The sequence below is a fragment of the Pogona vitticeps genome, chromosome 3 (assembly GCF_051106095.1).
Source record: "Pogona vitticeps strain Pit_001003342236 chromosome 3, PviZW2.1, whole genome shotgun sequence".
Classification (NCBI taxonomy): Eukaryota; Metazoa; Chordata; class Lepidosauria; order Squamata; family Agamidae; genus Pogona; species Pogona vitticeps.
In genome coordinates this window covers 189,532,020-189,604,108 of record NC_135785.1, presented here as the reverse complement: position 1 = coordinate 189,604,108, position 72,089 = coordinate 189,532,020, and the positions used below count along the sequence as shown (strand labels likewise).

At 39.1% G+C, this 72,089-nt stretch overlaps 2 long non-coding RNA genes across 2 annotated transcripts; one reads left to right on the top strand and one right to left on the bottom strand.

Annotated features, from left to right (window-relative positions):
- Positions 1–44,729: 44,729 nt before the first annotated feature.
- Positions 44,730–55,424, top strand: LOC144588180 (uncharacterized). Its single transcript, XR_013543568.1, has 2 exons — positions 44,730–44,843; positions 51,615–55,424. It is a non-coding gene; the product is annotated as an uncharacterized LOC144588180 (long non-coding RNA).
- A 2,412-nt stretch (positions 55,425–57,836) lies between these two features.
- On the bottom strand, positions 57,837–61,036 carry LOC144588179 (uncharacterized). The gene is made up of 2 exons (XR_013543567.1): positions 60,769–61,036; positions 57,837–57,894 (listed from the first exon to the last, which is right to left on the bottom strand). It is a non-coding gene; the product is annotated as an uncharacterized LOC144588179 (long non-coding RNA).
- Between the last annotated feature and the right edge of the window lie 11,053 nt (positions 61,037–72,089).

Below are 72,089 nucleotides of genomic sequence, written 5' to 3'. Positions count from 1 at the left end.
CTGTTTCTGAAATACGTTTGAAGGCACTTTTAGAGCTTGTCATTCATCAGGAATTAATAGGGTGTTTGCTTCAAAATCAAGTTTAAAATATTTTGCAAGGACATTTTTATCTTCCACAGGAAATTAGTTTCCTTAAAAAAAATTTTTCCACCCAATAATAACTTAAGACTGTTGGCACAAAAATGAAGGCCTGCAGAACGGGATGGTTGGATGAGAAGATAATCTTACAAACATGAAAAAGCTAAAAGACAATTCTAATTTCAGGACCCACTGCAAGCCAGAAACTCAGCACACATTGATGGAAGTGTTTTAGAAAAGTTGCTTTCTCATTTTCCTATGGAAATAATGCAAGATGATAACATGTAAAGCCCTCTTCCAATAATGATAATGAATACTATCTGGTGAAAGCTGCCTATATGAATGTTTCACTGAATACAATGAAACTTCCAGATGTCCCATTCCCAGAGCATGGAAATGTTTTTTTGGAGGGATTTTAATTCCCAGAATTCTTAGCCAACATGGTGTGCGGCCATGCTGACTGAGAGGTTCTGGAGCTAATGGCCAAATATTCCAGACTTAGCATTCTCAGAAACATCTCAGACTGGCCATGAGCTTATAAATACGACGTGTGCTCCCTTGTTTTAAAAGTAATTGATAGCCTGATGCCAGTGTGGCTGTGAGGTGTTGGGGAACTGCTCTTTGCAATTTTTTTAAAAAAATCTTTGTTTAATTTTGTACTTTACACATACTTTTATGATAGGTGATGTACAATCCCATGGTAGAGGGAGTGTCCATGATGGAATGTGGCTTCATCAAAAACCCTGCTGAGTCACTGTAGCCAGTCTAGGAGGTGTTCTTTACTTTATTTTTCTGCTGTTTCCTGACTGATTGAAGGGGAAATTAACTGGTACATTCTAGGCTGATGTAGTTTTATGGCCTGCTTGGATGTACTAGGGCCTTAAGATCTAATGGATCCATGACCTCTCTGACTGCATTCCCTGCATGCCTCATCCTGGATCCCACATTCAGAAACAGCAACAAAGCAAAACACAGATTATGATGTTCTTATTTTTAAGAAAGGCCCTGCCACTGCCACTGAAGCTTTCTTCTATATGCCAAGTTATGGCACTGGTGCAGAGGTAGAGAGGGGCTCTCTCTGGCATTCTTTAGTCTTGGCTTCAGTCAGGATATTTTGCAAATGGATACCTTTTGTTTTCATCAACACATGGCTGCTTTGAATTAATTACATCTGGAAGAGATAGTGTGAATTGCTGCTAGGCTTTACCATTTAGCAGCACCGTAGATGGAATCAGAGTGCAACAGTAAAAACTCCAAGGAGAAAGCAATGATTTGTTTCAGGAATGGTTTCCGTCCACATTTATGCTATATAATGATCTTAGCTAGATACTGGCTGTCATCAGTATAAGGAAGAGTTTCCACAACCTCAGTATCCTCACAAGTCAGATTTAGAATAACAAACTGAAAACTGAATCTGGATAATTCAAGCCAAGTCAAATGCTAGTTCTAGTATGTTCAAAATATGGGGATCAATATTAATATTAAGTCCAGTTTGCACCATTAATCAATAAACTCCATGTCATAAAGGGATGAATTAATTCTCTTCCCTAAGGCCATTTCTTAATGCTTATGCCCTACTTATGCACCCTGAGATGTATTTTGTTGAATTATATGATATTGTAAGATCTGTATTCCCTAGTGTGTCATAATTACAGTCCAACAGTGCCATCCACTGCATTTCTAAATAACACCCTCATGTAACATTTTTCTTTAGGGTTTTATGTTTTTCTTCATCATGAAGCCATTCCTTCACTTTCTGCAGAGTTAGATAAGTGTTAAGACAGATTTTCAAAAGAGCAAAGCCATTCCAAAAAGTGGGGGATGTCTTTTGTTAGGATAAAGCAACATTTTCCCAATGTGTGTGTATGTTAACAATACTAGAACTTGAACTCAGCATATTGATAATTATGATATATCCACAAGAACCACAAAACAGAAAGAAAGCAGAAGGAAGGAAGGAAGGAAGGAAGGAAGGAAGGAAGGAAGGAAGGAAGGAAGGAAGGAAGGAAGGAAGGAAGGAAGGAAGGAAGGAAACAGTGTTGTGGCACCATAAAATCTAACTGCTGTATTTTAATGTGAGCTTTTGTGGAGCAAGTCCACTTCTTCAGACATAAGAGAGAGAATACAGAAACTACATGGCAAAACATTCATACATGACTCTAAGATAAGTGGTTAGTTGATTCAAGTTGTTAATTAGTATGAATCACTGTGGCATTTACATTTTTGTGTTTCGTGTTAATTATTTATTTATTTCAAATATTTTAAACCCCCCACCTTTCTCCTTAAAAAGGACCAAAGATGGCTTACATCATTAAAGACAATATTAAAAACAATGAATATACAAATATGCTTGCACAGCTTAACACAGCTACCACTTTAAGAACCATAACAACAACATTATGACTTACTGATTTCTTGTAGAGAATTAAGAGAAAAGTAAGGGAAAGGTAAGGTATGAATTGCATAATATCATAATGCTAAGAAATTTTGTCCCTGGGTCTGCTAAGCTGAATATGCACTTGCCCATTTATTTAAACGGTTTTAATTCTACGTATCAGCTACTCCTTCTTCATAGGATCTGGATTTCCGCTACTCAAAACCCTGAATGGTATCTTTATGGTTTTTTGTACTCTGTATGATTCCCCCCGCCCAGGGGCTAGTCTACACCTATTCATCAAATCTACTACATGAGTCCTTAGTCCATGTGATTCCCACGTGACTAAAGATTTTCAGCATTACACCTAATTTTTTTGTTTTTGAAAAACCTTATGTCTCCTTGCTCCTCCCTTATCAAAATTCAACCTCTTTTTAACAAATAAAACAATTCACAATTTAAAGTTGCATAGAAGCATGGAAACTGGTTTAAATTATTTTCAATCAATGTCATTGCAATGTTAACTTGTAGAGGAAGCCCTTTGAGACCCAGAATGATTACCTGACCACACATTCCTCTTTGTAAAGGAATCACATACACACTTCTTTCTTTAGAAAATAAGAAAACTTGTGTTTATTAGAGAAATACACTTGGGATAGGAAAAAATGATATATATTTTAGTTCCAGCTAAGTGAGTTGGAGATGTCCGGAGCCACTGGCTGCCCTTTTCATCCCTAGAGGACAAACGCAGGCTGTTGCCTCCTTGCAGGGACAAGAGAGGTGTGAGAAGAAAGGAAATTATATGAGAACTCTAGGCATAGCAATCTAAAGTTGAAGAAAGATTAGGACAGGTTAAGAGCAGGTAAAGGGCACAGGACAACATGCTGTTAAAATAGTCTGGGGGAGAGAGAGAGAGAAAGAGAAAGAGATGTTTAACTGACTTAATATGTGAGATGCTAGAAACATTCTAAATATACCAACATGCATCCCACCTGTAATGCAAATGATATGTCAGATAAAGTTCCTTTTAAACAAAGTAATGCCATGTGACTTGTTCCAGATAGATGGCATGTAGGAAGGTGACCTATGCAGGATAATCATTGAAGAGTAGGATTATAATCGCATGAGTGGACTGCTGCTCATACTGCCTAATTCTGCTCCAGCGTGTCTCTTACCTCTTAGAACACAGTTGGTGTCATTTGATCTATGTAGTTTAATTTTCTAATACTTACCAATAAAATAAAATAAAATAAATGCCCAAAACACTTGCTCTGAGGGATTGTTAATCTAAACAGATAGATTTCTGTGAAGTATATTCAGTGACAGTGGAGGAAGCAGAACAAGATAGTAACTACTTAGTATTTTCAAACTACTGGATTCAGTAATGGCAGAATAGAGCTCAAGTGTCTTAGGCATCTATCTCACTATTACTACCAACAACTGAAAATGTGAACTGACAGTTCTTACACTTCGTATCATCATTTAGATGTTTTCAGACAGCCAGGAGTAAAATGTCATTAAACCGGGACATCATTAAATGGGAATTTCTTATTATTAAATTCTTTCAAGTGTGTGTACATTCAGTATCACCAAGATGGCTTGTTAACATATTTATAAGTCATTATTTATTCTTTTTATTAGCAATTAAGTTTGAAAATTGATCCACCTATTTTAATATCCACTGTGTAAACTAAATGTCACCCATCAATTCAACTTCAAGAGAACAGCTCACAGAGCTTTCCAATGTAGCAATTCAAATGGCTTGTTATAGCTCATTATAACTCAAGTGTTCATGCCCCCCAATGCAAAAATGTGATTGTCTATTCATAGGCAAAAAATGGGTTCATTAAAATAGTTCACTGGTAGGTCTACAGCGAACCCACTGTGAATATATTATGATAAGGCAGCAAAGCTCATTGCCAGACTAAAGCCAAACATAATTAGTAGTAGCATAGATAGTTTACTATCGATTGAAGTGAGAAAATATGTCAGATGCATTGTGAATATTTGTTGTTGTGATTTGAACTCACAAAATAAACAAGCATGGCCAGATAAATCAATGTAGGGAAGTGAACTTGTTCTGCTGTGGTGTGTATTCATGCCCCTCTCTCTTTTTGAAAAGTATTCAACACTGATTTTGAAAGAGAAAGGATCTGACACCTCTTTAAAAATGATGGGATTTTTCTAGAACATTTGTCTTGCTCAGAGTCTCCTCCGGTGCCCATCTCTAGTTAGAACAGCAGTGGGTGGTGACTCTAATTTCAGCTATCCAAGGTGCTGAACTCTATCCCCCACAATACTGGGTTAGAAAAGAGACAGGTGGACATGGAAATGCAGCATAGGTCAAGACCAAGACTTCTATGCAGTGGTATAAAGTGACTGCTTTGTGTGGCACCATGAAGAGAAGAAACTATAGCTGAGGGACAGCTGAAGAGTTACGTTTTAAAAAGAAGGCAGACACATTTGCCCAGTATAATCTAAAGGAACCTTTTGCTTCTGTTACTTAGAAAACAGTTCCTTGCTATCATCCATGTCACAAAGTAAGCCAGTTTTAAGACCAATTTCTTTAAAAGGTGCTACAAGGCCTGGCCAATTCTTTGGGGGTATGCCTGAAAAGACAAAAGCAGGTCTACAGTCCTTCACAGTATTTGATCTTTCTACTAAACAAATGTCAAGCATAGTTTTCTTGTTTCTTTGAGGATCTTCTCATGTCTGAGTCATACCTTCATGTTTCTTCAGGGTTCTCAACTAGAGGAAAGCAGCCCGTGTTTCCATGGAAACAGCATGCAAAGCGGGGGGGAGGGGGGAGAACCCAAACAAATCTGTCGCTTGCCAGACTGGCTTACTGTGTACCTTCCTATTTACTCATTTTCATGGCAGAAACATTATAGCAGTGTTAGAGAAACTTGACCACTTACCATGTAATTAAAAAAAACAACAACTACAACCATCTGATTTCTTGAATGGCTTTCATACTACTGCATGCATTATTTCTGAACCACTGGTCTACCATCTAGGTTTGAGCCTCTGCACAGCCTTTTTGTTCAAGACTAAAGACATTAGCTGTTATCCCTACTTACTTAATCTGGATAAAGGCAATCAGGAGAAATCAACATAGCTGGCATCTCAGGAGAGATGAAAGCATGAGCATTTGGGTTGAGAAAGCAATGATTCACCTTGGCAGTCACCGGAGAGTGCAAAGACAGCTCTTTTCTTAAGAGCCATTTCAAGCAACCTCATAAGGAGGTTGACAGTATGTCCATATTGGCAGTCTAGTCATAAAACTGTTGCAATGTCAGTGAGTTTCTTAATCCAAATATCAGATCAGCTGTGTGGGCAGAACCCTTGGGAAGCCTGCTGCCCTATCAGCAGGAGGGAAAGCAAGTGATAAAATTCTGTCATCGCTCTTCTGGGTGTTGATAACATCTGGTTGAGAGGCAAAAAGTGCAGATTGTTAGAGCTAGTAATTCAATGTAAAATAATGGGAAGTGGAGGGAAGGGAAACGGGGGTGCCTAGTACTGGATTACTGTTACCTAGGTTAGACATTACATTTCTTATCAATGCAACTTAGACTTGGTTTTGCTGGGATTTTTTTACCCTCTGCAAAATATTCCTTTCCATCCTTTGCTTTCCTTCCTCACCCTTTTAATATCCAAATTAATATTTTTATTCATTTAGTTTTGAAATTGTCAGGTTTGTTTAGCTTCATGTGGTGGTAAAGAAAGAAAGCTTGGCAGACAAGGATAAAAAGAGTAAACAAGGGCACAATTAACCCAAACATTTTTCTTAGATTAAACTTTGCTGACAATCATAAACTAGGCTTTGTCTTTCTAAATCTTGTTCGGGGAAAAATAAAATTGAATCTTATGCAATTGAAGGGCTACTCCAAAATGTCACCTCTTTTTTCTATAATATCATATCCATTAATCACAGTAATGTTTGTTCATGGCCAACTTAAGTTTAATTTTTTTCCCAGAGGCTTTATTACTCATATTATTCAGTTGATATCTAATCTACTGGCTATTTTAACAGAAACAACCTAGTCCTTTCCTTTGATTGAGGAAATATTGTTAAATACGTATATAAGATCAAGATTTTAAATCATTTATGTATCTATTCTTGTTAAGCATTAAGAGTTAAAAGCAAGCTTGTGGATGGTAACTGATGAAAGAGCTGTAATTTGACTGATTTGTCACAGCTACAAGAAGTTACAAAAACAGTAGAAATAATTCACAGTGTAAACCTATGTATGTCTGTTTAGATCTATGTTCCAGTGGGTGCAGTGAGGAATGCTCACAGGCAAAGATTCCTAGCATTGAGGTCCAAATGTATTGTATCAATGTCTAAGTGCTTAGTCATTTTGTCCAAATTAATGGCTCTAACTTGAAGTTTTCAAATTATCCTAATGAAGCATTGTTTTAAAAATATATAGATACCAATCACTTAGAGAGACAATATGACATGAACATTGGTGCTCTTAAGAACACTGATTGAATTTCAGCCATATATCATCATCCTGATTCACATCTGTGGGCATAAATAAGTGTGCAGAACTCTAAACATGTGGGAGATTCTTCCTCACACTCTGCAATTCTATGTGGTGGGAAACACTGCAGATTTAGTACTAGAGATAAGAATAGAATCCCTCCTTAACACTCCTATTCTTTAGACTTATTTCACCAATTAATGCTACTTTTAAAACTCAGCAGGGAAAAATGTTAACTAATAAGCTAATATAAAATAATAATTTCCTTACTTGAGTTATCCACAAAACAAATGCAAGGTTTGTACAGAATCCCTATGGAGGGAAAGTAAAACAAAAATATCCAATGCAGCAAACCACTGGTCAGGTGAATTATCTTCAGAGAGAGTTGGCAACTTGTTCATGTACTATTTTAATAAGGAAAAAAAAATCCAAAACTCATAGTCATTTTAACTTTCGCATAGGAGGAAAATGCTTTATTTTCCCACGTATAAGATGATACTTTTATCTAAAATCTTTAGACTAAAAATTGAGGGTCATCTTATACATGGAAGTAACGGGGAAGGGATCAAAATGCTGCAGGATTGAAGGGCTGCGATACTGCAGCACTTTCATCGCTGCTTTACCTTTCCACTTCCTAAGATTGCTGCTTTCCCCCTCCATTTCTGCAGCCCGTTGATTCTGCTTTCGCGGGGCTTAGGATGTGGAGGGGGAAAGCAGCAATCAAATTTTCTTATTTGGGGTTGGAAAAGTGGGGATCGTCTTATACGTAAGGTCATCTTATACACAGAAAAATATGGTATTATAAAATAAGTTCTGGACTGTAATTTTCTGAAAGGCTGATGCCTTCAATCTTTTTGTGTTCTTAATTAGTGGGAAACCCATGTCCTTTGTGTCTAACAGACCCACAAGGGACAACAGTATTTTGGCTTGCTAAACAGTGGCAAGAAGTCACATAGGAATTAGCTAGCCTAACGTCCATTACTGTTGGCCATATTTTTTAGACTTTGTGCTTAAGACCTAACCTAAGCCTGAAGAAGAAGTCTGGAGAAGTTTAAAAGTTGGTCATATGTGTAATATTTTAGTGATCTTATAAATACATGACTCATAATCACAATATTTATGATATAAAAACTATCTTAATAGTCGTGATGGAGATGCAACTAGCTTTAATATGTAGTGAGGCTAGTATTCACATCTTCTCATGCATTACTATGCTTTCTTGGCTGCTTGAAGTTAGATGATTCTTCTGTAATCACTATTTGCTCTTCTTAATTTCAAGTGCAATCCTGCTTTTGCACTGACCTCTTTAACCTTAATCAGTAGTTGTCTCAAGTCACTGTTATTTTCTGCCAAGCATATCCTAAATTCTTGATCTTTCATTCACCAATTTTCATCTCTCCTTCATCTAAAAATAATCCAGTTTTTCATATAGTATTTCTGCATCTAGATTGAACAAATGGGGAAATAATATAACAGTCAAACAGGTTTGACTGATAGTTTTGCCTATGGAAAATGTTTTGTTTCTCTATATTCAGTATCAACAGTTCCCTCCTGCTCAGAATACGTTTACACAAGAAAATGATAAAATGTGGTGACACACCCATTCCTTTTAGAATGATCCATAGTTCTCTATGATTGACACAAGTGAAGGGACATATATCTGTGGAGATTCTCAGTCATCCAGGTGAGGCTAACTGGAAGTTGAGTCATGGCAACCGGACTTCTTTCTTATTAGGTTGAAACATTTTGCTGCTCCTCCAAGTAGCTCCTTCAGTCTGAGGGGAGTTGGTAGGAGATCCCTGATTATATCCTCCATTTTGATTTCACTTCCCCCTGGTCTGAAAAGACCCTACTTGGCCATAGAAACTTACTGAGGGAGTGGAACTGGTAAAACCGGTCCTTAAATATCTTGCATGTCTTGAAAACCCTATTAGGATCACTATAATTGGTTACAACTTGACTGCACAAAACACACACACACAAATGTAATCTAAATTTTGGTTATTATGGAATAAATCTCATTTTTTTTAAAAAAATTATCTTTTATTTCTTTGCAATGACTATTAGTATAGTTTTCTTTTTGCCTACAGGCAAGTGGCTGAAAAGCTTCATTTCAGATTCTGATCATATCTGTGCTAACCTTTAGCTTTTCATCTGACAACAACAACTTTAGGAGGTTTTCAGTTATTCGTCAAGACTTTTCTTCTCTTTTCAATTTTCTCCTGGACACCTGCATAAAATGTTTTACATTATTAATGTTCAGCATCTGAAACTGGAGCACAAACCTATATGATGGTCATATTAATATGCTAATCCCAAAAGTCTGACTGATATCATTTTGCCATATTTTGTATTACAGTCCTTAACTGCTTTCTAAGGGATGTGGTGGCACTGCGGGTTAAACCACAGAAACCTCTGTGCTGTAAGGTCTGTAGATTTTCAACTGTAAGATTGAATCCACGTGACGGAGTGAGCACCCGTTGCTTGTCCCAGCTCCCGCCAACCTAGCAGTTCGAAAGCATGCAAATGTGAGTAGATAAATAGGGACCACCTTGGTGGGAAGGTAACAGCGTTCCATGTCTAAGTCGCACTGGCCATGTGACCACGGAAGATTGTCTTCAGACAAAACGCTGGCTCTATGGCTTGGAAATGCCCCCTAGAATCAAACACGATTGGACAAAAATTGACAAGGGGAACCTTTACCTTTACCTGACTGCTTTGGCTATGTCTCATCTCACTAGAGCCACACTATTTTTTCTGACTGTGTTTTTGTCAGAATATAACACTTTGTAGTTATGTGATTCAACACACCCTATTCCAGTCCATTTAAATTTCCTATAAACAAATGTAAACATTCCATTTCTTTTTAATTTTTTTGAACTGACCTTGATTCAAACCTCCCACATTCCATATGAATAATCAAACAGCACTGGACTTTCCTTTCAACTTTATACTTACCAGTAGGTAGACTTATATCTGAATAGTAATGGGCACAAGACCAGCTTGACTGCTCCCATTGACATTGTCAATATTCAGGCTGCCCTTTGCTATATGAAGCTTGGCATCCTTTTTCCTTCTGGTAATGCAGGTGCAATACTGTGTAGCAAAATTAGCCCATTTCCTGGCATTTTGATTTGTGGCCCCGGTTCGCAAGCAAAGACTATCTATTGGCAAGCGAAGAGTATCTTTAGGGAGTCTTTTAAGTATCAGGTTGTCTCTGGAATGCTGGTTTCGAATGTACAGATTTTACATGTTTTAAACTTGCTCTTAAACTTTTTTTAAAAAAATCTTAATATGTTTTAAATTATTTTTTTTAATGTGATGTTTATTTTGTCATTTTAAATCTGTTGCTTTATCTGCTGTGAGCCACCTTGGGTTCCTTATGCAGAGAAAGGGAGCAACTAACTAACTAACTAACTAACTAACTAACTAGTATGCAGAAGCACAATATCTCACATTAATATACTGAAAGGTGGTTTTTGTTTTGTTTTTTGTTTTTTGAAGAATTGATATATTTTGGGTTGTCTTATCATTAGGTTCTCAAGGTACATTTATGAAGCAGTGTATCTTACCATTGCTGTCTTCTGTGCAGTTCTAAAAAGAATTAGCTTGAGTGTTGGTGACATAATCTATGAAAGCTCATTCTCCAGTGTCACTGTCTATTATTGCTGCCCCCTGGCAGCTGCCGTTCAAGACTTTCTCTACCCTTCTCATCATGGGAATTATCCATTCTGTTGATGCAGTCTGTAGTTCCTGAACAGGGTGGATACATCTTAGTCCAGAATCTCAGTGTGAACCATTTTGCTTTGAGTGATGCTGCTAGGAGTCCAGAGCTATTAACAGAGTCTAGCCTCCTAACAGTGTTGGTCTCTCCTTCTCTGATATGCTCAGATCCCTTCACAATGTCAGGGTGCATATCCTTCAGCCAAACAGGTATTCAATGCTTCCCAGCCCTGCCTCCTCTGGCGAGCACCTACTCAGAGGCAGCAGCACAGCTTTATTTATTTAGTTGGGTTTTATTTTTGTAAAATAAATCATGACACAGTGCAATATGCCATGTATTGTTGTTCATCTGAGTTTGTGCTTACCTAATTTTCAGACCTTCTAAGGACCGGATTATTTGTATTATGTCTTGATATGTAAAATCATAGAATTCAAAGAGGGTTTACTTCCTTTTTGACATGACAGTATATATGGGCTGACATACCGTATTTGGGAATAATGTATGTGAACATATGTTAAACTATTTTAAATGGTTCTGTTTTAGTGCTCTGTTGCCGTATTTGTTTAGATGCTTCTTTAGTCATTCTTTTAAAAATGACAAGTTCTGATCCCAAAAACATGTGATATAATGTATCGTCCTCCACTTCCATACTAAATTGATGAATAGAAATTGCCTTGCAGATCCTGTTTTATACTGCCTCTTTCTAGTGATTTGGCTTAATTAACATTTTCAAGTATAGACTCTCTTTGAAATTCAGGAAAGTGTGAAATTGTTTTATTGAAGAAATGTTCCAAAGTCATAGTTATTTTTCTGTATCTTAAGTTCAAAATGAAATAAAGCTACTTAGCTACTTATCAAGTACTAGAAGCTAAAGCACTGAACCCACTGAATTCTAACACCAGCAGTGATTTAACTTGTCATAGATACTAAATGATTGAGGTCAGATTAATGAATACCGCTTTCAGTTATAACATGTTTTGTTTTTCACAACCCAAGTACTTCAGTATGTGATCTCATCATCCATTTACTAGGGATGTGTCATTCAGATTTTTAGGGGGCTTCAACTCCCAAAATTCTGCATTCTTGGAAGAGAAGCACACCTTAGAGAAACACACAGACACTTAAGTATGGCTCACCTGGAAAAAAAAAAAGTTGTAGCTGGGAAGTTTCATAGACAACTTCATGGTTTAGCTTGCTGGAAGTTTCATCAAAGGTTTCACAGTTAGGTGTTAGCAGAGTGTTACAATATTACTAAATGAAATCAGGTTGCCATTTTCTCTATTGATCACGTAATGTCACAGTTAAAAACACTCAAGAAATTGTATAGTAGAAAAATTAATGAAAAATCATTTAGGAATGGTTCAGGCTAACCATAATCCTGCAGAACCACTGCATGCTCAGAGTTGCCATTTCCAGGAAAGCAAAGTCAGCACAAGACTGAAGGATAAATCTTCAATAACCAATTTGCTTGGGAATGTGAGGGTTTTTTTTTTCCATAGCTTGTTTATTTACTCTTATACCATTTATCTAGTTTTGCCTGCAGAGCTGAGATATCAGGGGTAAAACTAGGGGTATGCAAATATCATCCTCTTCAATTCAGTCCTAATCATTTGTATCTGTCTCACAAATCACAACTAGATATGGACACAAACCGTCAGTTTGGTGGTTCATCCCAGTTCATTTACTGCCACAACAGGTGTTTGCCAGTTCAGTGTGCTTGCCCCCTTTGAAGGGTGCCCACTCAGAAATAGCATCCCAACGTCCCTGCCCCTCCTCCTCCAAGCACTGCTTCTGAGTGAGTGTCCACTGGAGGGGGAGGGGTGCTGAACATCTATTACGGCAGTAAATGAACTGGGACAAACTGTTAAACCAGCATTTCATGTCAATTCCTAAACATAACCAATTTGCTTCAAGCTGATTTGTAGCTCACCTGCTTTGATTTCAGACAAAAACAAAAGGAAAAAAATAACAAAGACAACTATGTTGTGGCAACTTAAAGACTAACTGCTATATTTTAATGTGAGCTTTTGTGGACAAGTCCATTTCCTCAGACTTTGACAAGTCCATGGCTTTGATTTGTATCAGAATATTTGGAGGTATTCGTATGTGCTTGTGTATGTCCAAATAGTGGGGGGTGGGGAAAACATGAATATTGGGCAAATAAAGGACTCGAATCTGGGAGGGGAATAAAACTCAGTACCATATTGTTTGATCCTCAGTGTACAAGCAAAGCTCTTTTTTCTTCTTCCCTCCCTCTCTCCCCCTGGCCAGGAGTCATGCAATTTGGATTGCTGTTAGGTCCTGTTCCTAATACTACTGTGAACTGCCCCTCTCAAATCTGGCGCAACAGCATACATTTCACATACTTGTATGCAAGCATTCAGTCAGTTGGATTGAGATTTGCAATGTCAAAAAAAGAGAGGAATCTTCCAATTCTCACCATCTTTTAAAAATGAAAGAGCCAAGAATCTCGCTCTGTTCTGAACATGCTGTCCTCACAACGTGACTATCAATTACATGAACAGAACAATTCCCTCCCAAAGGCTCCATAATTGGGGTTTCTTGGAGAGCTGAGGGTTTTCATTGGTATTTGAGTTGTCAATTCTGCTGCGGGCTGCATGGTTCTGTTACTGTATTACTTTCATTTTCCAAGGTTAATGGGGTGTGTTTTTTGATTCGGCTTTTTTAACCTGTGAAGTGCCAAAATAATATGTGATTCTTTGGAGATGCCTGCTTCGATTCAGGCACCACCTGGGATTCCTTAGCTTTGCTTTAGATTGCTTTGTAATAGACAAATGCTGCCATGTTACATTGGAATCCAATTACTCCATAGATTATCCCTAGCTAAAATATAATTGAGTAAGAAGGATGTCTCTCTAGCAGAATTCACTTCTTAGTGATTGCATGTCTTTTAGGAAAAAGAAATTTCTAAGTTAAAATATTGTAGTTTAAGCACTCACCAAAAAAACTGTGTAATGTAGCAGCAAGGAGAGAAATGCTGCCTTCACTTTATATGTAAAACATTGTGCAGTTCTCAAAAGAGCACTTGTCAGCACATGGATTGAGTGGCATTTGGTACAGGAAAATGTTAGTTTCTCTTGTTCTTCTCAGCTTAGAGGAAAATTACAACCTTCCTCCCACTTAACAACTGCAAATGTAAACGATCAACTTTCATGGTCAGAGGAGACTGGTTAAATAAATACTTGCTAAAGGACAAAACATCTTTATGGCAATGACTCAAAAGATATTCACTAGTAATAGCACTCACAAAGTTTATTTGATTCTGCTCTAATTATTGCTTCACAAGAATGGAGCAATGATCATGTCTTGGCAAATCAAATCAGCAGTCTATAAAGCAATTCTAAAAAAGGGGGAGTTCAAACAAAAAAAATGTAACTTTCAAACATAGCTTAGAATTAGGTCCAAATTTGGCACATTTCTATCAAATGGAGTACTCTTGCTAGGTGACAAATTTGGGGAAGTTTGTCATGAGTTCAGCTGAAGAAGATCTGAAATCTGAGGGGTTAATTACAGCTGAGGAGAATGCTGGGCAATCAGAATCGCAGGCAGCTGAATCACCACCAGATTCTCCTCTCCCAGTAGCCAGAGTAAGGGAGAAGTTTTGGCAAGGACTCATGGCACGAAGATACAAAGCCCACATGAATGCTTCCCATAGGAACATAAGGCTAATCAGCCCTGAGTTTTAGCAGGATGAGGTGTTTAGATGACTGCTGTTGCTATAAAATCTGCACCCAGAGGCTTGCAAGCTTGTGGAAGCAACAAGTCAACAGTCTGGCTCGCATCCATGCTCCTGCTTATTCTGGACCCTGTTCTCTGGACCCTTGGCTTTGGACTCCGACTTCTGACTACGGTTTGTATTTTAGCTTTATTTATTTATTTATTTACTTATTTGTTTGTTTGTTTGTTTATTTGATTTTTACCCCGCCCCTCTAGACAACATCTACTCAGGGTGGCTTACATCAGTTAAAACAAGTTAAAAAAACATATAAAATGCATTTATACTAATTAGTTCTAAACAAAAGGTTTCCATGATGGTGGTATACAAAAGAAAGAAAGAAAGAAAAAAGATAGAGAAAAAGAAAAGGAAAATGGCTTAATTGACTGGGGGGTAGGCCTGTTTAAACAACCAAGTTTTTAATTGGCTTTTGAAAAACCCCAGCGAGGGTGCCAGGCGGATTTCAGTGGGGAGTGTGTTCCACAGCCGAGGGGCAACCGCTGAGAAGGCCCGGTTTCTTGTTTTCTCCTTCCGGGCCTCCCTCGGTGTCAGTCCCCTCAGCCGTCCCTGCTGGCTATGTCGGGTGACTCAGGTAGATCTGGGTGCGAGGAGGCGATCTGCCAAATATTGAGGTCCCAAACTGTTTAGGGCTTTATATGTAATCATTAATACTTTGAAGTCAATGCGGAAACGAATAAGTAACCAGTGCAGCGCAGCCAGAGTGGGGGAGATGTGCTGATATTTTCTCACCCCACTAATAAGCCTGGCTGCTGCATTCTGGACCATCTGGAGTTTCTGCATGAGCCTCAAGGGCAGCCCCACGTAGAGTACGTTACAATGGTCTAATCTCGAGATTACGAGCGCATGGACTAGAGTAGTGAGGGGCCCCCCGATCAAGATATGGCCGCAGCTGGGCAATCCACCATAGATGAAAATAGGCAGAACGGACCACGGATGGCACCTGGGTTTCCATGGTTAGCGCCGGGTCCAGATGTATCCCCAAGCTGCGGACCTCACTCTTTGTGGCAAGGGTCGTCCCTCCAAAAGAAAGTGAGTCACCTATGCCACTGACGGGAGGGCCACCCACCCTCAAGACCTCCGTCTTGTCCAGATTCAGCCTCAATCCATTTGACCGCATCCATTCCAGTACGGTCTCCAGGCAGCGCTGGAGGGACTGGACGGCATCCACTGAAGTTGGAGTAAAAGAGATGTAGAGCTTTGGCGTTTTGGTACCTGCTTTGCATCTTCTGGACTTCTGATATTGGACTGGTTTATTGGACTGTTGCCTGCTGAAACCCCCTGGGAACATGTCAAAGTTTCAGAAAAGGATTTTCAAGTTATGACTTTTTAAAAGTAAAACTGAGGGGCATGCAGAAATAGGCAACCCTAAATGTCCTCAGACAAAATTGAAGAGACCAATCTTGCTTATCTTGAATTGAATGCTTGGCCCCACCATTTTTTATTTTTAAATAATCCAGGCTCCAGGGGCTGAAATAATGATCCTCAAAAGAGGCCATTCAAATTGAAAAAAGAGCAACTTTTTTTATAAACTGGTCATGTGTAGTATAGACTTGCTAGCTAGATGATTCAATGTATCATGTGAGTGAGGGAGAATTACAGCTCAACAAAACTTCACAGCTCTTATGGAAGGAGTAAAACAAAAGGGGTTTGCATTAAAGAAAATAATGGAATGACAGTTTTTTAAAAGATGGACATTTTGCCATGTATGTTCAGGGAATTAGCATACAATGTTATAAGGCATATTCAAAGTATTTTTGCATTACAAAAGCACAAAGCAGTTGTGTGTTTCCCATGCCTTATATTCTGAGACTAGACTCCTGCCAAAAGTTTTCAGCTTCAGATCTGAGGCAATCTGAATTTTTGAACCTGTCAATCCAGATCCATTTGAATCTTTAACTTCTTCCTGCCCAGTGATCCATGAAGTGATTCATGATTGCAAGGAATTCTGTGTCCAGTTGTAAAAATATTTTAAAACATATTTTAAAAATAAGAGAGCAAATATTCAGAATTTCATTCACTTAAACTGTGAATTGCTGTTTTTTGCTTTGTGACTAGAAATGGTCTGCTTTGATGTGGTGCCTATATCCTATCATAGCCTGAAGTACTCCACCCATATTGTCACTGTACAATTCTTTAGTAATTTTAAAAAAGTCCAAAGATATTATGTGCCATCAGGTCACTTCTTATTTGTGGTAACCATATGAGTTAATGACCTCCAAAATGTCTTAACAGCTCTGCTCAGATCTTCCAAACTAACAACATCTCATATTAGGTTGTGCTCTCTTTCTAATGCTAACCCTTTCTAAATAATATTGTCTTTTCCACTAAGTTCTGCTCAGGTCTTGCAAACTAACAGCTGTGGCTCTTTATTGAAACAATCTGTCTCATGTTAGGTCTTCCTCTTTTACTACTGCCCCTCCCCACTTTTCCCAGCAATTTTGTGTTTTCTGGACAGTTCTGTATTTTCATTATGTTTTTGTGAACGATTTCACGGCCGGGATCTAATGGTCGTTGTGGGTTTTTTGGGCTCTTTGGCCATGTTCTGAAGGTTGTTCTTCCTGACGTTTTGCCAGTCTCTGTGGCTGGCATCAGTCTGCTTTTTGTGGGTGCATGAGCTCCTTGTGCCTTTCACGTTAGATTATGATGCCTGGCTGACTAGCAGCCTACCTCTGTACCTCCATCTTGGATCCTTCCTGGATCTTTTTCCTTTATGCTTTTTTTCCCTGGATTTATGAGGAGGGAGGCTTTTGAGGGTGGTGGTATTATTGTTGCTGCTGCTGTCAGTCAGCCCACGTATGTCAACATGCTGCTTTGGAATCATTTTTGCCCTACATACACATATACAATTTCTTTGAGTTTTCCCCCACCCTTTGGTCCTCTCCATTCTTCTATTATTTTTGCTGCCTACCAGGCCTATCTGCTGAACCAAGAGAAGAGAAAGCATCAAATGGTAATTGGGAGAGAAATAACCCCATATTCTAAGTAGCTTTGGGTGGGAGGAGGGGTTGATTGGATTGTTTGCCTTTGTTTGTTTTCATTTCTTGGATGAGGGGGCTATGTGTATGTGTTTGTGTGTTATTTTTCCTACATAGTAGTGGGTGAGTGGGTGTTTCCCTGTCTGATTTTTTAAATGGTTAATTTATTGTGTGTTTATTCTGTACTTGCTGGTTGTACTTTTTCATTCTTTGGAATAGACTAATTATCTGTTGCCTTGCTTCTGCTTGTTTAGAGTATTTTTTTCTCGGTTCTTTTTTGAACTAGTGTCAGAAAAAGCAAATGAAGAAAAATGAAACAAAATGACCCAGAAGACTGGTTCCTTTTTAAGTAAAACAAAATGGCAAGTACACGAAAAACACCAAAAAAGAAGTGTTACACCCTGAAAGAACATCAAATATGACAAATTACACCAAACTTATCCCTAGCTGCCAGTTAGGTTTAGGTAGAGAGGTTTGTTCTTGCAGGGCTAACCTCTATATTTTCTTTAAACTGAGGAAAGATCTGAAAGGGGGGCTAGAAGTGCTTTGGAAAATATTAGTTAATGTGAATGGCCTTTCACTTTTATTAGCCATTATTTGATTAAAATCCATTGCAGAGTTCATGTGTACACAATGAATCAGTACCCAGTTTTGAATTCATTGACATCTTTTTAATAGAAAGCTTCAATTGTTGTTGAGAATTTCTGGAAATAATGACAATTCTAGAAGCTAACTCCTGGTCTCAGTCACATTATGCACCTCCTACCTTCAGTGATGGAGTGTCACACATTTTTCTCTTTGAAGCTCCCCTAAGGGTTGGGCAACCTCCCGAACAGTGTAAGCTGAATAGTGAAGGAAGAAGAATAGTGAAGGAAGAAGAGAAGTTCTGTTTTGTCAATCTTTTATATCAAAATTGGGCAACATGAGGCCCTCTAGATGTTGTTTGATAGTTACTCTGATCAGCCCCAGTCAGCAGACCCAATAGTGAAGAATGCTGTCCAGCAATATCTGAAGGGACAACCCAAACTCATAGGGGATGTTTAGAGTGATAAGCAAGAAGCAGGGAAAACATTTACCTGATCATACCAAAAAGCTATCTACTGAAAAGACTCTTAACAGTTGATATATCAAATAGTCAGTGCTTAATGGACAGGTGGCTTAAGAATAACTGCCTCTGGAACAATCTACCTCCTGAGATTCGCGGGGCTCCCTCGCTGGGTATCTTTAAGAATCAACTAAAGACATGGATGTTTTGGCAGGCCTTCCCATCAGATAACTCCTGACGCCCTTTCTTTCCTCTCTTACTGTTTTTTGCTTTGTGTAATGTGTAATGTAATATTTTTGTCACTTAGAATTGTTTATACCGTATCTGCCAGCGCACAAGGTGACTGGCTGTATAAGACGACCCCCCAACAGGAGGAGGAGGAAGAGGGCAAATGGGGGGTGGCGGGCAAGCGAGCGCATGGCTGGCTCAGCGGGGCAGCGGGCAGCCCGGCGGTGGCTCAGGCATGGCAGTGAGAGGGTGAGGAAGAGCAAGAGGTTGAGGAGGAGGAGGAGGAGGAAGAGGAAAAGGGAAATGGGCAGGGGCGGGCAAGCAAGCACGCTGGCTCATCAGCGAGAGGGAGAGGAAGAAGGCAAGAGGCTGAGGAGGAGGAGGAGGAGGAGGAGGAGGAGGAAAAGGGAAACGGGTGGGTGGCGCGCGAGCAAGCGCACAGCTGGCTCAGCAGCGTGGGGCAGCGGGCTCTGGCTGCTCAGGCATGGCAGGCTGTGCTTCCCTCCCTCCATACAGACCGACTGCCTGCCTGCCTGCCTGCCTGCCTTCCTCCCCGGCCAGAGCAGCCCTGCATCATTCAGTGCACCCGGCGTACAAGACAACCCCCCACTTGGAGGCATGTTTTTTCAGCCCAAAAAGTCGTCTTGTACACCGGCAAATACGTTATATTTTTTATTGTATTATTTTACAATTGTTAGCCACCTAGAGTGGTCCTCACCCGACCAGATAGGCGGAATATAAATAAAATAAATAAAAAATTAAATAATAAATGTGTGGCCATTTGAAAGGAAACATACAGAAAAAGTAGCATAATTTTCCCATTGATCTCCTTAAATTTGTTCACTCTATTATTAAAAGACTTTTTAACAACAACAAAAAAAGGTACACACACAGTGGCCATGAAGTGGCCCAAGCATGCAGAAACCTGACCCCTTTGCAAGGTAAATAAATTGACAGTTATGTTCACACAGGCTGAAACAATAAGGAATGAAGCAATTCATCATCAGTACAAAATGAAACAATTCTCCCAGCAAGGGGAAATTAAGCCAAAAATAAACTGCTGGCTAGGAAAAAGGGGTCAATCCTGGCCATGTGTCATGTGCTTGGAAATTTATGGAATGATCTTTAAAGTGACTATATCTGTATAAGTGGGGTTCTTTTGCTAGATGTGATCGAGCCCTCAGTTTCAACTTTATGGTACATTGCTTTCATATCAGTTTGATTATTTTCAGTTAAATTTTGTTGGTGTTATTTGTGTTTATTTTGGATTTTATAATTATTATATTTATTGCTTCAGACTGTTGTTCAATGATATCTTGGTTTAATGTGTTAACCACCCAGAGTGGCCTTGGCAACCAGACGGGTGGCAAAAAATTCAATCAAACAAACAAACAAATATTACTGTATTTGCGAAGGCTTTCACGGCCGGGATCTAATGGTTGTTGTGGGTTTTTCGGGTTCTTTGGCCGTGTTGTGAAGGTTGATCTTCCTAACGTTTCGCCAGTCTCTGTGGCCGGCATCTCCAGAGTAACAAATATTACTCTTTACCTCTAAAATATCCCTTTTCCAGTATTTCAATGGTCTTTCTATAGGCATAGTTTTACATGTGTTTTTTTTTTAAATACACTTCTAAAGCTCAGTAAGATCACATAACCACTTACCTGCTTGTTACAAGCTTTTGTTTCATTTTTGCTAAAGGCCTTAACCAGCACAGGCTCCAGCCAGTTGTAACATAACAGCAAAGATACAGTGTGGCTTGAGCTTCAGAAAGGTGATTGTGCTAAGAGGATTGCCCTCATGAGGCAGGCAATCATGTGAAACTCCATTTTCTCCTACCAAGCTCATTGAATGCAATTGGATAGCTCTATCAAAACAATGAAGATGTGAACTGAGAGTCTAACCAAATCTTCAAGGAATGTAAATGGCTCCTTGAGTTATTACTGAGGAATCCACATTTTCAGAGATAAGCTTGCAATGCTTTTAAAAAGTTGGCCAGCTGCCGAAAAGGCAGCTTAGCATATCTTGGTAATGGGAAATTTCCTCTAATTCTGCCCATGAGGAAGTAACCCTTTTAGTTGAATGAACTTTAATTTGAAAATATTCTGAGTTGACACCTGGGCATTCTCCTCTACTAGCAAATAATCATTATTCCTAATGTGTATCCAGAGACCAGGAATCCTAACTTTGATTCCTAATGAAAAATTGTCTATGTCATGAAATCTTCCCACTGTTTGGGGGTATTATTACAACATTTGCATTTATATTTAGTACCTGTATTACCCTCCTCTCTTTTGAAGACATATGGCTTGAGACATTAAGTCTCAGAACTCATTTAAAAATTTGCACCGTATTTGCTAATACATTTTACCAGCAAGATAGTATCAGAAATCAGGAGACAATAATTGCAATATTATTTTGTTCCTATAAACAGAGGCAGTATTTTGCAGTGATGATGATGATGATGATGATGATGATGATAGCATATAACCAGTCATTTTACTTGTAGTTTAAAAGCTTTATTTTCCTTAAAAATTTGATTAAAAAGAGCAGGTGAAACAAAAACAAATTAGTTAAAACTACATGGTATTAAACAATACACACAGCATCTGATAGATTAAAAACCCAGCAAAATTCCAAGAGACTGTAGGAAGTATAAAATACAGCATTAAAAAATCACAGAAAATAAAAATGTTTCAAAGGCTATATAAAAATAGAAAGTGATGGGACTTCCTGGATTTCTTGATGGTGATAACTATTCAGTTATTGCATCCATAATAAGAAGGACCTATTCTTACATAGGCTGATTTGAATTTTACGAATGGTCAGTATAAATGAACAGAACTGTTCTGTTTTGCATTCAATTTGGTTTGACAGTATTCTAAATAGGTTCGTTTTTTTCCTGTTGTTCTGTCATAAGCTTCCATGAAAGAATCAATAGATTCTAGGTGGGTACCCTGTTTCTCTCTAGATCATTGGTTCCCAACCTTGGATAACCCAGGTATTCTTGGACTGCAACTCCCAGAAGCCTTCACCATTAGCAGTGTTGACTGGAGTTTCTGAGAGTTGCAATCCAAGAACACCTGGATCACCCAAGGTTGAGGACCACTGATCGAGAAGGAAACAAGATACTTCCTTCTTCTAAGATCAGGAACTACTGTTCTAAATAATATTGGATTGCAACTGACTGGCATGTTCAATGGTAAGGGATAATGGGAGTTGCAGTCCAACAACATCTGGAGGGTCACAAGTCACAAGTTATCTTTAGTTTGGATGTCAAAGGTTTGTTTAAGATATAAGATCTTTTTTATGATATGAATTTCCTATATGCTTAACAAGGACAGAAGGGAGCACTCTGGCCCCACACTCTCCATTTTCCATTTCATTACTCTCTTATCTGTGGAGGATGATTATTTGTTCTCCAAGGACGTTCTACAGATGGTTTTCAACACATAGTGGAGGGCCACTTCTTTAGTCTCATTGTGCTCTACATCTGTTCCCCTGTGCCTATAAGTATACATGAATTTTACAAAGCACAACTAGATCTATAAAGATCCAAAAGTTCAGCCCAGGAGAGGATGGATGGAAAATGTAAGAAATGTCAAAATGCCAGTGAGAAAGCAGCAGTTTTGAAAATTCAACAGGAGATCAAAATGTTTTAAGTAGGAAAGAGAATTTTGGTTGACATAGAAAACAGGGAAATCTTCTTCTTACTGGTTGGCATGGGTATGCTTGGGGGCAAAAGGGGGCAATATTCTTGGTAACCCAAAATTTATTTTAACGTACAGAACCAGATATGCTATGTGATAATGCTGTGTGCTATACATATAAAGTATACTACTGTAACATATTGCTATGCAGATTGTATTTTACCACTAAGATCCTATGACTGACTTTAATAGTTGGAATCACAGAAAAAGAGAAGGAAGGAAGGAAGGAAGGAAGGAAGGAAGGAAGGAAGGAAGGAAGGAAGGAAGGAAGGAAGGAAGGAAGGAAGGAAGGATTATAGACTGAGGTAAGAAACTGAAACTGAGAGAATAATTCAGAGGACTGGTCAAATGACTCAGCTTATGAGTCAAATTATGGCTAGTCTATAACAACAGTCCAAAGAGCAAGACTGTTGAATGTTGAAACTGATGATAAAATTATAGAACTGCTGAGCTGAAAGAGCTCCCAATAGCTATTAAGCCCTATTACCTGTGGAAGCAAGAAATCCCCTGCTAAAGACATCATGATGGGTGTCAGTCAAATTCAAATGAAAAAGATACCACCCCCACCTATGGCAGTTTGTTCCAAAACTCTTACTGACAGGAAGTTCTTCCTAATGTTTAATCAAATTGCTTCTCTTGTGATCTGGACCTATTACTTTGAGTTGTCTCTGGATCTGGAAGAGATCAGCATGCCCCAACATCCACATGATTGCCCATCCAATATTTGAAGATGGCTATCATGTCACACCCTCAATCTTCTCTTTACTAGGCTAAACATACCCAATGCTCTTAACCCTTTTTTACAGAGCTCTGAAGTTTACAGAACTTTTCATCATTCCAGTGGCCATTCTCTGGTCACGTTCCAACTTCTCAATATCTTTATTAAACTGTGGAGCCCAGAACTAGATGCAGCATTCCAAGTGAGGTCTGTGGAGTAGAACAGTACTATAACTTCCCTCGACCTGGACATTTTACTACTATTGATGCAGCCTAGTATGGCAATGTTTTTTGTTTTGTTTTGTTTTTTTGCCAGCTCAATCCCATCCTATGTTTGTATGTCTCAATTTTTCCACCTAAAAGGAAGACTTCATATTTTTCCTTGTTGAAACCCATTTTGGTTCTTTTGGCCTAGTTCTATTCAGATCCCTTTGAATTCTAATTCTGCCTTCTTTAGCATTAGCTACCCCTCCAAGTTTGGTGTCATCTTTAGTTTCAATGAGTGTCCCATTCACATCCTCATCCAAGTCATTTATAAAAAATATAGAACACAGGACCTAAAGCAGAATATTGTGGCACCTCTCTTGTCACTTCTATCCAAAATGACAAGAAACAATTCATATATAATCTTCAGGTATGGGTTGTCAAGCAGCTATAAATCCATCAAGATATGCATAGTACAGTCCACATCTGTACAGTTTGGATACAAGACTGTCATAGGGAACTGTGTCAAAATCCTTGCTGGAATCAAGATGCACAACCCTCATCTACCAAGCTTGTGATGATATCAACAAAAGAGATAAGATTAGTCTGGCATGACTTGCTTTCAGAAACTCATGCTGGATATTAGAAATCAGTGTTCTTTTCTAAATGTTCACTGACTGACTGCATAATTATCTGTTCTAGTACTTTCATTGTTTCAATGTCAAGCTGACCAGTCCATGGTTGCTCGTCTTCTCTTCCTTCCTCTTTCTGAAAATAGAGATAATGTTTACTTGCCTTTTCAACAACAACAACAACAAAAACAACAATTTATTACTGTCAGTGACCAGGAAGATAAAAATGCATTATTTAGATACAATCACATAATATTGTAGTAGTAGTTGTAGTTGTAGTTGTAGTTGTTGTAGTAGTAGTAGTTGTTGTTGTTTACTTGCCCCTGGTCAGCAAGGACTTCACCTGTTCTCAAAAATTCTGAAAGATTATACAAAGAAACTGTGAGATTACATCAATGAATTGCATTCTTGGATGCTCTTCCTCTGGCCATGGAATTTTAATCTTAAGATTCAGATAGGTTCATATTGACACTAATTACAATACATGCACATTGCAAGATGCAAAATGAAAAATGAACCAAACCCTCACAATAAAAGAAAATCATAAAGGTTTAATACAAAGACATTCCTGGTCTACTGGTCTGGTTCATGCACTGATCAACCAGTTGCCTACTGAGAAGCTGTAGTGTTACACTGCAGAAGACTTATATAAAATGGAGGCAGTATAGTGGTAGTGAACCCCCATTTTTCTCTATATTCAAGCTTGCTTGCATTTATAGGTTTACATGCATAAATTTCCATCTTAATATAGACCTTTATTGGTCTCACTTAGTCTGAGCAGAAGCTGGCTCTCTGTTTCAGGATGCTATTTTGCTGTTTCATTCTCCTTCTCTTATCTTCTCCCTGGCCTGGTAAATAACTGTCTGCCAAGATTATAAATGTTTAGTATCCAGGAAAACAGATGTTTATCTTGAAGGTATGTGGTTATCACTTGAAAAAGAATGATTTTAATACACCCGTGCTGGGCAAGATTAGTGATATCAGATACTTATGCCTGGGAACTCAGCATGTTATCAGTTTGCTGATTAACTTAGTTATTTGAAGAAACAAGCCTTATCACTTTGTCAATTAGTGAGGAGTCCCCTTGTCAATGTACCAACTCTTCAAGCAATTATGAAGGAATGTTTGTGATCCTAACCAAGATGACAGGTGCTATCTACCTACAAGGTATAAAATGGCCATGATCTGAAGACATTGTTGAGCTTAGGTACGGATTATAGTTAGCCAATGCTACACAGTCTACAATGACAGTGGACCCCAAGACATTGGGAACTTTAGCAGATAGAATGGACCTACCACTGTGGAGGGGTTCCCAAGAGGTAGAACAGGTCTTCAGGTTGTATACTTCCTTTGCTATATCCTTGCTATATTATATTTACTACTTTGCTTCTTCTTCTTTAATTAGTCTACACTTATTTCATTGCAGATTTCCCCTTTTTAGAGATGGGCACAAACTGCCAAACCAGCAATTCATTTTGGTTCATTTTTTTGGCTGAACAGGTTTCAGCACTTCCCAGCCCCACCTACTCCAGCAGGCACCCACTCAGAGACAAAGCCTGGAAGAGGCAGGGCAAGGAAGCCAGAGTGCTGCCTCTGAGTGGGCGCCCACTGGAGGAGGCGGGGCTGGGAAGGGTTGAAAACCTGTTTGGCCAAAAAACAAACTGGCACTCCTTTTTCTTTCCTTTAACAAAGCTCCGTAAACTCTTTCCATTTGTGTGCCCATTATCTATTGAATCCAAAAAGAACATCTAGCCTTGGGAATATAGAAACTCACATGAAGGAAGTGGAGGCATACTCCTTGAGTGATGTATATAGTCATCCTGATGATTGGTGGCCTTCATGTCCATGAATTCATCAAGCACTCTTTTAAAGTCTTCCATGTCAGCAGCCCTGGTCATTGCTTTTTATAGCAGTGAATTCCACAGTTTAACAATGCAATGTGTGAACAAATGCATATTTTCTTCCATCCAGAATCCCCCTACATTCAGCTCCACTGGATCACACTGTGTTTATTTATTTATTTATTTATTTACAATATTTTTTAGCCGCACCATTGCCAGTGGCTTCTGGGCGGCGTACAACATTAAAACCTAAAAACATTAAAAACATTTTAAGAAACAGTATAAAATACCATATATTAAAATATTTCTTAAAACAATTAAAACATTAAAATTAATAAATTAATTAAAATGCTGGGTGAACAGAAAGGTCTTTGCCTGGCGCCGAAAGGCCAAGAGTGTCGGAACCAGGCGGATCTCTCTAGGGAGGGTGTTCCAAAGTTGGGGGGCAACAACCGAGAAGGCCCTATTCCGACATGCCATCCCCTTCACCTCTTTCAGGGATGCCACCTTCAGAAGGGCCTCCTGGCCTGATCTTAAAGGACGGGCAGGCACATATGGAAGAAGGCGGTCCTTTAGGTAACCAGGTCCTAAGCCGTTTAGGGCTTTATATGTCAAAGTAAGCACTTTGAATTGGGCCCGAGCAGCAACCGGCAGCCAGTGTAAATTTTTCAGAACCGGTGTGATATGAGTCCGTGCGGCGGCACCACTTACCAGCCGCGCAGCCCGGTTCTGTGCCAGTTGCAGTCGTCGGACCGTCTTCAAAGGCTGCCCCACGTATAGCGCATTGCAGTAATCCAGTCTGGTTGTTACCAGTGCATGAGTGACTGCTGCCAGGCTCCGCTCATCCAGGTAAGGGCGAACTTGATATATTCTCCGCAGCTGTAAGAAGGCATAATATGTTCTCATATTATGATAGAGGGAGAACCTATCTACATTATCCACACCAGGAACAAGTGCTCATAGTCTATGATGAATCCCTTGCTTGAATTTTTGTGGCCTAAGCAACCCCAAACATCCTGATTTCCTTTCCTCACAGGGGAAATACTATAGTTTCTTCATCATTTTGGTTCCTTTTTCTGCACCTTTCTCAGCTCCACAATAGTCTTATTCAGGTGTAGCAACCACAACAGTACCCAATATTCCAAGTACTGTGTAACCACCACCACCCCCAGAGTGGCTTGGGTTGCCAATTTGGTGGTATAGAAGTCAAATAAATAAAGTATGGTCATTTGGTCCTGTCAGTTTTATTTTTAAAAAACATTTTGTTAGTTTTTCAATCTACATTCAGTTTGTGCTTGTTAAACATTGTGTTACATAGGTTGATTATAATTATTTGTTTTGTACGTCTTGGTGTCTTCGCAGTTGTCCCTTCAAAATCTATACATTTTTTAAACATTTAAATGATTCATGTGTGTATTTTAGTATACAATATCGGCTACTATCATAATATTGCTCTCATAGTTTACAGTGTTCTCAAAATCCTTTAATAACATACCTAATAAAATTAATTCAGGTTCCAAATTTATATAATTTTGAGGTGATTTAACCAACAAACTTTGTACTTTATATCAGTAATAACTCAATAGGTTCCTAACACATAATAGATTTTATCTAAAGCATTTTACAGATTTTCTTTATATAATTGTTTAGCTATTTCTATCTCCACATTTTCTACCATGTCTACATCAATATTATATCTAATGTATATTTGTGATGCTTACGGTCCTCATCGCTGGGCACTCGGTCAGAGAGTTTGCCAGGCTCTTATCTACCACCTTCTTGCTGGGCTGAGTCCCTAGACCTCAGCAGTGCATAGCATAAGCCCCTTTGAACAAGTCTGACCTAAAAGAACACTTGACACTTACTCAGTACTTAGCAAGTACAGACACATGGGCTTTGTGATTACTTAGAACTCACAACAGCTCAGTGAGGTAGGACTCTGAAATGTAGCTAGTTTGCGGCCTTCTCCTCCACTGGAATTAGCCAGACCTTGCTGTTTAAGAGACCAGTTTTCAATAAGGATTTTTAAGATTAAATCTTTATTAGAAAAATAAAGTTTCGTAGAAAATCAGTTTATATTGCTAAAGCATTAGCATTCAATACATATTCAAAGATCATTGCAGTTAAATAAAATAACTATTTCCTTTTAAAAATAATAAAGTCTAAAAGCTAATCTAAAGAGGCTATGGTGGGGCTAAGGTGGGGTAGCCCCCCTTCTTCCTGCTCTACTTACATCCTCTTTCTTTTAAGCTACATGGTCATACCATCATAAGAATAAAATCCATCATCAATCTCAATCCATCATCAGCAAGAGAATAAAGGAATAAAAGCTTCATTTCACATAACAAATCCCCCATTTTCTACTTTCCCAAAGTCCTCCCTTCTTAATAGTCCATCTGGCTGTTAACCAATTAACTTTTTAGAGGTTGTACCACTTCTCTCCAATATCCATGAGAGTGCAGGTGTTGTTTGTCTTCTGTAACAGGCTTGGAATGTTGAGTCTTCAGGGCCCCTATTCATTTGGCCTTCCTGTAACAGTCCCAGGAAAACAGTCTCTTGGCTCTTAGAAAAAGATATTCCAAAGTCCTTTAAATCATCTCCACACAGAACCATTCTGACTCCATTTTAATATTTATTTGACTACATATCCCATCATCATGAAAGCATCTAACCACATATACCATGATCATGACAATGTTCATTAAGTACTATTTGTTTTACCTCATCCTTATGTCTAGCTTCAGTTTACCTTAAGAACCACGGTGTTATGCCTTTACCCTGATTAATGATCCCTTATTTCAGTTTAATTCCCTTTTCTGATAGATAGGATACAATTCCAGGTTAGGTATATACATGCTTTCAACATTGGAGGCCACCTTAATATTGTTTTTCCTTTTTCTTCTTTCTATATAACTCCTTCTCTTATTTGTATTTTTCCAATTCTTGTTTCTATCTCTCTAAAAATTCTGCCATGCTTTGTGCCACCTGAGAACATTTTATACATTTGATCGATCTCCAATAGATCTTACAGACTCTTTTTAATTAGATCTGCTGATTCTCTCCCCTTATCACACCTAAAACTTATCTGTAGTTCAGTTCCATCCTTAAAAAAGTTTCCCAGAGTTGTTGCCAATGATATTTTCAAGAGAAAGATTCTTAAGTTTATAACAACAAAGTAATACCAAACCTCCTTCCTTGAAGTATAATTAAATGTCTAATTAATGTCCAATTTATTTTCCTTGTGTCTCCCTGCGTCTCCTCCTCTCTCCACATTCACCAATCAGTGGTGGGGAATAGAAGACACTATTTCTTGCCGTAGGGATTGTCTTGTCCAGGGATAGTAAAGCAATACAGTTAAAAAATTTCTCACCCAGTGGTAACACAATGTTAGTTAGGCTGATTTTATTGCTTTGCCATTGCTGGCTGCCAACGATTTGCAAACAAGCTAGTTCAGCTACTTGTTTCTGCCCGCTGGTTGATTGGGGAGTTTCCCAGATCACACACGGGTAACCACCATTCCCCCTGTGATCAACAGGCTTCTCCCCCATTTCACCACCTCTTCAAGCTGGAATCAATCCTGCCAGTTTTATTTTTGATTTCTTTTGTAATCATGCCCAGTATGGAATGTGGGTCGTATCTCGGAGCACTGAAGTATTTTGAAACAAAGAAGCTTATAGTTTGATTTATTAATATCCTTGCTCTGTGCAGTGTGTGGCTTATCAATATTTTGGTACCTAGTGTTTTTTAAAGAAAGTTTGAAGTGGGTTTTTTTTTAAGGAATTATGCCTTTCCTTCATTCTCTGTACTTACCTGCCCAAATTCCCATAGCACCACAGGATCACAGTATATATATAAAGAATGTTGCATAATCACAAAAGGTAATGATTTTCTATAAGACAGCCAGCAGGGTGTATTGGAATCTTAGAGCGCTTTGAAGAAATATGACTGTGAATAAAACATCAGACTCACTGGGTGACACTGAGTCAAGTCATTTCTTCACAACTGAATTTAAATCACAGTGTTATTGTAAGAATAAAATGGGGTACATGTAATATATATATAGTGTAGGTTATATAATAATCATTACTGTATGTACCTTCAAAATGCTTCAGATTCATAAAAACGTTTTTCAGGATTTTCCTGGTATGGATTATTCAGAAATAGTCTGCCATTTCCTTCTTCAGGAGGCACTCTGTGGCATGTACTTTGCCCAAGACCACACTAGAAAGGCTCAATGGGAGTTGAACCCCATAGCCAGGTATCTAACTCTCTGAACTATATCAGATTGTGGGGTTTTTTGTGTTGTTTGTTTGTTTGTTTTGGGTTTTTTGCTGGAAAATGTGCTGTTCAAAGGCACAATTTTTGCCTCAGTGGGCCACATATGGTCTATGGGTCTCACATGGCTCACCCCTGTTATATACTAATAGCAATTTCAGTTCTACGGGTGCATGTCAGTATGACACTATGCACGCAAGAAACGGAATGTATTGGTAGGCTTGAGAACAGCCCAAGATTTCTATACATGTGTGTGCATGCATACCCAGATGAAGCCAGAGACAGAGAGTACCGAAACAAAGCAACTGTGTGAAACTGGGTCAGCAGCCATGATATGCTGACTGAGGGAACAGGGGGGGAAACCCATGTCTTTGTGTGTGTGTGCATGCACTTGTGCCAGTCAGTCTGTCTGTATATTTATTTATATCCATTTATATTTATATTCAGGCCATCCTGACTTCCTTGGAGAAAGAGTAAATGTGTACAAGAGAGATCTGATCTAGATTTCAATAAGTTAAAAGATTTTCCTTACCAACATAACTCTGACTTTGTCTTTAGGGACTGTTTTTCTCTTGCATCAGGGAAGGTGAGTGAGCTCACACAGGGCAGCCTTGCTTACTGTGTGTGCAATGAGAACTTGATAATTTCCTCTGTGTTGCTCACTTAACCTCTATAATGGGAACATACTCTCCATGAGATTTGGTTCAGCTTTCTTTGCTTAAAGAGATACTGTATGAGTTATAGTTTGCATTATTCACAAGTTGTGCACCACAAAAGATATTTGACTGCCCTCATTAACCATCGGTTAAATCTAAATGAAACGTCTGAATTTCCAACTCAGTGAAAGGATTATGGGATCAAATGTAATTAAATCACTGAAAGTGCTTAAATGAACAGCACATGCTAGGTCTGTCACAAAGTTGGGTTCAGCAGTTTATTTTGCCTTCCCTTTAAAAGGTTTAATCATTATACCGAAACTAATAAGAAATTAATAGATTTCTAAAGTCCTGCAAGCACTGAAGATCTTACATCCATGCATTAATCTTAATTACAAGATGTTATGGTTGAGTTCATTCCTTATGAGTGATTACAACGTGGGCAAAACTGAAAAATCTTGAAAATTCTTCTGCTAATATGCGAAGCAAGTTGTGTGGCTGTCAGTACACTATTAATGAATGAGATTTTTAAAAGCAAGGAAACCTTTTGCAGTAGACAGCCTGAGGTCTCCATTCATCTGTAGCCCTTTTTGATGTCAATCAGTTCCCGAATGCCTTTTCATTCATAAAAGTCAATTCTGTGGTAGATTGTATTTTATTATGGTAGCACTTGCATGCAGACTGCATGATGAATAAAGGACCACTGCATATCTTCAATTCACACAGCTGAAAGATGAATACATATTAAATACCTAGTGTGCAGCTCTGTAATTGATATTTGTTTGCTTCCTTGTTTGATTGTTGAACTTCTGTACCACCCAGTTAGTTCCAGGCAGTACTCTGGGTGGCTAACAATGCATATAATACAGTATGACAACAACAGAGGCGATACACTAAAGTAAGTCATGTCAATAAACATAAAATAAGAAAAGAAAAAATGCTTTGCTATGTTAAGGAACTAGTTCATAGATGCTAGTGAACTAATTATACTTTCTGTTCATCTCGTACAAAAAGCATCTGTTGATGATCAAGATCCAAACCCGTGTGAAAGTAGGTCTGAATGGGAAACGCTGACCTTTATAGCACCAAATGCAAACCTAAGGAGCTCTCACATCTGTGGTGACCTAGTGGTGGCAATGCCACTTAATGTTCAGTGATTCTTCACTTGCAGAAAAGAGAGATTCCCCCCCTGCTTTTAGTCTCCTGCTGAGAATGAGAGGCTATGAGTTGCAAACCTTGCTACTGTACAGTGCCACTGTAACTGCAGAAACAGCCTTCTTCTGACTACTGTGAGGTGGATCTGTGTCCTAACTCATGATAAGGACTCTCCATCTGATGTCATTAATCACATGTGAGTGATTCCCAGCTTTCAAGCCCCCAAGCTTGAGTAACAGGATATTTAAGAGTTACTTTTCTGAACAACATATCCCAGAATCTTGCAGCCAGTGTGGGGCCTGGTTGGCGAGTGCATTTTTGGGTTTCTGTGTGGAATTGTATCAGATTTGACTTTTCTTCTCTGTTTGTGTGTGTGTGTGTGTGTGTGTTGTCAAGTACCAAAACATTTGCAACTGCAACAATTTTCTGAGAGAAGGGTTGCATTTTCTGACAGAACTGCAAGAGTGCCAATATTTTTGGCCATGACTGTATGTGCAATTCTCAGCACTAATCCTTGACCAAATGCCCACTGAGTAAAAACCAACTGCAACCAAATTAATCCAAGGGCAAAGTTAAAATATGTCAGATGATTTGCCAAAATAGCAAGATCAACCTAAGAAGTATAAATTTGGCCACTCATTAACCTGAAGTGACCAAAGTGACCTAAATTCTAAAGAGTGAGACATAAATTATAGAGGGGCGAGAGCTTGCCTTGACACTGAATGTACCCTGCAATTCCTATTTTATTTCATAATCTTCAAAAACAGTCTCTGGGAAGTGGTTTGGTTAATATATCTGCTATCATTTCACTAGTAGGACAATCAGCCATTTTAATTGTTAAGGTACATTTTATGTGAGACCTAGTCAGCCCTATCTTAGTCTACATGTTTAACCCTGAACCTGGTTATGTCATTCTCCCTGTCTTTTCATATCTAACTGACTCCTAGCTGACACATGCCTTTTATAGTGGCCGGCTTCAGATTCATTCTGATTGGTTAAAGACACATTCTATGCAAATACCACATTCTGCTCTTAGCAAACACATTATAGCATTAATTCATATGTGCATACATACACATTCTGTGTTGTATAAATGTGTATATATCAACAAAATTGACCTGTGAAGTATACATTTGGCCAATCATGGATCTAAAGTGACCAAATTGGTCTAAAGAGCTGATATGTAAATTATAGAGGTGTGAGAGCTCACCTCATGCTCTCTATCGATAATCCAAGTTTTGCTCTATAGAAGCCAGGAGCTTAGCTGGCCTAATTACCTCACTGGAGGCTAAGGATGCCTGAGAAAAGTATCTGAGGCATAATTTTTATATATTAGCAGCAGTCAGGTGGGGGTGCATGAAGCAGCTTATTAGGTTTTCTGTCACTGTACATTCTGAACCACAAAGAGTTTGCAATTGTATGCTGAATTGGGGATAGCGCCACCATGAGACAAAATGAGGTAAGTTCCTCCAGAGGCAGATTAAGAGATCGGCATGTCTGTTTCCTGTTTGTATCTCTTGAACTTTCCAGCTTTCCCTTTTACTGAAAGAGCTACGTCTGCCATGTAGTCGAAAAACGCCGCTTGCTGCCCTCATGGATGATAAAAGACCCTGTTGATGTCAGATCCAATTGCCAGTTTAGTCAGCTTCTGTAAACATGCTGGTGAAGGAAGCATTGTTACTGTGTTATTGTTGCTATCCAAGATTCTAACCATTACACCATATTAACTCTTGCCCTCTGCCTCAGCTAAATATCTTGGGCCAGCCCTGGATAGAACAATCTCAATCAGACTCTGCTTGGCAGATCTGGAAGCCCTCATTCTGGAAGAACATACAGCGTTAAGACGAATGAATGTTTTTTACCAGTTAACTCATTTTTTCCTTTGACAATTGGTTTCTTTGGGAATATGTACCTCAGCAGATTTCTCAACAAGGCCCATGTTTAGCTTCCAATGCTGTTGTTGTTACGTGCCATCAAGTTGCCCTCAATTTATGGCAACCCCATGAATAAGTCCATATGGTGTCTCTAGTTTAATTATTACTGCCACCAGGATATGATATCATTACACATTTTTAAACCTCGTGAATAAGTGATTTCCAAAATCCAGTCTTCAACAGTCATGCTTAGCTCTTGCAGACTCAATTTCCTTTAGAGAGCCAGTCCATCTCATATTTGGTCTTCCTGCTGCTTTTAACATTTACCAGCATTATTGTCTTTTCTAGTGAAACCTGTCTTCTCATCATCTACCCAAAGTAAGAAAACGTTTCTACCTCTAGAGGGAGTTTTGGTTTGATTTGATCTAGGACCCATTTATCTGTCTCTCTGGCAGTCTGGGATAGCCACAAAGCTCTCCTCCATTGCCACATTTCAAACAAGTCAATTTTTTTTCCTGTCAGCTTTCCTTACTGTCCTGCTTTCACACCCATACATGGTGACTGGAAACATAATAGTGTGGATGATCTTGTTCTTTGCCTGGTGACACATTCTTATATTTGAGTGGCCTGGTTGCCAGATGGTGTGGCATATAAATTCAAATAATAAATGAATATCTTTTCTGGTTCCTTCCTTGCTGCCTTTCCAAGTCTCAGTCTTCTGATTTCTTGATTACAGTCTCCATTTGGATTGATTACTGAACAGAGGTATATAAAATCTTTGAGTATTTCTTTTTCTTCATTATCAGCATTACGACTAACAATGCTTCCACCAATCTTAAAACAAAGCACTCTAAATGCAAGACATGTAGGCGAGGAAAATCATGTGCTGAACAAGCTTATCATTTGAGGAAGGACCCTTTCTAAAAATGTGCTGGACGTTTCATCCATTTGGCCCACAGTTATTTTACTCCCACTTAACTCTGCCACTAAAAGCCTTTGTTTCACTGTCATGAACAGTAAGGTAGTTGAAAGTCACATTCATAGAAGTCTCTTAATCTGCAATGACTAATAGGTTGAGAAATCAATAATTTACAAAAGTAAAAAGTTGAAGTACATAAAAGACAAATTAACCCCTGTTTAGGTAGTATGTTTTTACCTTTCAATGACCCTAATTAAAATGTACATCCAAACCATGCCTGCCCTTTCAAATCTTTATCAGAGGTGTCTAATATTAGTATTAAAATGGAACTGCGTGAAGCCTGGGATCAGATCTGATTAGGATCAGCACTTGCTTCAGTATAGTTTGAAGAACAGTACAGAAAGGAAAAGAAAGTTTACAGCCAAATCACAGTATTTCTCAAGCCTATTTCTTTTCTGAGTGAATAATAGAATCACAGAGTCATGAAGTTAGAAGGGGCCTATAAGGCCATTGAGTCCAGTCCCCTACTCAATGCAGGAATACAATAAAAGCATGTCTGCCAGGTGATTATCTATCTTGAATGCCTCCAGTATTGGAGCACTCACCAGCTTCCAAGGTAACTGGTTCCACTGCTCTAACATTTAGGAATCTGGCTTTCTGTAACATGAGCCCATTGTTGTGTGTCCTGCACTTTGGGATGATTGAGAACAGCTCCTGCCCCTCCTCTGAATGACAGTCTTTCAAATATTTGAAAAGTGCTATCATACTGTATCGCCTCTCTTCTTTTCTCAAGGCTAAACATGAAGAGTTCTTTCAGTTTTTCCTCATATGGCTTGGTTTTCAGACCCCTGGTCATCCTTGTCGCCCTCTGAACTTGTTTCAATTTGTTAGCATCCTTCTTGAAGTGCAGTGTCCAGAACTGGACACAATACTCAAAGTGAGGCCTAACGAGTGCTGGATAGATGGGAACTAGTACTTTGCGGGATTTGGAAAGTATATTTCTATTAATGCCGCCTCAAATAGCATTTGCCTTTTTTTGTAGCCACATCACACTGTTGGCTCATATTCAGCTTGTGATCTGTAATGTCTTCAAGATCTTTCTCATTTGCAGTATTGCTAAGCAGTTCTGCTGATTGAAAATCAGCCGTTCCAGTCTAACTATAGTTGCATTTATGTCTCATTAAAAAGAATGTGGTCATCTTCTCCCAAATAGCTTAAGCTCAGTTGGTCATATTAGCTGGACCAGGGACCATTAACCTTCTGAAACCAACATCAAAATAACAAACATTATTCTGAAGTTTTACACAGATAGTGACTACATGAATAGTTCTGTCTGGAAATAAGTTCTGCCCATGAATGAAAGTCATTTTTGTTTATTCCCTCTCATAGCTCAGGTGTGAGATCAGGCAAAATTTCTAAGAAAGAAATAAAATGATACATTTAGTATATTTTTAGGAGCAGTGCATCCGCAGATGGGGAGAGAAGTCTGCTGTAGGATGTGCTTTTCGTTACCAGTATATCTTGCATTTACTGTGCTTTGACCTGTGATTGATCATTGGAAGGTAAACTCAGGTCTAGTCTGCACATGTATGAGACTAATAATTTGTGGACATAGGCCTATATGTGTAGTTCATTTTCAGAATTTGCAAATTTCTTCATGAATTCAGCCTCATTATGAACATATCTGGATGCAAAGATTTTGAAATGCAGTTTCCTTGATAGTAGCATTATGTGTTGAGGCCCACTTGATGGGTAACATGGGACAGCGTTTTTTCCTATACTGTTCTCAGCATGTGGAACATATTCTCATGAGTTCCTTCCCACTTTCACTTCTTTTTGGGAGAGTGTGATGACACTTCAATCTGGCTTTTCAGTCTGGCCCAGTGTTTTGATCACTGGGAATGGTGCTGATGTTAATGCCTCTTTCAGTTATTTTGATAATGTTAATTTTATTATTTAATTTGCCTTTAACTGTTTTTAACTTACATTTAACTACATCTGTTGGCTACTTGGCATACTACCTTTAAGTGGAAAGGCCAGATAGCAATGAAATAAACAAATGATTGAGCCGCTGGCAAGCCACACTTTGGCAGCGTGGCTCGCCTTTGCCTCCTTCCTCAGATGACACAAGACCCACTAGTCTCATGTGAGCAAATCGTGTAGGAGAGGAGGGAACAAGGAGGGAACGATAAGTTATTTAAGTACAGTTACCCCCTCTTCCTTCGCTGGCAACAGAAAGAGGTCGGAGCTCTGCCACTCGCTCGCTAATTGTAGCTTTGTAGCTACCTTTGGAGGCTTGACTGCCTGACGCTGCTTTTTGTTTCTGATTTACTACATAGAGGGTTTTGCAGGGTGGGTTTGGGCTGGGGGGTATGTTTCTGTGCTATGATTTTTGTGTGTGTGTTTTGGTGTGTGTTTTTTTCTTAGCCCCAGTGTGTTCCAATGGGGCTTGCTCTGTTTGGTTTTGTGTGTGTGTTTTCAGCCTCAGTGCGGTCCGATGGGGCTTGCTGTGTTGTTGTTTTGGTGATTTTTTTTTTCAGCCTGAGCGCGTTCTAATGGGGATTGCTGGGTTTTGTGGTTTTTTTTTTGTTGGTTGGGTTTTTTTGGGGGGGTGGCAATATCTTTTTCAGCCCCAACACATTCAAATGTGGCTTCCTGAGTTGCTGGGTTTTTTTTTTTTTGGTGGTTTTTTGTGATTTTTTTTCAGCCCCAGCGCATTCTGATGGGGCTTGCATTGTTTTGGGGGGGGGTGATTTTTTTTTCCTTCGGCCCTGACGCATTCCAATGGGGCTTGCATTGTTTGTGTTTTTTTTTCTATTTTTTCCACCAGGAATGGATTAATCACATTCCAATGCATTCCTATGGGGAATGGTGCTTCAATTTACGACCATTTCGAGTTAATCTTCTAGAACAGATTAAGTTCGTAAATCGAGGCACCACTGTATAGTCCAAAAAGGAAATTTTCAGGTTCAGCAGACAAGCAACCCCATATTCTTTCTCTCTTTGAGTTAGGATGTTTTTTGTAGGTACCAGTAATGTTGGGGCTGGGGTACAGAAATGAAGGATTACTGTAAACAGTATTTTTCCTGGAAGTTTCATATGCAATATATACAGAAAAGAGGGCTAATTTTGCAGTCTACAGGCATCAAACTCACTTCAAAGAGAAATGACATGCACTACCATCCTGCAGCCCTTGCTGCTTGCAAGGAGCAAAGGGGCTTGCTCCAAGCCATCAATTCAGAAAGAGGAGCAGATAAACTCCCTAATAAACAAAAAAAATCAGATCATAAAACATTCTTGTCAATATGTCAGTGAGCTGATAACCAGTGAAGGTTGACTAACAAAGAGGCCATAAAGTCTGATTTCTTATTTCCATCAAGGACAGCAGAAGATGAGCTTTTCTGGAGACAAGTGAGACTTTATAGATCCTGCCCTGGCAAGAAGTAATACTTTAGAGAGTTGTAAGAACAAAGTGCTGGCAGTGTGTGAAGTAAATGTGCATAATTGTCATGATGTACATGTTGGTTGCTGATGTGCATCCATTTTTTTCTCTGTCCTATTGAAGAGGAGTGTGAACCCCCATGAATATAATGAAAGATCATTGAGAGGTAATAGTCATTTCAGCCATTCAGATTTTAAAAAACAAACTCTTGTGTTGAGTAAGTTTTAGGTAATATTCACCCTGCACAGCTTTCCAAAACTTCAAGCTCCCAGGACTTGCTGTTATGGACCTCACAGTGGCTGTGATAGGAAAAAGGAATTACAAAAGACTCTGGAGAAGGAGACAGCAAAAGTAGGCCACATAAATAAATTCCACTATATCTCTGAGGGGCTAAATAAAGATGCAGCTTCTTTGTATTAACCCAGTTTTCTGTAACATTTTATGTATATAAAATCGTTGTCTCCTTTGACATTCTCTGACATCTGCTCTAGAAACAACCCTTAGCATTTCTATGGCAAACCCACCTGGTATGTAGCTAATCATCCCAGCTATGGCCTGCAATTGTAAGTAATTAAATAAATAAATAAACAGCACTCTGTGCTCTGGTCTGTGATGTCCTCTGAAGATGTGCTGTTCTCTGAAGATGCTGGCCACAGAGACTGGCGAAACGTTAAGAAGAACAACCTTCAGAACATGGCCAAAGAGCCCGAAAAACCCACAACAACCATTAGATCCCGGCTGTGAAAGCCTTCGCAAATACAAAGATGTAATATACCCGAAACTTTGAAATCCAGTTAGAAGAAATGGAATGCGAGACTGTGGGATATAGAAAGGAAGGGAGAGTAAGAGAGATGAGCAGTTTAATCATGGAACTCCCCAGCAAAGGAAATGGGAATTAACTCACATTCAATTTGTTGTGAAATCACACTGGGGAATTCTATTCAATTTAAGTGGCCACACAGGGAGACAGGAGAAAAGCCAGCACCTTCTTTTCAGCTCTGTTTGTCAAGTCAGGGATTGTGATGCCTGAACATCCTCCCAGGAGCCCTACAGAACTTTATAGATCTCTAGGGGGGGGGGGGGGGGAATCCGAAGCTTCTGGTCATCACAGCAGACACCTATTCCAATTAATAGTTAATTCCAGAATCAAACCAGACAATTGTTTCAAATCATACATAATCTGAGTATCAAGGTATAAATCTTTTCATTGTTGCAGTGATTACAGGCAACAATGAATTAGACAGCATCAGTTTGTCCAACTCTATAAGCTTTATTTATCTACATTGCTTCTACATGCATAAGCACAAAATACTTCACATATTGAAAACATCCAAGAGTATCACAGCTATGAAAAACTATAGGGACAAATATTTAAAACAGAAATCCATCCTTGCAACTTGTGAAAAGCTGCCATCTCATAGTTTTAAGACTTCTGTGATCGCCATCCAGAAGTCTTACAACTATGATACGTTGCAAACAAAAATATATTCAAAAAAGAGGTTAAGTTGTGCACAGAAATTAAATCATGTTTTAATTAAATTTCAAAATTGCAGTAATTTATACAGTATTCTAAAAATTCAGAAGCTTATTAACCCCAAAAGACACACTTAAAAAACAAAAGGCAGAGAATATATCTCAACAATACCAAAGTTCTTAAAGGTAAGAACGGATAAAGTAAAAAACCATTTCTTAGCCTTTAAGCACATTAAAACCACATAGAAAAATAGTTGGCGCAGTGGTTGTAACTCCCATCAGCCTTAGCTAGCAGAGCCAGGGTGAGAAGCTATTGGCATTTCAGTCCAGGCAGCACAACAACTGGAAGGCTACATACTTGAGTTCCTAGATGTTTTGATGGGTAAGCTGCTTTGCATAAATGACAGGTCTAAGAAGTAAGACATAAGTTAAACAGCATCTAATTCCGTGATAGTTCAGGCAGACTGAGTCAATAATAGTGATCTGACACCAATAAATAGAAAAAAACACATTAAAATGTGTAATGATATCATATCCTAGTGGCAGTAATAATTAAACTAGAGACACCATATGGAATACAAAGTGAAGAGATGAGACAAGAAGGTTGAATGAATGATTCCCACATTATTCTGAGCAGAAAAGGCTATCTACATATTTTCCATTAATCCCATTTACAGAAGAAAGAAAATCATTGTGTGAAGGGAAGTCAGATAATTGTATATGTCAAGTCTTAGAAGAAACTCTTGATATAAGAAGGGCTGAAAGGAGATGAGAGCTAAAACTGTTTGCTTAGTTTAAAAAAAAAATACCCCCATTCCCTAAAATACAGTATAGAGTGTGCATTGATCCAAAGGCTGGACAGAAATTCAATTAAGCCCCAAAAGAAGGCAGGTGTACAAACACAGCTGTCAGGAGAGGAAGACAATAGATTCTAAAATGATTTGTTTGTATGCAAATAACTGTATGGTTCAGAGAATATGTAACCTGACGTGCACTTCTTATTCACTGGATTCATTTGAAATCAAGTGTATATTTGGATCACATAGATTGTTCAGACTGGTCACTAGTTCTTTTTCTATTAGTGTATCCTTTGAGTTCAAATCCTGAACTAAATCAGATTACTTCAGCGGCTATTCCAGTTTAAGCAGGATTCCTGAAAAGTGGGTCAAATCTGAATATTCCTGGGCATCCAATAGCTGTTCAGACTCAGAGGGTGATGTGTCGTGAAACTTATACATATATGCTGGACCCTCAGCCTTTGTGACTCATAAAAGTAGCCAGGGAAATCTGGCTGAGTGGGTAAAGGGAATAATGAATGCTTTTCAGAAAGAAGTCTTGGCCCCACTGTCCAAAAAAAAAAAAAAAAAACCCTTCTCTTTCAGTTCCACTGTGTTGGATAACCACTGGCCAATCTTCAGTATTCCAGTCTTGGGCAAGGCACACCTTATGATAGCCTCCCAGCTCCAGGGGTTTCTGAATGAAATGGATTTTCTAGGTCTGTTTCAATTTGTCTTCAGTCCTAAGTGTGGGATGAATACAGCTCTAGTTGCCTGAGTGAATGACATGTGCTGTGAACTGGACTGGGAGAGGTGTCTGCTGATTTTGCTGGGACTTTGGCTTTTGATACGAACAACCATTTCTTTCAATGGACTGACTCTAGTTGTGACTTACTACTGGCTTTCAGCCATGGAGTTCCACTCTAGTTTAATATTTATAATTTTTCTAATTTTAAAACCATTGTTATATAACTATATTATAAGTCACCTTGGGTTCTGGTTCTGAGAAAACAGAAATATTTATATGAATTATATAAATAAAATAAATAGACCTCTGTCCATATAGCAAACAATTTTTGAGGATGACAAGGAAAGGAGTATTTGTAATTGACAACTCTGGCTCCTGATCACAGTAAATGGTTTTATCAATGCTCTCCAATCACAGTACTTTGTCAGAGGGGCTTTGACATAATGTGTTGTGTGAGCAATCTCACCTTCTGTTAGTCTTGTTTCCAGAAGCAACAATGGTAGAACTGGCAAGAGACCTTGGAGAATGTAACATTGGATGCTTTCTTAGAAAATATTGGATGTTCCAAGTCCCTCCATCTACATACTCCACATTCATCATCCACTCCATACTACCGCCCGTCTTTTGATTTTGTTGCAAATTGGGCAGAAGACAAAAAAAGATGGTTGTTCATTCATCAAAACCCACAAGCCCTGTACCTATCCTTCTGAAATGTTGAAGATTTCATGCCTAATGATACCTGTGTGACACAAGTCATTTTTATACAAATTACTCTTTCCCCAAAAAATATAAGCATGCTCTTTACCACAATCCTTTACCTAGTCTTCTGAGCACCTGTAGGTTTCTTAACTGTAGCCACCTCTGTTCTGTATGACATTTCATAGCAATTCCCTTAAAAAAAAATCAGGAGTGTGTGTCTTTTAAAAACAAAACAAAAATTGTACAATATCAGTTGCTTTTAAACAAATACTCTGTTTCTGTTCTTTTAATTTTATCTCCTGACAAGGAACAACTCCCCCAACATCTTTTATTCAGTTCTGTAGAACAAAATCATTTAAAGGTGTATAGCACCTCCCACATATATATCCATCCATGAAGGTCATCATTCTCATAAAGGGTTAATCTATCTGGAAATTCTATACAGTTCTGATAAATAGGGGAACAAATGTATGCTTCTCTCATCAACAAGACTGGGTTTAGGGGTGCCAGACTCTTGTGAATTTCTGAATCAAAATGTGGCTTTTGGAAAGACTCAAAGTGGGTAGTTTTCAAAGTGATCTGGGTCAGATTGGACTTTTCTTTGGTGTGCACTTCTAATTTCTATGGGCTGTGTCAACTTTGGTGGAATTCAGAAGAGCAATCAGACAGGGGTTTTCCAGAATGAAAGACATGGAATTGCATATGCCAGAGTCCCAGAAAGTGGTGGTTGCACCAGAATCTTGAAGTCCATTCAAAAGCTGATCAATTCTTTTCCAGTCATGCTAGGAAGGTAACTACTAAGATGGGAAGAGGAAGGAAAATATCCTGTTTTTCTTTGCCATGCTTTGTTTTGTTTTTGCCCAGATTAAATATGAGAACAATTAAGGTTTTCATCGTGTTTGCTTCATCCATGAGAAACAGTGCACCAGTTACTGAGAAAAGAAGACAGAGGTAATACAACACTTTTAAAATACCTGAAAGGCTGTCATACAGAAGAGGGGCAAGATCTGTTCTCAGTCATCCTAGAATGCAGGACACACAACAACGGTCTCAAGTTACAGGAACCCAGATTTCAGTTGAATATCAGGAAAAACTTCCTATAAGAGTGGTATGACAATGGAATCAATTACCTCAAGAGGTGGTGAGTGCTCCAGCACTGGAGGCATTCAAGAGAAACTTAGACAACCACCTGGCAGATATCCTTTGTTTTATATTCCTGTTTCGAGCAAGGTCTTAGACTTTATGCCTTATAGGCCCCTTCTAACTTTACTATTTTGTGATTCTATGATAGTTACACAATAGGTAAAGCTGTCTATGGTTTTCAAAGGCATTTACTCATAGGCAAATGTGAGTGGGACTGCAGTATCTGCTAGATCTTAAGAAGAATTAAGGAGAATGGTAATTTTTTTCTTTTTTGTGATTTGGCAGATAAATTAAATGTTGACATAAAGAGAAAAGGGGCTGAAATCCAGTAGTAAGCTGCAACTAGAGTAGGCCTATTGAAACTATGGAATTTATGGAGAAGTTAACTCACTAAATCCCCACTGATTCAGTGGTCCTGCTCTACTTGTGACTTTGCTCCCCCAGAGGTGAGGCACGGGTTATTGGGTTAAACTTGGGCCACAATTTTATTAACTAATTAAATTAATCCCCCAACTACAATGAGCCTGACTGTAGTACGATCTCCCTAACAGACCACAGTAGTCTATACAGTACCTCCAGGTGATTCAATAGAGCATGGTGATCTATTTCTGAATCGTGCTGTTCGTTAAACAGCACATCTTCAGGTGCTCTGTGCTAAGGGTAACCCACCTTCTGAGCCCACCAAGTCTCATGACCCTAAGTGGACTGTTGTCCTGGAGGCTGCCCTATGTAAAACCACCTCTCCTCAGATGCCCAATTGGCTCCACCTGACAGAAAGATGGCATAATGCTCGCACCACATGCTAATCGTGAACTCACCCCAGCTCTTGTCATCGCACTACCCAATGCTGTGACCAATGACTTTAACTAAATTAAGAATGTTTATTCTGAACCTCACCTGGCAATTAAGAATGGCATGGGTGGAAACACACCTGCATCCAACGGCCAATCTAGGATACAAGCTAGAAATTCCCATCCGGCTCCAATAGGCAACCAGCTAATCTCATTCTTAATATAGGGTGGGTGGGTTTGCATGAAAAACAGGCTCTGCCTGTCCTCCCCTCAGATGCAGAGTTATTGAAGCGTGATGCTACTTTCCAGGAGGGAGAGCAAAGCCTCCCCACCATGATGACTTTGCAAAATGGCAGAGAGGTCATACTATTGGATTGCAGCCATTATGTTACACATATTTTCAATACATCTAGGCACTGACTTAAAAAGTATAATACCATAGATATAAAGCAATTGAGATATTTTTCAGTAGATGAATATAGATGGAAGATCAAGGCTACAATCCTGTCCATACTTCTCTGAATCAAAGTGGCTCACTTCCAAGAAGAAACGTACAGGACTTATTTGTTAGAGAAAAAACTGATAGTCAGCATACACCATGGCAAATTAAATAGATTGTAATTTTACTCAATTTTAGCCTTTTAAGACTCCTTTAGACACATAATTCTAGTCTCAAGGACTCCTTTGAAAGGAAAAGAAGTCTTGGCAAGGAAGCAAGATGGAGCTACTGAAAATAGAAAGATGACATTTTCCACCAATGCTACAGTAAAAAATATTTGCTATAAAATGTAAATAGTACATAATAGTTATGGAAACCTAGTATGAATTTTCTTTTTTAGATACGTAATAGCTTGCATCAGCTTGAATATCTTATTCAGAGAATTGAATTTAAACAATTTAGAAAGAAACAAGCACGTAGGATCTTATTTTCCTCATCACTCCAAGACTATGGTTCTGACTTTTGTTCACATATATCTCAGCCTATAATTTTTGTCCCTTTATTTCTCCTTGCAGTCAGAAAATTCCCACGGAAGACATTTTGATCTGGATGAATCTGTATCACTTTCCACAAACGGAGCATGGGACTATTAATGGAAGCAACAGAGCATATTGAGTGCCTATGGTAAGAATTCTACTGCCATCATGAGCATTTTTCCTTTATAACAAGTACAATCGTTAATAAAATATCTACACTTTATTTACAGTCTGCAGAGATGTTTTGAAACATGACACAATTCTCTGGATGTTAAAGCATTCTATTAAATGATTGGTGAACACTGAGCAGCCTTAACCTTTTTAAAAACTGTGTTTTTTAAAAAAAATATAGACTCTATAGTTTCAGAGAACTGAAATGCAGAAATATACAAAGGGTAAAGATGCTCAGAAAATACCACAATATACCTTTACAGTTCATATAGGTACGTACAAAAACAACTAATAAAAAACATAATGTGCATCCATGTATAAAACAGGAACACAATATCAGTCATAATAAGGGGGGAAATAGGCAACAGGCTGCATCCAGCATGCTGATGCGCCCATCCTTTGGGCCCCCACCCTGTTGATCCAATTGGGCTTGATGGGGTGAGATGAAATAATCTGACTGCACAGAAATAGCACTTGAAAATCTCTTCCATTTTCATTCTAAACACAATGGTAAGCATACCCCTTATTCTAAAAGACTTGTGCTTGATGAAGCATCTCAGAAGCATCTCTCTTCCTTAGAACACTGCACATTTCTTAACATATGTACTTACTTGTTTCATTTCAATGCCTTTCTAGAAGATCTAACTTTGAAAAGAGGTGAGCTCCCTGAAGCTGCTCGAACAATTCCTAGATACAGTAAGAGACAGGGGTTATCAGTTTTTTATTGTTACCTGGTTCTGTTGCCGGTAATCAATGCAAGGGCACAATCCCCCATCTTTCTTTTTGACAAAGAAGATAGGCACCCCTGCAGGTGAGGTGGATGGGCGAATAAACCCTCTGGCTAGGTTATCTTAGAAGTATTCATGGAGAGCCTCCAGTTTAGGAGCAGACAAGGCATAAATTTGTCCAAAAGGAATCTCCACACTGGGGTGGAGATCAATGGGACAATCATAAGGCCAGTGTGGGGGCAATATTTCAGCTGCCTTTCTTTTTTCCAAAACATCAGCCAGATCCTGGTAAGGCTCAGAAATTGTGACCTCTGTGGGCAGTCTTCTGGTGAGGTTTCAGCTACTGTGCCTGCCCAACCCTTGACCACAGAAACCTTGAAAGAGTTTTCCTGACAATGAGCAGATGGGAAACAGACCGTTCACTGGGCCCAAGAAATTGCAGGGTTGTGCTCCATTAACCAGGTAATCCCCAGGATTACTGGAAAGTGGGATGCCCTGGTCAGATCAAACAAAGTCCGTTCCTGGTAAGTAGAGCCCATGAGCATCCGCAAAAGTTCTGTTTCTTGCATCACCAGACATGATGTGAGGAGGGTACCGTCCAATCTCTCCACCAGTACAAGGACCGGCTTCAGCCAGCATGACATTAGATGAAGCCCCGAAGTCTGTTATAGCCAGAATTGTATCACAAAGTGTGGGGCTGAAAGTTCAGCTCCTGGTAGGCTACCCCCTACAACTGCTGAGAGGAGCCATTTCCCAGTGGTCAAACCATGGCAGGGCAGGTGGCAGCATTGTGGCCTTGAGTACCACAGTAAAGGCAAATCCCTTGGTGGCAATGGTGTTGCTTCTCAGCAGGGGTTAAGCGGCGATGAGAACCATCCACCTGCATAGGTTCTGGGGATGGGAAAGGCCCAAGCCCAGCATGATGGCTGCTGTTCTCAAACCAAGAGTCACAGTGCTCATGTTCCTGTTCCACCAACCAAGTATATACTGTATGTTAATACTGAGGGAAATGAATTCATTCAAGGTAGTAGGCACAGTGATATGGGCTAGCTCATCCTTAAGAGCAGCATTCAATCCAGCCCAGAAATGGAAACACTGTGCCACTTCATTCCAGGCAGTATCAGCCACAAGGCAGCAAAACTCAGCTGCATAGTCATCCACTGATCTGCAGCCCTGCCTTAGTGACTGCAGAGCCAACTCCACTGACTGCTGCTATTAGCAAATGTCTCCAAACACTCAAGAACCTGCAAAAACACAGTCAGGCCTTCCAATGAGGCATGGTCCAATTCCAGCAGAGGAGACACCCAGGCTAATACTAGGCCTGACAGTAAACTGACCATCAGTGCCACCTTGCTTTGTTCACTGGGGTAGGCATCCAGACACATTCAAAAAAAGCAGCTAGCATTGGTTAATGAACCCCCTTAACACCTTGCATTCCCCTGAAAAACATGTTGGCAAAGGGGGTGCTGGAGGCCAGACTGGTGAAGAAGGTTCTGGCACATTCTGGAGTGCAGCAACCTGGGAACACAGGGCCAGGACCTCTGCTTGCAGAACCTGGACGATATGGCTTATATCTATGGACATGATGCAAGGGTCAGGGTGCAAGTGGCCTCAGCAAACTGTCAGGGTTCAGTAGAAGAGGCACCAGGACCCAGTCCAGAGCAAGACCACAGGAACCAGATAGAACTAACCCCACAGCCCAAGCAGAGACCAACCCACTGAAATTTTGAGTCCATACAGCAGCCAGGTAGAAGGATGATGCAAATAACAGTCAGACAGTCCAGGGGTCAAATCCAGGAGGAACCATATCAAGGCAGCAGGGTCTAGGAGGGCAGGACAGGGACAACAGCACAGTTAAAGAACTTCACTGCTGAGGCAAAGGTCTGCAGGGACAGCCTATTCTTATATAGCCCAGTCCTCAGGTTCCATAGGTGGCATGCCTGAGGAGCCCGACAACTGCAACAGGGAAAGGGCCCAGTCATGCAATCCTTAGAGCAGTTCTCTCCAGAGAGATGGGGCTGATCCTGCCTGCACTAAGGCTGCCAAGTTCTGGCAAGGCCCCAGTCCTGACAGGATGGATGGATGGATGGATGGATGCATGCATGCATTCATTCATTCTACTACCATTCTCCCAGAACTGGGACCCAAGGCAGTTTACAGGACAGTTTACAACAACAGCACATTAAAATACAGTAAATGACAAATATTAAACTATTATGTAGAATACTATGCAAATAAACCTTGACCAGAATTCTTCCATCTGATAATACTTTCTTTCCTTTGTATCCATTATTAGAATGGTAAAAAGGATATCCTTTAAAATGAGCCAAGTAATATATTTTAGTTTTTGTGTGAAACTCTGCTCGGCAAATGAATTTGACAGCATGTTTACTGCATTTAGAAGTCTCCATGAACAATGTCACCATGAGCCTAACAGTCAGTCTTTGACTGACTTTTTGGTAAGGATAATTGAAATGACCTTTTCAAAAACACAAAACTATGACAGTAGGAAGCAGAATGTCCATGCATGCAACATGCATTATGACAAAATCAAGAAGTGTAACATACTTATCTACAATGAACATGTCTGGTTGTATAGAAAAGCTGTTTTCCTAACCTATTCCTCGAAGGTTAACAGAGAGGAAGTCTCTTCCAGCAAACAACAAAAAGACTTGCGGAACATCAACAAATAGCAAATGTATTACTATGTAAGCATTCATAGATCAAGATGTATGGAATACCATCCTGAGTTGACAGGTTTATATACAAGTAGTGGTTAGAAAAATTGTTTGGCATTTTTCATCTTTTATTTATTTATTTATTTATTTATTTATTTGTTTGTTTGTTTGTTTGTTTGTTTGTTTGTTTATACATTTTAGCAGTGAGGTGAAAGAGAACTGACATGCCTAAAATACAATAAGAATTAAATGACTGATTACATAATTTACCATTGTTGAGAATACAATGGCATTGGTAAACTGCTTAACGCATACAATGTAACAAAAACCCATCATCAGTATTTAAGAAAGAACTGAACTTTTGGGTTAACTGCAACTTAGCAGTTTAACCCTGTAGTCTTTCTTTGAATCTGATAAGTTGCAGTTTAACCCTGTAGTCTTTCTTTGAATTTATTAGTTACATGGAACCTATCTAGATGCATCAACTTACATCTAACATAGGCTTTCTTGTTACGTTATCTTGGCTCAGATTATCGTTCATTTAGTCATGTCCGACTCTTCGTGACCCCATGGACCAGAGCACACCAGACCCTCCTATCTTCCACTGCCTCCTGGAGTTCTGTCAAATTCATGTTGGTTGCTTCGCAGACACTGTTCACCCATCTCATCCTCTGTCGTCCCCTTCTCCTCTTGGCGTCACATTTTCCTAACATCAAGGTCTTTTCCAGGGAGTCTTCTCTGCTCATGAGATGGCCAAAGTATTGGAGTCTCAGCTTCAGGATCTGTCCTTCCAGTGAGCACTCAGGGTTGATTTCCTTCAGAATGGATAGGTTTGTTCTCCTTGCAGTCCAGGGGACTCTCAAGAGCCTCCTCCAGCACCACAATTCAAAAGCATCAATTCTTCAGCGGTCTGCTTTCTTTATAGTCCAGCTCTCACTTCCATACATCACGACAGGAAAAACCATAGCTTTGACTATTCGGACTTTTGTTGGCATGGTGATGGCTCTGCTTTTTAAGATGCTGTCAAGGTTTGTCATCGCTTTCCTCCCAAGAAACAGGCATCATTTAATTTCGTGGCTGCTGTCTCCATCTGCAGTGATCATGGAGCCCAAGAAAATAAAATCTGTCACTGCCTCCATATCTTCCCCTTCTATTTGCCAGGAGGTGATGGGACCAGTGGCCATGATCTTAGTTTTTTTGATGTTGAGTTTCAGTCTGTTTTTTGCACTCTCCTCTTTCACCCTCATTACAAGGTTCTTTAGTTCCTCCTCACTTTCTGCCATCAGAGTGGTATCATCTGCATATCGGAGGTTGCTGATATTTCTTCCGGCAATCTCAATTCCGGCTTGGGATTCCTCCAGTCCAGCCTTCCGCGTGATGTATTCTGCATATAAGTTAAATAAGCTGGGGGACAATATACAGCCTTGTCGTACTCCTTTCCCAGATTATAACTGCCCAGAAATTAGTGACTTGTACTATGTCAATGAGCTAATTCCCCACTGTTATTATTATCTTTATCATGGTTGTCATCATTATAGGTGAATCTGTCAGTTGGCAACTCTTTCCTCCAGGTGTCTAATGGCCCTTTCTACAGAATGATTTATCGACCACAGATTGCCTTTCTTAGCCACAGTATTTCAGAACCTTTCCTGTGAAGCACTGGCAGGATGGAGAAAGAAGGTCATCATCTAGTATCTGTACAGTTTTATGGCTGCCCCTTTGTATCCAACAAAGAATGATTAAAGTTAAGAGTTTTCTATATCATTTTCTCCACAAGCCATCCAAAGTTGTTTGCAGATTGCTATTAAAACCAGAGGCCATCTGGCTCCCGTGGATCCAGAATGCAAGCTCCATGCCAAAACTCAGGGTATTTGGCAACCAAATGCTATAATGACAGCCCTGTGCCTATCAGTTACCAGTCCCTTCAGTACAGCATTACAGTTTTCTTGTCGATACACTGATCTATAATCAGAGAAGATTTTCCTTGGGTAATTTAAAGTCCCAATAAGTAAAGAGAATCTCTAGGAGAACAAAGCACTGCTGTTCTTTTTTTTACCATAGTGAAATATTTGTTTTCAATTATGAAATCCAGTATGTTAACAAAATTATAATAATACCTATTCAAGTGGTAACTGCAAAATAGGGAGCAACAAAATTTCTACAGGCATTTTATGGTAAGTGCCTATATTAAAGGAAACATTTGTTTCTATTCATCAAAATGTGGAGCCTTAAAACCCCAGGGCCGGAATCCTATGCACTTCTGTGATTGTGTAAAAGTAATTTTGTAAGCATTTCCTTCCCAAGAGATTTCCCTTTGCATTAATCTTGCAAATAGGAGTGCAAACAGTCATGCGACAAGAGGGCCTGCCAGAAGAGTAAATAACTAGGCAATTGCCATAGAATGTGTGGGGAAAAACCTCATTAGGACTTTGGCTAAAGCTCAGGAAAAAGCTTGCAGCTTTCAAGCATTCCTTACAGTACCCAACCTGAGTCATGACCCTCAAGGGGGGTTGCAAAGTGTTTTTGGGGGTTCACTGCTGTTTTTCAGAGGAGAGGGACACATTGCCCCCAACTTGCAGCCCTCTCCTTGATTCCTTTCGGGATAGTCCCACGCCTCCCTCACTTGTACCTCCCCAAGCTCTCTTCAATTCTCCTGGGCACCAAGTGGCCCCTGGTTGAATGTTCTCCTTCTCCAGCAGCAGTGGCTCCAGTGTCAGGCTAGCTATCTGACTTGTATTAGTGAGCTGTTGGGGTGGGGGAAGTGACTTCAGCTGCAAATTCTGAAGTTTGTTCAACTACAACTGTTGCATTAAATATTAGGATAGAATTATATTCTGAAAAAATATATTTTAAGGTTCTCTTTACTCCAATAAAATGCCTTTTTATGCAAATGTAGAGGGGTGCTCACTGGTTACTTGGCTATTATAAAAATAGATCACAGCTGGAAAAAGGTTGGGAAACACTGCTTTAAAGAGAGGCAGTCCTCAAAGTGACGTCTTTATTGCAGGAAGTTTGAAAATAACGGTTACATGAAGAAAGACCTCGTTTATTTGGTTTAACAAAAAATAAGCTTACTAATACATTTGATTCTGGATTTTCATTTTAAATACAGTTCATAGATTAATGAATCAGCTATTGGCACCCAAATTATTTAGCATCTTGTCATATGGAACATCTTGCCATGACCTGTTCAGCTGGCTCTCTTCAGGCACCTAAGAAAATTATTCACACTTTTCCATGATTTTATCAGAGTCCCTTTTTAATTTATAAACTTATGGGTTTCCCACCATTTCTAATTATTAACCACTGATACTACTCATTCTTTTTGCCTTTGATTTTTAGAATTATCAATACTACAAGATTTAAAGGAAGTCATTAGCTACATTGGAGGATATACAATGAATGTGGAGCCGACAGAACAGAACACAACAGAACAGGAAGGAAGGAAGGAAGGAAGGAAGGAAGGAAGGAAGGAAGGAAGGAAGGAAGGAAGGAAGGATCTATCTTCATCAAGCATTTTGGAATAATAAGCTAGTTCTAGATTCACACATATGAAAACTGCATTCACGTTTGCATTCACAAACATGAAAACACTGTGTGAGCATTGTGCGAGATGAAATTCAGTGAAAAGTTTTTATTTCAGCATGAGCTCAGTGGCAGTTTCTTGTACATTGATCCTAACATTATGGCAGTGATTGCATAAATCGTAGCATACGGGGTTTTTTATATTAACACTTTGTAGGTAAAATGGAGCTTTCTACACCAATGCCTTTCAGCTCCATATTTAACTGGCACTTCTGCCCTATTCAAGCCAATGTAACACCTTGGAAGCAGGCACTCTGCCATTCCAACAGATGGACAGGAATAAAATGTGAAGTGTGCCAGAGAGCAGTATGTTCAGAAGGGCTGAATTTCCATCTAGAAATATTGAAAGGGCAGTCTGTGCAGATTGTCAGTACTTTATGGCAATAAAGTGTGCCATTTCTACTTAATATTTGATGTAAATTAACTCTGAGAAATAGATTTTAGAGTCCTATTATGTGGGCTTTTGGTTTTCTAAAATGACACCTATAGGATATGTCATCATGATCCTTCTCACCAGATCTTTTGCTACAGGCCTGATGAATTTCATCCAATACCTTTCCTAAAATCACCCTCATTTCCTGCCAGAAATCAATGCCTGACCTTCCTGAAGTATCCACACTTCAGAAATCTGCTAAAAGAAATATCACCTGCATTTTCCACTATTATCTACTCCATTAAAGCTGTTACACAAACTGAGTGGGGATGAAATATCACCTCAACTGATTATCATCACTAAAGAGTTCACAGATTAACACAGAGCTGCAAATGAGGAAAGAATGTGAGGGAAAACATATGCTTCCTGTTAACATGGTGAAATAGTTATTGTACACTGGCTGCCATCTGCTGACTAATGTAAAGTATTTACAAGAGCAAATAATCCTGATCGCCGTGCTTAGTAAATTGTGTGACAGCTTAATTCAGCTAAATTGAGACCATTACTGGGATCTAGTCCAACACGACTAACAGCATCCTTTATTTTTGTTTCTGAAGCTAAGCTTTGACATGTAGGCCAATTAGAAGTGATTTTAAAAAGTTAACCTTAAACTTACACATTGAGCAAAATTCTTTAATACAGCTGTGATGAACAGGAACAAAAAATAAATCAGAATAAGATCCATTTCACCAGTATAAATGAAGTGTGAGTTTAGTGACTAAAATTCTGAGAAAAAAATAAAAATATATCCAATTATAGTTTGGTTTTATCAGGGATGTTGTTAACTTGCATAGGTACATCCCACTAGAAAGCTGTCATGGAAGACTCGATATGAATTGCTTCCATCAGGCCAGGAAACAACTTTAGATATTTCAAGGCATGCCTGTTCTCACTGCAATATGACGAGAACATGAGTTGTTCTGGTGCATTTACTTTTTTTTCTTGGAAGATAATAAACAAACAAAAATTTTTCATATTTTATTTTCGTGCTTTTTCTAATGGAGACCTGGGATGAAAATGGAACACATAAATACATCTACATAAGTGAGTTACAAAATTCTTTTACACTGAACGATGCCAATTCCTACATTACATGCCCAATCCATTCTCTAAAGATTTCTGTTCAGTGACATCATATATGCAAGACAAATTATACATGCATTCTGGAATTTTTGTCTCCTTGCATACAGATCTTTTTATTTCACCTAATGGAAATTTTCAGCAAACTTTCCAGTCCCCAAGAAAGGAGATACTAAAGAGTATAGCAACTATAGGAGCTTTCCTCTAATTTCATATACAAGCAAAGTGATTCTTAAGGTGTTGTAACAAAAATGAGAAACGCCTGATATTCAAGTTGAATTCTGAAAAGAAAGAGACACTTAAGATCATATTGAAAATATCCACTGGCAACTTGATTGCACCAAAAAAAATCAGAAGAAAATCAGTTTGCATTGTATAGGTTACAGCAGAGCCTTCAATAGTGTGGATCATAAAGAGCTATGGATCATTCTAAAAGGATGCCAACAATCTGGAACAAGTTCAGAGAGAAGGGCAACAAGGATGATCAGGGGACTGTAAACGAAGCCCTAAGAGGAAAGACTGAATGAACTGGGCATGTTTAGCCAAGAAATGCAGACTGAGAGGACATATGATAGCACATTTCAAATACCTGAAAGGCAATCATACAGAGAGGAGCAGGATCTGTTCTCAATCATGCCAGAGTGCAAGACACAAAATAATGAGCTCAAACTACAGGAAGCCAGATTTAGTCTGAATATCAGGAAAAATATAACAATTAGAGCAGCACAACAACGGAACCAATTACGTTGACGGTGTTCCAGTGCTAGAGGCATTCAAGACAAAATTGGACAACCATCTGTCAGATCTGCTTTGATTTGGATTCCTGCATTGAGCAGAGGTGTGGACTTGATGGCCTCATAGGCCCCTTCCAACTCATTTATTGTATTATTCTAGGAATGGGTCTGCCACAAGTTTTTATCATTCTCTAGTGTACTGTAAACTTATTCTGGGCAAGAGGCTGCTGTTAATACTGAATATGGAGAAATATTTGAGAGAATCAGTGTATGATTTATAGATCATGAGAAGCTGTTGATTGTTCTGAAAGAAATGGATGTGCTTCAACACTTCGTCATCCTCATGCATAACCTGAATTCTGGACAAGAAGCTACTGTTAGGATAAAATACAGATGTACAGAACAGGATTGCAGTTAAACATTAAGAAGACAAAAATCACGAGTAAAAGAGAACAACACATCTTCAGTGGTGACAATGAAGAAATTCAAATTATTAATGATTCTGTATACGTTGGTTCAATCATCAATCCAAAAGGATATTGTAGCCAAGAAATCAGAAGGGCAGGATTGAAGGAATTAGAAAAGATCATTAAGTGTAAGGATGTGTCATTGGAGACCAAGGCCAAGATTATCCACACTATTGTATTTCCAGTTACTATGTACAGGTGTGAAATGAAGAAAGCTGACAGGGAAAAAAATGATTCATTTGAAATATGGTGCTGGAGGAGAGCTTTGCAAATATCCTGGTCTATCAGACAGATGAGCAAGTGAGTACTACAGCAAATCAAGCCTGGGCTTTCTCTGGAGGTAACAATGATGAAACTGAGATTGCCATATTTTGGGCATATCACGGGAACTCAAGACCTGCTTGTTGTTGTTGTTGTTTAGTCATTTAGTTGTGTCCGACTCTTCGTGACCCCATGGACCAGAGCATGCCAGGCCCTCCTGTCTTCCACTGCCTCCCAGAGTTGAGTCAAATTCATGTTGGTCGCTTCGCAGACACTGTCCAGCCATCTCATCCTCTGTCGTCCCCTTCTCCTCTTGGCATCACACTTTCCTAACATCAAGGTCTTTTCCAGGGAGTCTTCTCTTCTCATGAGATGGCCAAAGTTTTGGAGCCTCAGCTTCAGGATCTGTCCTTCCAGTGAGCACTCAGGCTTGAAGACCTGCTAGAAAATACAATAATTCTGGGAAAGGCAGGAAGAGAGGAAAACCAATTACCGTACAAGATGAGTTGACTGCTTAAAGCCACCCAGAGTGGTATGATATATCAGATGGGCGGGATATAAATCAAATAAATAAATAAATCAAATAAATAAATACATAAATACATAAATAAAATAAAATAAAATAAAATAAAATCATCATCATCATCATCATCATCATCATCATCATCATCATCATCATCATCATCACAGCCTTGACTTTACAAGAGAAATTCTCCATGCCACACTCCATCTTCTTTTGAATTCTGATACCGAACCAGTCACCTTGTATTTAGTTTGGGCTTAGCTGGTTGCTTCAGAGCTGAGAGGTTTATTTTTTTTTCTCCTTGCCACTTAATACTGGTGGCCTTTTTCCCTACTGATTGAATTAAGTGGGATGGAAAAGTTTGTATTTTGTTGGGTGTCAATGCTTTAAGTTAATTTGCTCTTATTTGGTTATATTGTTGTCAAGTGTAAACTTCCTAAGTTACTTTGGCCAGCCACCATAAATGTTTTAACTTTGATTTCAGTTTAATTTGTCACTTTTGATCTCCATTGGGAGGATTGTGTGGAAATCCTGTCAAGGATTAGGACTAGCAAACTTCAACAGATACCTTTACAGTGACATGCAATTTAGAACTCTTACCTTTTATCACCAGTTCATAGTTGTGAGTCACTGGGTGGGGATGATGAGGATGCTTTCTCCCCCCCTTGACAAATTGTGAGGAAATCCATAAAAGCTGAACCATTTCCATCTTGGCTGAGGTAGGGATGAGGCCTAGATGATGGAATGGTGTCAGCTACAACAACTAGTAGTTCCCATGAGAAATCATTACAGTGGTGCCTCGCTAGATGATGATAATACGTTCCACTGAAATTGCTGTTTAGCGTAATAATTGTCTAGCGAAAAGCATTTCCCCATTGGAATACATTGAAACCTGTTTAATGCGTTCCAATGGGGAAGAATCGTCATTGTCTAGTGAAGATCGGCCATAGGAAAGCCGCTTTGCGAACCACTGATCAGCTGTTTAAATTGCTGTCTTGCAAAGCTTAGGTCCCAAAAAAACTGTTCTGCGAGTGTGGAGGGAGCTGTCAGAATCGTTGTCTAGCAAAAATCAGTTTGCAAAGCAGGGACCAAACATTGTCCAGCGAAATTCCCTCATAGGAATAACTGTTTTGCAAATCGCTATAGCGATCGCAAAAAGTCAATGTCTAGCAAAAAAACGGTCATGCGGGGTAACTGTCTAGCAAGGCACCACTGTATCTCAGACTGAAGTTAATTGAAGTAATTTTATCCAGCCTAGCAGAGGGTGCCTCAGTTGTATTCCTTCTTGGAGGAGTTGCAAGACTGTTTGTATTCCAGGAAGTTCGGGGGGGGGGGGGATATTGGGATTGGTTGTTGGTCTCATCATTACTGAGGGTCAAAGTACAAAACTAGATCAGTGTAAGACCAAAACGGGCCTTGTGTCCCTGGATATCAGTCTGACATGCTGTTGGTCAGATCTGCACTCAAAGGTATGCCTTTTGCATACTACTGCAACTATGAGGTTCCTTCCTTTAAGTAGAGTAGGTTACTTTGCCTTGTCATTTTCTAAATTTCTATCTATCTATCTATCTATCTATCTATCTATCTATCTATCTATCTATCTATCTATCTATCTATCTATCTATCTATCTATCTATCTATCTATCTATCTATCTATCTATCTATCTATCTATCTATCTATGATTGTCCTAAGCAAAAATACTAAAGATTTTAGTGAAAGCAGAGTGGGTTGGTGCAGAAATATAAAAGTACTGCAGCTTTCAATTGCTGATATCAATAGAGGCAAGTACCTACTCAGCAACTGTGCATTTTCTCCAGGGCTAACTGCTACATGCAGTCCTGCCACTGCCTCTCAGCACTGAAAGGCAAGGAATCCCACTGCTTCATCTACTGCAGTGCTTCTCATATTTTGGCTTTCCATATGAATTTCAACTCACAGATGCTTCGGCCAACATGGCCAATAGTGAGGGATTCTAGGATCTAAAGTTGAAAATATCTGGAAAGCCAAAGGTTAAAATGACTGTTCTGTTCCTACTTTGTGGCCCTCTGTGGTTAGCAATATTATGGTTTCCCCCAGTCAGTGCTGATGCAATCATGCTTAATAATCTGGTGGCAATGTGATTACAATTACTGGCTAACATCAATGGGCAGATTTCAAGAAAAAATAAATCAAGTTATTGTAGATGCACTGCCATGGGCCACTCTGCACTCTAGGCAAATGTGTACTGCTGAAGAACTCATATCCAAAAAAACCCCATAGTTTGCCAATTGCTGACAAGACCTTCTTAGCCTGAAAATTACCTGCAGCTATCTCACATTTACTCAGTCTGTCCTAATCTCAAATTTAAGAGCTCCATTAGTCATGACTTTGTCAGAAGGTGCAAGCTGATTGAGTTGAGACCCAGTAATACTGAAATTTCTGGGACTTCTGCCAGTTGGGTTTCTATGGCTGAGTGTCCATGAGTCATGATTTCTTTCCCCTTTGCTTTTTTTCTTTTCTCTTTCACCTTGGGCTCCAGTCAATATAAAGATAACCTGTCTGGGAATAAAGCCAAGACGTTGTGTGAGGTTTTTTCACCCTAAATCATTACTTAGATTCCCTCCTTTTTTTTCTATCTTGCAACTTGTAAGTTCTTGTAAAGGTCCATATATATTTGAACAATAATTAAGATGGGAGGGGGCAGAAAAAATGATGATGCTTTCAACTTATTCAGCTATTATGAAGTGAATATACTATTTTCAATTTTTATGTTTAATGTAGTAGCTTAGAACATCAAGGACTTGCAAGATTCTACTAACGCAAAAAAAAGTTTTATCTGAGTTGAAGGAACATAATCTTAGAACTTCAGAGCTGGAAGGGAGCCTATGGATCATCAAGTCTGGACATGTTTATGTTACAGATATATTTATTTAATCAATCAATCAATCAATATTGATTAAAAGTGTATTCCTTTTCAAGTTCAACAAGTGATCATTGATCCAATGATGATTTTGGTTATGAAATGCACTAATTCTATGATTACTATATTAATTTTAATATCTGAATGTTGATTCTCCAAATTCCACTGATTTTTCAGCTATTTGATGAATATTAAGCATAACTATGGATTGATTAGAGGAGATTTTAATGATATTATAGATCCAGTTTTAGATGGGAACACATCCTTACACAAAAAATATTCTTTGTTGAAAGCTACACTTAAGGTCTATATGGCTGCATTAGACCCGATTAGCACTTCAAATCTTACACTCTTACATATTTCACACTCCAGAGAGAGGGATTACACCTTTGTCTCTTTGGTGCATTATAACTGCAATTTTAAATTCCAAAATCACATCTAGTTCACAAGGAGGTATGTCAAAATAGGGCCTTACTATCCTCATTGTATGACAATTATATCACAGTGGTTGCTAAGCCCTGTAAACACCACACTTAGCATTCAACTTTTAAATCAGTTTCATTCATGAATATTGATGCTAAAATATCAACTCGTATATTAGCCAATATAATTCAAAAAGTAATTACAATCCTGGTACATTCAGGCCAGGTTGGGTTCATGCAAAGTTAGCAGGGCAGTGATGATTGGAAACTGGTTCTGGATATGCTCGCTCTAAATGATGAGAGACTTCAACAGGCTGAAATTATTTCACTTGAGGCAGTAAAAGCCTTTGACAAAATATACTGGTGGGTTTTGTTGTTGTTGTTGTTGTACTCACCAAGTTTAGACTCCCTTTTCAATTTCTGAAATGAATTCAGATTCCTTTCTCATTTCCAAGACCCAGAGGATTAACTAATGGTATTTTCTCTGTGCCATTTCTCCTTGACAGAGGTATCAGAGAAGGCTGTCCTCTTTAACTTCTTGTATTTAATTTTAGGATGCATTAACAGAACTATAGTCTCCAAATTATATGAGGTAGTAGTTCTCCTCTATTCAGCATTCGTTAAGCTTGATCTAGAGCACTGTGCCCAGTTCTGGGCACCACACTTTAAGAAGGATGTTGACAAACTGGGGGGGGGGGGGGTGTTTAAAGATTGAAATCTTCTTGGAAGTGGAGAGAGAGAGACAGAGAGAGGCAAGATAGAAATCCCCCCCATGTTCACTAGCATTCTTAAAGGAACCAGACTGGCTATACAGGTGCACTTGAGGTGCATATGTTGTACCTCGACCTTAAAATATCTTATTTACACTGCACCAGCCCACTCTATAAGTCCATGTAGACATGTCCTCCATCTCTTGGCCAACATTCAGCACCAGAATTTAAATTCCTTCTAAGCAAAGCAAAAAAGCAAAGTGTTCTGCTTATGAACTACCCCATAGCACTTAAAGCGCTCTCTGGGTGATCTACAAGTTAATTATGCAAACTACACCTTTCCCCACCCCAGCAAACTAGGTACTCATTTTACCAACCTCAGAAGAATGGAAAGCTGAGTCAACCTTGAGACAACTCCCTGGGTTTCAACCCTGGGTCGGGAACACAGTTTTGGCTGCAGTACAGCAGATTAACCACTGCGCCATTAGGGTCTAAGGCAGATTTGGACTGCTTGGTGTATTTTCTGATGACTGAAAGATCAGTGCCTGGCAGCTAATAATTCTGCCACTTTCAACCTAATTGAAAACTGACCTTTCCAATGTGCCTTTTTATTACTTTTCTGTGGCATTTGATTTAGGCTTATTCTTATAGTAATTAGCTTTAAGAAAACTAGCTCTTCACTGGAAACAGCAATAGTAAACTGAATTTATGTTTGCCAAATTGAGGAAACTGATAATAACTAAGATTGTAATAATGTAGGGACAGGAGAGTACTGAGACAAAGGTTCCCCATCAGAAAATAAGAGATAATTGTGGAACAGAAAACTGCTTAAGAACTTACATATAAGTGATATTAATTCTACACAAGGCTGACCCGCCATTAACCAAGGTGAAGCAGCTGCCATGTGCAGGAAGCAAACACTGTGGGGCAGGAGTAGTGTTGGAAGATAGAACTGTGAGGGCCTGTGCAGCTTAATTTTTATTCGCTACATTTCCTCAAGAACTAGTAGGTGTGCGGGACTCTTATCTGCTCACCATTGTAAAAATAACATTCTTCTACATATAAAAAAAGTAACAGAATTGTGTCTTTTGCTTCAGGCTGTAAAATATCATGGGTCGGCTTTGGTTATATTCATTAATTAACTGTATTAATTAATTAATTAATTAATTAATTAATTAATTAATTAATTAATTAATTAATTAATTAATTAATTAATTAATTAATTAATTAACTGTTTTGTTTAATTAATTAATTTAACAAATAGATAAGATTTCCAAAGGATTCTTACAGTAGGGGTTTACAATTACTATCGAGCTGCCAAACCTGAAGAGCCATTAGAGAAAAAAAAGAGAAAACACAGTATAAAGCTACAGATATGTACCTTAGTATCCAAACAGTACTCTTGCTTTGGTAGGTTTCAGTGATTATGCTGGTCAATCTTTTTGTTTATATTCTCCAGTCCAATACTCTGTTGGCATCTTGATACATAGACAGGACTCCTGCTATGGTTGACACGTATTAGGAAGATATCTAAAGTAGCAACTTCTACAGCTTGGAAGAACTTGATTAGTTTCTCAAACAAAACAAAGCAAGGAGCCCGTCCCTGGTTTCTAAATGCATAGAACTGGTCTTAAGGCAATGCCAGTAATGAGTCAGTGGATAGGAGGGTTTGGACAAAAATGACAAATGATTCTAAAATCCTTAGGTTCTGAGAAATCAAAGGGCCATGTTTGCTGTTGTAATTGTCAAAGAAATCAATTTGACTTGTTAATTGGATGAAATATTTGAGTGAAGCTCTGCTCAATTGAAGATAAACCCTAAGCATGGCTTTTTTGTTTTTTAAAGAGACTGGGTACAAGATACAACATCTCCGGGGCTGTTTAATTAATCTTGTTGATAAAAACATGAACATGATGAATGATACCTTCTTCAAACATACCCCAAAACAAAGTATTTTAAGAGCTTTTAGACTTGGAGTTCTGAGTAATTTACCTGTTCTGAACTCTGAGGAAATGAAGCACAGTCTGTGTCAGGTGAGGAACTGTACCTTCATTAATCAAACTGCTCAATACCTACTTTTCAGTGCTAACTTCTGGCCAACAGCCAACACAAAACCAAGGTGCACTGTATTAATGGGAAGAAAAATACCAAACAGAAGATTATTTGGCCAGCTCATTCATGAGAGCACTGTACAATTTCAGTCTTATAATTCTAATGGATTCCAGATCTCTTTCTTTCATCCTTCCTTCCTTCCCTCCCTTCCTTCCTGTTATATTTTCTGGCCTTTGAAACAAATTTTACCATTTAATGAACACGTTTTCTCAACACTCAAACTGAAAATATTATTTCAGTTTTAAGCCAGAAATTTATCCTAATTTCCCAAATGAACAAAATCCTTGCTAAAACCAAGGGAACATATTCTGCCAGTTCCTTTCTTCTACATGCAAAGAGTGAACTTATGCAGTTACAGACCTGCTGCTCACTGAACAGGAAGGTACATTCCAAGGTATGTATGTATGTATGTATGTATGTATGTATGTATGTATGTATGTATGTATGTATGTATGTATGTATGTATGCATGCATGCATGCATGCATGCATGTATGCATGTATGCATGTGTGCATGTGTGCATGTGTGCATGTGTGCATGCATGTATGCATGTGTTTATTTATTTATTTATTTATTTAACTTGCATACTGCACTAAACACTAGTCTGGGCAGTTTACATCTCAAATGAAACAAACAAATAACATAACATAACACTTAAATAATATACTAAATACTAACACCACCTATAGACAAGCAAGGCAATCTGTAACCGAAATCAGAAAACCAAACCATGGTGAATGAGCAACATTATGATGGTCAGTCAGTGAGGCATTAAGAGAAGATGCTCTCAAAGGCTCCAGCAAACAGCTTTGTTTTGGGCATCCTCTTAAATACATCAAACAGGCAAGTAGTTGGCATACATCCTGTAATGAAAGAAACTGAGTTCTGGGCTTGATTCATCACCATTTCTTGCTTAATATCCATGATCTAAAAGGAGCTCCTTTCTGCATAATTTGTGCAGAATCCTTTTCCCATAGAGAACAGAAACCTAGCAAGCATAAATCATGAGAACACTTAGAATGACTAAATCAGCTATAAGAAAGCTGCAAACTATCCAGTTCAAGTCCTCAACTTGTCAAATATTTCTAAAACTAAGGAACCGTTCTTCTTGTTTTCTGTGGTTAATTTATTGCACATATTACTATTGTTTCCACACACAAAAATTATCTCTTGCTACAACAAGAGCAGAAAGAAATCTGACCAGTCTTGCACGTGTTATTAAAGCCAAAATAATTACTTAATACCAATAGATCTACAGTATACCAATTTTCAACAGGAGCTGATGATGTTGAAGCTCTGCACAGATTTAGGTAGGAGTAAAGCTAATTGAGTTCAGTGGGGCTTTTCTGGGTAGATATGCATAGCATTGTGCTGTGAAACTTTTTGTTTTTTAACTGCCAAGGGAAGAAAAATATGTCTGTACAAGGACAACAGAGATTATATAGCCAGCTTGGATATAAACAGTTGGTTGCTGTGATACAGCAAGGTGCCTGGTCACATTCGAAAGTTCTGATCAGGTGCAAAGGAATACAGACCTAATACCTCTTCAGCTCAAGTCTGAAAGAAGAGGAGGCCAAGTGGAACAAGGGGCAGGGCCAGCATGCATGCCCATGCACTGTGTTCATGCATCTTGTCTACCAGGTTCTGGATGAACAACTGAACCGGATTAGACTCCAATGTGCATTCACGCAGAGAGTTGTGGTTTTTTTTTTTTTTTTTTTTGGCTTGTTTTAAATATGCTTGCCATGCAACCCAATGTTTCTGCAAAGAGATTTTCAGTTCAAGTGACATCAGTACAAAGTGTAATTGTTTCAATAATTTTTCATTAATAAGAAGTTATTTGGGCAGAGCAAACACACATCAGCTGCTTGCCTGTTCCCAATATCTACTTGCATGAAGTGAGCATTTCTGAGTCTTCTGTTTGGCTGCCTTCCCAGAGAGCAGCAGGTTATGGGTATTAAAAAGGATGATTAGATTAGCCACTTTAAAATAAAACTGAAAGATTTCTCTTTTCAGCAGGGAAATGTCAGTTAGCACAGATGGGAATATTCTCGGCTCCATTTGATCGAGCTGGCATTGCACTCAGTTATCAACCTTTGTTCTCTCGTATTATCTTCCCCCTTACAAGCGATCAGTTTTGTAAGCGTTTATCCTCCTCCTGGATCTCCTTCGTGGAATATAAATTGAACCAGATGCCAGTGAGCAAACTTAATTTTATGTTCTAACCAGTTCACTGCAACGTGTCTGTGAAGGGCCTTTTGCCAAAAGGAGAAGCATGCTGCTTCACAATGCCTTCACCAGGTGTGCTGAGAATCTGCTTGCAATGGCTGATTTTAAGGTTTTTATCACTTAATCTTCTGACAGGTTCTGCACAGTCACCAAGGAGGGATGTGGAAGTTACTACAAATCAGGGAAACACTAATGGGAATAAAAGGACCAGCATGATCCCGAAGTTAAAAAAGCATAACAAAACAAAATAATCTGGGCAATGGAATAGAAAGCAGGAGCCTGGCTTGTTAACATTTAGAGCAAATATATGGAAGGGAATAATGACCCTGATGCTCATGACTTGCATGCAAATCAAATAATTAATTTGTTGTGGGGGAAAATGTTTTATGTTCTTGAGGCCCACAAACAGATTTGCTTCAGCAACAGTAAATCAAGCATGTGGGTAGTTCTATTTGACTGATGACTACACATGCACTGGCAGCAGGGCAGTAACATATATAGAATAGCAATAAATAGTTGCACAGTCAGTTCAGCAGCCCTTGCTCAGTGCCACAGGAGGAAGACGGAAGGCTTTGGGAGAAAATTAAAAGCCAGGGTGGAAAAATACGATCTTGCTCTTCTGCACCTAGTCTTTTATTTTACCTTTGCATGGAACTGAACGAGAAGCTATGCAAACGAAGAGATGAAATTTGGTATGGTGGGAACTAAAGGAACTCAAATTAACTATTGACCTTTGGATTATTGTCATATTAATGAAATCCCCAAAGTATTTTTAATGTCCAATGTTGAGCTAGCCATTAGGTCAATTTTAGGGCACCAATTCAAATTCCTTGCTGAAGCGCAAGAACAGGATTACCCCATTGGAACAAAATTAAGGTCTATCCATGCTAGCCCTCTGTCTTCATCATTGGACACCCTGACACTTTTGTGCACAGCTTGCTGGACTGAGCCATCCTCTCCATGTGAATACATTTGGGGTTTTTTGTTTGTATGTGTGTTGTCAAGTCATCTCTGATTTATGGCGACCCAATGAATGAGTGACCTCCAAAATGTCCTATCAGTAACAGCTGTGCTCAGCTCTTGCAAACTCAGCAAGCTCATGTGAGTACATGGCTCCAGTTAATTATTATCACTATCACAGACCAGCTGCCGATCAAGGAAGAATGAATAGAGGAACCAAATCTTTCACAACCAAATGTCAATTAGCAATATTTACAATATCCACTTATTCACACCAGACTAATTCCTGCTTTGATGAGCCCTTGGCAAAAGATATACAAGCAAGACTCTGTTGCCTTTGCCTGAAAAGGTTCCTGTCCTCCCATCCATCACACTCTAGCCAATAGCAGCTCTCTAACAAGATGTATTACCGAAGCCTACCTAACTCATCTACATGAAACTATAGGAAATTGATAGAAAAGTCCTTGTCGGTGTACAATGATATCAGATGTATAGATGGGAACAATGAGCTTGCTTGAGAGAAAACAAGAGCAGCAGCAAGCAAGTATTGGCCAGAAAGCCACACCTGTGCCAGGCCCAGGCTGGGACATTTTGCTTCCTGAGGTGGAGATCCAACTGCAGATTTTCCAGGTCAAGGTACAGAAAGACCATTGCCAGTCAAACTCTTTTGTTCTCTGAAGCAGATAATCCCCTACGTGTCTCCCTCCCTCCCTCTCTACCTCATGGCAATAAATATTAAACAAGACAAGATCAGCAGCAGCAGCAAAAACAAATTGGCCACCTACCTGAATTGAGGTAGCTACCTTACTCTGCTAATGGGTTCTGGGAAATGTAAGGCGAGAGGCTCCCTCTGTTTTCAACATGAATAAAAGACTATCCCAGTTAACAGCAGGCACGAGAAGGGCTAAATAAAGTGGAAACAACAACAACAAAAGGTAGGCCTCATACAAAACAAGAAATGAGAGGGGGGCTCTCATTTGACTCCCTCTTGCTTCTGTTTTTGTCAAGTGAAATGCAAGTTGACCCTTCCATTTGTATTTTAGAATGAGGAGTGCTGTTGCCCCATTGTTCAGCTTATGGACTTCCTTAGATGCCCATAAGGAACATCTATGGGAACTAGATGTGGTGGGCAGAGTGCCTGAAGAACTATGGATGGAGGTCTGTAACATTGTAAAGGAGGCAGCAACAAAAACCATCCCAAAGAAAAGGAAATGCAAGAAAGCAAAGTGGCTGTCCAACGAGGCCTTACAAATAGCAGAGAAGAGAAGGGAAAGAAAATGCAAGGGAGACAAGGAAAGTTCCAGAAAATAGAATGCTGACTTCCAAAGAATAGCAAGGAGAGACAAGAGGGCCTTCTTAAATGAACAGTGCAAAGAAATAGAGGAAAATGATAGAAAGGGAAAAACCAGAGATCTGTTCAAGAAAATTGGAGATATTGAAGGAACATTTTGTGCAAAGATGGACATGATAAAGGACAAAAATGTTAGGGACCTAACACAACCAGAAGACATCAAGAAGAGGTGGCAAGAATACACAGAGGAATTATGACAGGAAGATTTAGTTGCCCGGGACAACCCAGATAGCGTAGTTGCTGACCTTGAGCCAGATATCCTGGAGAGTGAAGTCAAGTGGGCCTTAGAAGGCATGGCTAACAACAAGGTCAGTGGAGGTGATGGCATTCCAGTTGAACTATTTAAAATCTTAAAAGATGACGCTGTTAAGGTGCTACACTCAATATGCCTACAAGTTTGGAATACTCAGTAGTGGTCAGAGGATTGGAAAAGATCAGTCTACATCCCAATCCCAAAGAAGGGCAATGCCAAGAACGCTCCAACTACTGTACAATTGCACTCATTTCCCACGCTAGCAAGGTTATGCTCAAAATCCTACAAGGTAGGCTTCAGCAGTATGTGGACCGAGAACTCCCAGAAGTATAAGTTGAATTTCGAAATGGCAGAGGAACTAGAGACCAAATTGCTAACATGCTCTGGATTATGGAGAAAGCCAGAGAGATCGAGAAAAACATCTACTTCTGCTTCATTGATTACACAAAAGCCTTTGACTATGTGGACCACAGCAAACTACGGCAAGTCCTTAAAAAATGGGAGTGCCTGATCACCTTATCTATCTCCTGAGAAACCTATACATGGGACAGGAAGCAACAGTTAGAACTGGATATGGAACAACTGATTGGTTCAAAATTAGGAAAGGAGTATCACAAGGCTGTATATTGTCTCCCTGCTTATTTAATTTATATGCATTATGGACTGGATGAATCCCAAGCTGGAATTAAGATTGCTGGAAGAAATATCAACAACCTCCGATATGCAGATGATCACACTCTGATGGCAGAAAGTGAGGAGGAATTAAAGAACCTCTTAATGAGGAGAGCGGAAAAAATGGTCTGAAGCTCAATATCAAAAAAACTAAGATCATGGCCACTGGTCCCATCCCCTCCTAGAAAGTAGAAGGGAAAGATATGGAGGCAGTGACAGATTTTACTTTCTTGGGCTCCATGATCACTTCAGATGGTGACAGCAGCCACGAAATTAAAAAACGGCTGCTTCTTGGGAGGAAGACAAACCTAGACAGCATCTTAAAAAGCAGAGACAGATACTGGAGTGGCATTGCCAATTCCTACTCCAGGTGGATTGCATTTAGTTGGAACTCTCCACTATGACCTGTCCGTCTTGGGTGGCCCTGCACGGCATAGCCCATAGCTTCACTGAGTTACTCAAGCCCTTTTGCCACAATAAGGCAGCAATCTGTGAAGGGGGTGATGTATGGAATTGATGCTTTAGAACTGTGGTGCTGGAGGAGGCTCTTGAGAGACCCCTGGACTGGAAGGAGAACAAACTTATCCATTTTGAAGGAAATCAAACCTGAGTGCTCACTGGAAGGACAGATCCTGAAGCTGAGGCTCCAAAACTTTGGCCATCTCATGAGAAGAGAAGACTCCCTGGAAAAGACCTTAATGTTGGGAAAGTGTGAAGGCAAGAGGAGAAGGGGACGACAGAGGACAAGATGGCTGGACAGTGTCATTGATGTGACCAACATGAATTTGACCCAACTCCAGGAGGCAGTGGAAGACAGGAGGGCCTGGCGTGCTCTGGGGTCACGAAGAGTCAGACACGACTTAACGACTAAACAACAACAAAAATAGATATCCGGATGGCCACTATGATAACAAGTTGCTGTAGAAGATAGGCCTTTCATCTGATCCAACTTTTTCATATGTTTTATGAAGCAAATCCATTTAATCCACACAAGCCAAGCCCCAGACGTCCAAAGCTGGATATGATATCCAATAATTCCTTGATTATATATGCCTTTTACAGTGGGAGATGTTAAACTATGGTATTCACACTATTTTTCATACTCTTCTTTCTAGGAAGCCACCATTGTCATGAGATCAAGCAATTCAGAAGTGGAGGGAAATTAAGTCCACTCAAGAGAACAATTCTGTAACTATCCCAGAGTCACTTCCATGCATCACTGAGCCCTTTGCCATTATCTCTGTTATCTCAAAGTTCTACTTTTCTATCACTCTGACAAGGTCATCTTTGCATCAAACAGACTAAAGCACCAGCTTCTACAGACTGAAGATAGAGTAGTGACTCCTTGTAACTGTTATTGGCTGCTCTCTCACTCTCTCTTACTCTCTCTCTCTCTCTCTGGGTGTGATCTGAAAAATTTGTAGACATTGATTAGGAAATATCTAATCCAAGGCAAAATTTAGGTACTTGTCCCACACTAGTCCTTACACATAAATATATACTGCAACCAATAGATCTCACTGGGAATGATAATACCATAATAAAATGGTAGTCACCACCTTGAGAGAGCCTATTAGAGTTCTTGATATCCCTAATTAATCATGAAATGATGCCACATAGATGGCCTAAAGAGTATGCACAAAAGAGCTCAAATCTTAATGGAATTAGAGGTAATTTGAAATGTCAATAAATGACTTAATCTTTATAGGTAGAAAACCACTATTTGTTTCCCTAGATGCCAATAAATAAGATCCTTTCAAGGGAGAATATAGTTAGTACAATGGCATTAATAAATCGCTATAGCAATGTTCAAGTGTAGTTAGACTCTAATGTCTTTGCAGTCACTTCAGTCATCCAAAGTATCAGATTTTCCTCAGCTCATATTTTTTCAAGCACTTAATGAATGGTGCAATACTGTAGGCCCTGTACAAATCCAGATGTCAGATGTCAAACAGGAAGAAAAGGGACAGATTAGTAGTATAACATGGTCAGATTAGATTACACCAACCCTGTATGTGCAGGAACTCATTTAGTTAAAATAATAGTTATTATCTGCTATAAAGGCAACTTGCTAGCCTCATAAGTTATGAGAGTCATATTTTGTAAAAGTAATAGAAATAGAAAAGTAATAGAAATTTCGATTGAAAAAAAATTCTGGCCACTTTTAGGAATCAGTAACTTACTACACCAACAGTTTACAGCTGAAGAGAAATGGAAACAACTAAGAGAAATATAAATATGAATACAGGGACGCTAAGAGACACACAAGAAGACATTTCACCATACACACTGAATACTAACAAACACAAATACAGGGTGCCAGACATCATAGAGGAGCAAGACTTCTTTTTAAGCATTTGTGCCTATAGTTTTTCCATAGCTGTAAGATTTTTGAATGTTTTCAACAACTTTGAAATATTTTTGTGCCTATGGAATATAGAAGCAATGTAGGTAAACAAAGATGATTTAATTAGGCAATAACCTAGAATTATTGCAACAATGGAAAAACTTTTATCTCAACCCCCAGATGGATTTTGATATGATTGGAAATGGTTATCCGGTTTCCTTTTGAATTAACCCCTTCTGAGAGAAATGGCAGTTGTGACAAACTTAGGCTTCTGTTCTTTTCCCTAGAGGTATATGAAGTTCTGTAGGGCTCTTAGGGAGATATTCAGGTGTCAGACTCTTTGACTTTACATTTTTTGTGAGCCATCCAGGCAATCCAGAAGATTTATGCACCTGGTTTATGAACTGACAGAGGAAAGATACACTCTGCTCCTCTGTCAATCATTTCCCACCAGAATGCCACACGAACACCAGCATAGGAGCTTTCACTAGTAGGCCTAAAGGCTCTCAGTTGTTACTGTTACATGCCATCAAAATATTTCCATGCTATGGTGACCATGTCAACTAATTATCTCTACAATGTCCTATTATTAAAAGCCCTTGTCAGGTCTTGCAAACTAAAATTAGTGATTTCCTTTATTGAATATACCCATCTTAAATCTGGTCTTCCCTCATGGACTTGTAGTGTGGGCTAACAGGCAGTAACAGGAGGAAGCTGGAAAGTAGGCTTAATCTTCCAGCATCAGACAGGCCATTTTCTGGGCTTCTTGTCTTTAGCTAGGGGTTGAATACCCAAACTTTAGATTTATTTATTTATTTATACTACCCGTAGATGTTTACAGAGATGTTTCTTTTCTAAAAACAAAACTTACATTTTTAGGACAGAATCACAAGTGTGAGCCAACTCTGAGATATATATCAATATGTGCTCCATTGTATTTACTTTTTCCAGTTGTGTATTCCAAGACATACTAATTGATAGATAGATAGATAGATAGATAGATAGATAGATAGATAGATAGATAGATAGATAGATAGATAGATAGATAGATAGATAGATAGATAGATAGATAGATAGATAGATAGATAGATAGAGAGACGGACGGACGGACGGACGGACGGACGGACGGACGGACGGACGGACGGACGGACGGACATCTCAAAAGCCCAGTGCTGCAGCAGAAATATTTCCTACTATCTTGATCTCTCTCTGCTATGGTTTTGTATGTGTTAGAATTCACAACTGGAAATTGTAAATATTATGGGGCACATATTGCTATGCTGGGAAACCTCGACATATATGCTGAGGCTCTTTTGTCAAGAACAGCTCAAGTTTCATTTCCTGAGTCTATCCCAAACATTATCTAACCTGACCCATGCTTCAGGGCACAATATGGCCATGATTTTACATGCTAGCAGAATTTTGGTGATCTGGGACTGGAGGGATTCTGTCTAGTCCTGATGCCATGGACAGTTCATTGTCTGGTAGGGTTTAGACTTGCTGAAGCTCAGAGCCTCTGAAAGGGTTGGTCTTGCATTAAAATTATCCACTCAGGGAGGATGATAGATGCATTTGGGTTTCTAATGGCTTCTGGGGAGTGTCCTGTCACTTCAGCAGGCAATTCAGTCAAAGCCACAGTCACTCTCTAAAACAGAGCAATAGCCGGTCATAGACAAAAATCACTCCTCAGTATTCCTAAGTGTCCTGTAGATTTCAGAACATAGTGTGTATGTTCTGCCTAAGGATAAACAAACAGCTCAGCTATGTCCTTATTCTCAGTTTACCATGAATATTTTCATTCCTATATCAGTTTTCCATATTCTCTCTCTCTCTCTTTTCATATAGAAATTAATTAATGCCTGTGTGCCAATTTTCTCCAGATTCACCATCCTGGCTTTTCTAGATGTCCACAGAAAGGACACAATGGCACAAGCACTCATGGAGAGTTCTATGTCAGGTAGAGAGGGGCCCGGTCCCATAAGCAGAGTCACATCCGGTAAAATAAGATTGGGTCCAGGAGATGAAGGTCAGAGCAAGGTAGGGAAAATGGCAGGAACCTGGATAGCTAACTGGAGTGTTGTACCCAGAATGGACGGCAAATAATTGTGGCGTTAAGAAGGTTTGTGTGGCCAGCTCTTTCAGAACCTCTGCACCCACTGGATGCTTGGGACATTTTAAGATGTGAAACACTATAAGAATCTATGTCTATTTCCTTAAGTGCCTCCTCAGGTAAGAGGTCGGAGAAGCCATGGGAGATATATTCCCAGACCTCCGTTTTAACTCTTGCTCTGTGCAGTGAGGCATACATCCACCTAAGTGCGTATAGGGTTGTAATCACAAGACGTAAATCTGTTCACGTTTGTTGAGAAACAATTCCTTTTGACATGAAATCAATGGTACATGTTCCTAAATTATAGAGATTAAAGCCTGAAGTGACTTCCTCAATGTATCTGTATACCCCAGTGTACAGCGTACGATCAAATACAGAGATAACACATCTATTAAAATATTCATTTTATTCTCATCATTATTTTCATAAAACACAGCAAATCTGATATTATAAGAGAAAGCTTCACAAAAACTACACTTCACCACAGATTTGAGAAATCAGAGGGTTATTGGACATTTGCAAGGCTCATCATTAAGAAGGTGATTAAATACTGAAGTTAGTTTCAGTGCAAAGAAGATATAATACATTGCAATTGTGACTAATACATATATTAAAATATGTGCAATTAGTATGATGACATCAGTATGGACAAATTCTTTGAAATGTCAC